Genomic DNA, 72,089 nt, shown 5'->3' with positions numbered 1-72,089 from the left:
ACACATTCATACTCAATCATTGACAGTTACAAGCAGTGATAACACATTTAATCATATTGAATTACTTTCACTCACAATCAGTTACATACAAACAGACAGTCTCACAATCAGAGGGTATTAAGCTATTCAGCAATACTCTTGAGATTCTCTGACACACATTATTATCTTCTCCACAAATATACTGATTCTCACGCCGGAGGGTTACCCCAAAGAGGACCCCTCTGTCCCTTTCTGAGGGGTAAGTAACGGCGCTGTTCATTTTGTAGGTGGAAGAACACAGACCCAGAAGAACCATCGGTGAAATAGTATAATCACACCCGAGGAAAGTAGATCTGCTACCAGTGAGTAGATCCACGTTTCTTCATTGGCGCCATCCACTGTTACAAACGGCAATCAGATCTCATCAGATCTATAAAAAAAAAAAAATCAATCACCATGGTTTCTGGCGTTCGTAACGTTGATCAAGCTCTGGAGGATATTGAACGTGAGGGTGTTAACGACGGACAGCAGGTTCTGAGGGTACCGCGTGATTCTACGCGTACCACCAGCAACCGTCCCTTCGTCACAACCCCTCACGGCCAGACTGAAACTCCTCCAGACGATCTCACGTTACAAAATATGGCCGGCGCGAAGCTGAAAGGACCAATGGGTCCAGAAGATGAAGCAAATGATCCGAATGAATGGCTCATAAACGAGCAGCGGCGTCTGATTGAAAAGTACAACGAAATGGTCAAGCAGAAGAAGCTAGCCGACCAAACACAAAGGCAAGCTTTTGATAAGCAGACTACAAAGAGGCCGCGCGCGCCGGAAGAAGGACATTCTGTTCACACTGCACACACTGAGTTCAGTGATGAAGAAGTGCATAGCATGAGGAAGACACGGGATACTCATGCAGGAGGCTCACAGCTCCGCGCGCCTGTGAACATGGCGCCTGGAGCCAGAGCAGATCTGGATCTGCACATGCCGTACAGCCCACCGGTCAGAGGGCAAGTGGACGTAACCACGCCCTACAGACCAGCCATCCTGGTAAAACACTCAAAGTTTACTGCGCGCATCGCGCAGGCTCCCATCCAGCACAAGACAAAGATGCCAAGTGGTCTGGGCAAATATGATGGCACAACAGATCCAGATGACTTTTTGCAAGGTTTCTATAACACGGGAAACCTAGAGAGCTGGACGATGCCAACATGGTGTCATATGTTTGCTCGCTGCCTCACGGGCGCAGCGCGGGTATGGTTCGAGAGCTTGCCGACAGGGCAAATTGATGGGTTCGAGGAACTATTAGAAAAGTTCCAAGCCCACTTCGTACAGCAGCGCAGGCACACGCGCGATCCTGATGACATCATGCACTGCATACGCAGGAATGATGAAACGATTGAAGATTACATCACTCGTTTCAATCCGGAATCCCTGGCAATCGGGGGTATAACTGAGCAGCTCCTGCGCGTGGCCTTTATACAAGGCGCGCGCAGTGATCAACTCCGCCGGGCTCTCGTAAGCAAAGATGGTATGCCCACCACGTGGGCCAAGTTAATGGAGGCATCGCGAGTTTTCGCGAGAAATGAGAAACAGATTGCCCAAGATAGGGCAAGAGAAAGAGCGCATCAGGCAGAATCACCGCGCAGCAAAGAGAAGAGGGCCAAACAGAACTCTGTATGGTCCAGGTTGCAGCCAACAAGTTTTTCTTCCGCGGAAAAACAAGCGCAACCAACCTCACCCCAGCCCCAAAAAGAAGTTCGTAATCGCGGGGAGGGTGACAAGAGGGAGGGCGGCAGAGATCCTAGCAGACCTCTGCCAAGAATATGGACACCCCTCACTAAAACACCTTCACAGGTGTTAAGTACTGAGAATGTCCAATTCAAGCCCCCCAAGCAGCTACACTACAAGGGACCGCAAAACAGTGGCAAATATTGTGAATTTCACAGGTCCCTGAGCCACAACACCGACGCATGCCATCATTTAAAGGATGCGATCGAGAAGGATGTAAAATCTGGCAGGCTGGCTCACTTGGTGAAAAACCAAAGAATAGAAGATGAGCAACCGGAAGGAGCCTCTGCCAGTAAGAAATACAAAAGAATCTGTGTGGCTGAGGGGGGACGACAAGGGCAGACGTCAAAAAAGAGAAGCGCGCAAATCCACGGAGATTGGCGCGAGCAGCAAGTCATCTTCCCAAGAATCAGGGGAGGCCCTTCAATAAGCAGTCCTCTCGTCATCACCACACACATCGCTCATTACGAAGTGTCAAAGGTCCTGGTGGACACTGGAAGCGAATCTGACATTATGTATGAGCAATGTTTCAGAAAGTTAGACCCGGCAGACCAAGCGCGGCTCGAAATTGTGAACGCACCAATCTGTGGTGTCTCAAATGAAATCATACATCCCCTAGGCCAGATTCAATTTGAACTAACTATGGGGGATGATGAGCACAAGCGAGCAGAAGTTGTCAACTTCTTGGTCTTGCCCACCACGTCATGCCACAATATGATCCTGGGTAGGGGAACGATTGCCCAATTTAATGCTGTACCGTCGCCAGCGCACGGCGCATTGGGGTTCCCTACACCAACAGGCGTAACATTTGTTTACCGCGATCATTTGTGCGCAGTGACAAGCACGCCGCGGGAAGGGAGAATGAAACTTCCAATGGCAGACAATGCGCCAGAGAAGTGGATTTTAAACCCAAAATTCCCAGAGCAAACGGTCACAATTGGCGCTACCATTTCAGACGAAACGAGATTGAGAATGAAAAAGTTGCTCACAAAATACACGTCGGTTTTCGCGTGGCAACACTCCGATATGACAGGGGTCCCGCGAGACTTGGCGCAACATTCTCTTAACACGTTCAAGTCGGTGGAGCCAATTGCTCAGAAAAAGAGAATCATGGGGGATGAAAAGGCGAAGGCCATGAATGAGCAAGTGGAGGACCTGTTGCGCGCAAAAATCATCCGCCCGATCCGATACAAAACGTGGGTAGCCAATCCTGTGATGGTAAAGAAAAGCAACGGGTCATGGAGGATGTGTATTGACTTCAAGGACCTCAACAAAGCATGTCCGAAAGACTGTTACCCCCTCCCAAACATCGACGCAAAGGTGGACTCCGTGGCGCCATTCAAGCTCAAGTGTTTCCTGGATGCCTACAAAGGCTATCACCAGATTCAAATGGCACCACAAGACGAAGACAAGACGGCCTTCAGGACCGACAAGGGTGTTTTTTGTTACACAAAAATGCCCTTTGGTTTAAAGAATGCGGGCGCCACCTATCAGAGACTTATGGATTCGGTTTTCAGTGAACAAATCGGAAGAAATCTAGAAGTCTACGTTGATGATTTGGTGATCAAGAGCAGGGAGGAGAGACAAATGCTCAAAGACATCGAGGAAACTCTTCAGCGCCTAACGGAAGTTAACATGAAGCTCAACCCGAGCAAATGTACTTTCGGCGCAGAAGAGGGGAAATTTCTTGGTGTAATGGTCACTAAGGATGGTTTCAAGGTGAACCCTGAAAAGGTGGAAGCCATCCTTGACATGCCTTCACCATCCACCATGAAAGAGGTTCAGAAGCTGAATGGTAGATTGGTGTCAATCAGCAGGTTCCTAGCGAACCACGCCAGCAAATCTACTCCATTCGTTAACACCTTGAGGAACTGCTTGAAGAAGAGCCAATTCAAGTGGACGCCTGAGGCTGAGCAAGCTTTCACTGAGATAAAAGAATGTCTCATAAAGTTGCCCGCGCTCACAGCTCCACTTCCTGGCGAAACCCTTACATTGTACCTGTCAGCTGGAGACCGCGCGATCGGCGCAGTATTATTGGTGGATCGCAAGGGGATCCAAACGCCAATATACTATGTGAGTCGGGTGCTCACAGACCCTGAGACGCGCTATTCCATCATGGAAAAGTTAGTTTTGTCACTAACACAAGCGTCGCGCAAGCTCCATAGATACTTCAATGGTCATCCTATTGAAAATCTGACTGGTTACAACATCCAGCAAGTCTTGCGACGCCCCGCGCTCTCCGGAAGGCTGACAAAGTGGGCGCTGGAATTAAGTGAACACACGATCACTTATAAGCCCCGTCCAGCGATAAAGGGTCAAGTTTTGGCGGATTTCATCACGGAAATCCCAGAGGGAAAGATTGAAGAAGCTCAGCGCGAGGTAGACCCTCCGCGAGCAAACGATGAGGAAGATGTTTGGAGGCTATTCACTGATGGAGCCTCCAACAGCGAAGGGTCCGGCGCAGGCCTCAAACTGGTGGACCCTGATAATCATGAATATACTTATGCTATTAGGTTGGACTTCAAGAGTACCAACAATGAGGCTGAGTATGAAGCCCTGCTGGCTGGCCTGCGCATTGCGCGCAAGTTTGGAGTTAAAAGGCTAGAGGCCCATGTTGATTCTTACTTGGTAGCTGCTCAGGTCAACGGCCTATATGACGCCAAGGAGAACACAATGCCTCTATATCTAGAGCAGGCAAAAAAGCTCGTCGAGCAGTTTGACTTCTTCAGAATCATACACATCTCGCGCAGCGAAAATAAGTCTGCTGACGCGTTGAGTAAGATGGCTTCAACTAATTTTGATCACTTTGGCAAAGATGTCAGGGTGGAAGTGATGAGCAACCCGTCAGTGCAAACGCAATCTGTTCTTGTAATTCATACAACCCCTTCATCCTGGATAACTCCAATAATGGAATTCCTGAAGGAGGGGAAGTTACCGGACGATCGCGCACAGGCGAGAAAGATAAGACACAAGGTGCAGAATTATGAACTACTTGATGGTACAGTATATCGGCGCTCTTATCTTGGACCGCTCATGAAATGCCTGGATGCTGAAGAAGCAAGCTATGTGATTAGGGAGATTCATGAAGGAATCTGTGGAATACACGCTGGTCCGCGCATGGTGGTTGCCAAGGCAATGAGCTCAGGCTACTATTGGCCAGGCATGTACTTGGATGCGCTAAAAGAAATCCAAAAATGCAAGGCATGTCAGAGCTACGCGCCAAACACCATGCGTCCAAAGAACAACTTGATTCCAGTGACCTCCGCATGGCCTTTCCACAAATGGGCCATTGATATTGTGGGGCCCCTGCCGCAAGCGCAAGGGCGAGTGAAATTTTTGGTAGTGGCGATAGACTATTTCACAAAATGGGTTGAGGCCAAGCCACTAGCAAAAATTACAGCTGAGGCGATGAAGCAATTTATCTGGAGCCACATCATTTGCCGTTTTGGCCTTCCTATGGAAATTGTGAGCGACAATGGAAAACAATTCACTGACAGGAAGATATCCAGCTGGCTCAAAGAACTGCACATCAACCAAATCTTCACTTCGGTCTACCACCCTCAAGGGAATGGCCAAGTGGAGCGCGCGAATCAAAGTTTGTTAAATGGGCTGAAGAAAAGATTGGAGGGAGAATCCCATTCTTGGGTCGAAGAGTTACCTAATGTCCTGTGGGCGCACAGGACATTAAGCAAAACTAGCAATGGCGAATCCCCGTTCAGCCTAACCTATGGGACAGAGGCTATGATCCCAGCAGAAATTGGATGCCCATCCCATAGGGTACTCATGATGAGCAAAACTGATAACGAGCGCGAAAGAAGATTGGACCTTAACTTGCTTGAAGGGCGCAGAGAAGCGGCTATCATCAATGAAGCCAGATACAAGAAAAAGCTGGAAAAATATTATAATCAGCGCGTTAAAGAGTGCCACTTCAAGAAAAATGATTTTGTCCTTCGAAACAATGAAGCTAGTCGCGCAATACCCCCAGGAAAAATGTCCCCCAATTGGGAGGGACCTTATCAAATTTCAGAAGATTTGGGGAAAGGCGCGTACACTTTAAAAGATTTGAATGGAAAAAAGATACCGCGCGCGTGGAACGCGGCACAACTTAGAAAATGCTTCATGTAAAAAGTTCAAATATGTAATCAAGGCTTTTAAGCCATCATGAATGATGATTCGCGCTATCTTTCAATATTTGTCGCGCTATCTTTCAATATTTGTTCTATTACCTTTGCATACATGTTTCACACTTCCTTTATTAATTTGGAACAATATGACAACACTATATTGACTTCAAAGCAAAATAAAGCGAAGTAAAACATACATGCGCGAGCCTTAGCTCAAACGCGTTAACGAGTCTTAACTCTAAAACGCCAGGGCCTTAGCCCAAACTTACGAGCCTTAGCTCAAACACGTTAATGAGTCTTAACTCTAAAAACGTCAGGGCCTTAGCCCAAAACAAAGAGCCTTAGCTCAAAACACTCACAAACATCCATCTTACATCCCGCGCAGCCTGATCATAAAAATCCTTAAACACAACTAAGGCAAAGTACATGCCATATCATGTTAAGGTCCCAGGTCGAGGTCGCGCGCGAAATCATAGTGGATATCTGAGTAACACACGCTGACATGTAATGGCTAAACTCATACTTCCATATAAATACCGCGCGACAACGACGCGCAAAAAAAAGAAATAATGAAAAGTTAGCGCGCATGTCAGCATAAACAAGATACTACGAAACCACAAACAAAATAGAACAGAGGTTAAGTGAATAATTTCCTTACAACCTTGTTCTTATTTTAACGTGCAAGCATATCTTATATCTATACAAGCAAACATGAAGAGATGAATGGAAATGCGCAAGATGTGAAAAAGAGAAAACAAGTTTCATTCCATTGGATTGAAATTTACAAGTATGATGAGTTACAAATTACAAGTAATTAAATATGTAAAATTTGATGAAGGGCTTCTCAAGTCTCCACGTCGACGTCAGCCACTTCATCACCTTCATCATCTCCCGCAGCATCTGACGCGGCCTGCTCCTCATCTCCGAACTGACCATAGTCAAGTTCTTCCTCCTCATTGGAGTCTTCTATCACGACGGTGTCAGGAGCAGATTTATTCGCAGCGCCAGAGCCGCTGGCAGGGGCAACATCCCCCGCGCCACCATCATCGCCACCAGCCCTCTCGCATTCATCGAGCAACTTCTTTAGCGCGCCGAGGTCGGGCTGGTCAGCAAGCGCAACTATCTGCAAAATCATTAGAAAAGTATTGAGTACAAAACACTTGGAAAAATTAGTCAAGTAAAACTCATTAAGGTCAAGATACCTGCATAAGGATGGGGATGGGAGTATTCATGTACTTTTCCCCCACCGCGGCCATGTCCGCGCAGGCCGCGTCGCTCTTGTAAGGGTACTCGGATGGGTTCTTCTTCAACATGCCATAGTCATACCCATCCGTAAACCCTTCAGCTCGGCCCACCAAGCGCGCGGCGGCATTGCAGTCCATCACAAGGGCCTGAAACTCGGCGGAATATTTCATCGCCAAAGCGCAGCGAGTTATGCCCTGTGACACCAGCCATTGGCGATCCTGCGCGAGGCCAGCAACAGACGTCTCGAGGACAGGAACCTGGGAGTTTAATAACTCAACAGTTTCCTTAGTCTTTTGTAGCTCCTCCTTATCAGACGCTGCTGCCGCCAAGATTTTTTCTTTCTCCGCCTGCGCAGCACCAAGTGCTTCCTGGCTGGACGCCGCCGTCGCCAAGGCCTCATCTCTATCGGCCTGCGCGGCCGCCAACTCCCTCTTCAGGCGCGCAACCTCGCTCTCCAGTGATGATTTTTCAGTGATACTCTGGACGATAGCTTGGTCACGCGCCTCAGCCTGCTGTTCCAAGACACGCACTCTACGTGCGTACTTGGCAACTTCGGCCTCCGCCAACTGCTGCTTCTCCCGCGCAGCTTGGAGCTCATGCCCGCGCTTAATATAGGCGGTGTTGGCACTTGCTCTATTTTCGCTGAGCTCCGCCTGGAGTTTCTCAGCTCGTGCGCGAGCATCAGAAAGGTTCCAGGCAGCCACCTTAGCCTCTTGCTGGGCTGCCACAAGAGCATCGCGTACTTTAATATAATCGCGATGAAGCTCTTGGGAGGCAGCAAAGAAAGCTGACCCAGCGAAAATGTGATCGTTGAGCAAGTCAGCGCGAGTGCGCTCCTCCTGATACCTCCTTTCAGTAGGAGGCACGGCATGAGCCCAGAAGTCCTCGCATACGCCCATGGATTGGAAGGAACTTTCTTCATTAATATTCCATCTCGGGCGATAAACGTGGTCACCTTCCTACAAAACACAAGAAATGTTCTAAGTCATAAAACATACTTATATGGAGGTACGCGCAGCGGAGCAACAAATTAAAACATACCTGCGGGGATGAAGCAGAAAAGTCAGCGCCAGCCCCACCAGAAGTATGCGCTGCGAAGACTTGTGGCATCGCAGGGCTGGCGCGGTCTCCCAAGGAGTCCTCAGCTTGAGCCCCCTCATCCTCCTCATCTTCTTGAATAGGCCTCTTCTCCTGCGACCTGGGGGGCTCCAAACCAGCCTCGCGGAGAGGGCTGCGCGTAGGAGGAGGCGAGGGAGGTCTCGACGCCGCCAGTTCGGCGCGCTAAACGGCTTCCTGCTCTTTTGTAACCCCAATAAGGGGAGAATCAGCACTAGCAGGAGCAGGACCAGAACCAGCGGCGCCGCCAACGGCGCCAGGAGTGTCGCCAGCAACTTGTACGCCAGCTACAACTCCTATGAACAAATCAACAAGGAAAAATGGTTTATGACTGAATCCAAAAGAAAAATAAACAAGACAAGTGTGCAAAACATACCTTGGCGCAATTCTGTTCGCGCGGCGAACATCGCCATAAAATTCATTCTACCCTTTTCAGAGGGTAGAACAGGGGACTCCGAAGCAGCCCCCGGCGCAGCCTCAACACCTTGTGGCGCCTGTGGCTCATCTGCTACCGTCGCCGGTTCTGCAAACATTCAAAGGAGGAAAGGTTTAATAACAATTCAGCCACATGAAGATAAATAAAGTATACCTGTTGCAGGCGCGGCACTGCTTCTCTCTTCAGCCGCGCGAAAGGAGGAGGCGACGCCACCATACCTCAAGTGGACAGGAGGTCTGCCCACTCTCACAGGCAGAGAAGCTAAAGAAACCTTTGTGGTAAACACCTGGGTTTCCTTAGGTCCCTTCGTTTGAGCATGGGGATGAGCGACAGGGGTGTCATCTTTCTTCTGTTTCTTACTGGCCCCTGCGCCAGATTTCCCCTTAGCTTTGCGCTTTAGTAGGGGCGCCTCCTCTTCCTCATCCTCCTCTTCCGCGAGCTCTAGCTCGTAGTTTTCAAGCGCATCTACAAAAACAACCAACAGAACTGTTAATAAACTTGGGTATTCTAAAGGAATGAGCATAAGTGCGAAGGCTTACCAGGCGCGTCACTGTCAAAGTCAAATTCCAGATCCACTGGGATGAACATGTCATCGAAGCGATCTGGGAAACCAACTTCCCCAGCGCCAAGCGCGACGGAGCCACCCTCGACTTGTTCATCATAAGCGGCAAGGACATAATCCTTGGTGACTGCGCAAAAACAAATCAAGTGATATCAGCAAAAGAATTATGTTCGCGCAGAAAAAATAAATAAAGCAATGAAATAAACTTACACAACCCGTCGACTTGGATAACGGGCTCAAGCGCGCTGTCGGCCCAAAGCTTACTCATGCCGACCCCCACCAGCGCCTCCTCGCAAATTTTCTTCGCGGGGGATGGTTCGGCGGTCAGTTTCTTAACCCAGGCGCCAGTTGGGTTCTTGAGGACACCCTCATCCGCAGGCGCAGAAGAGATAGAGCGCATGGTCATACGGATGGGTATCACACCAGCCATAATGTAAAAGAACCTCTCAGACCAGTCATGAAGGCTCTTGAATGAAACAGTGGAGCACTTCACCTTCTGACTGCGAGGAATGAAAGAGATCCAATTGTCCTGGATCTTGGGCTTGTAAAAATATTGAAAGCGCCGAGGAGTGGGTTCCTCGCGCTGGGATTTGCACATGAACTCAAAGTGAGTCACGCGCACGAGTCCAAACGGATGGACTTGGGATATATGAGTCCCATAGAACTTCAGCAGTGCACCCACAAACCTTGTCATCGGGAGACGAAGGTTGCAGTGGGTGAAAAAGTGGCTATATAGGGATATATAGCCGGCAGGCGGGTCCGCCGCCGTTTGCCCGGACCTAGGCAACATGCAGCCAAACAGGGTGGGAAAGCCCTGAGAGGCGATGAGGTTGTCGAGATCGGCCTGCTTCAATTTGCAGAGGATTTCATTCCACCTTTTGGTGGCCTTGGTCCTCCCTACTTCCTCCGATGTGGTCTCAACAACCCTCTTCCCTTTCCCCTTTTGCTTCAATGTCGACATCACCACAGACTTCACACGGCGTCTTCGAGAGGCAACAGAGGTGATTGAGGGGCTAGACGAGTCTGAACTATCAGACATACAACTGCACCAGCAGATAATCGAAAAATCAAAAAGATGAATATACTCAATTCAGAATATGAAAGGCAGAAACTCAAAAATTATCAACAATGAAGATGAAGATAAAAAATTTCCTAAGGGCCTCCTTTTATAGGCCCAGGAGAGAGAAATGTGGCAGCTGATCGGATTTCACGCGCCCCCACTCGCGGGTGCAAGCCAACGAGGGCGCGACACGTGTCCCTAACACTGTTGAGGGGACATAAAAATGTAACCGACCTGCCACGGAACAGAGACGCGCCCCCACTCGCAGGTGCTAACCAATGCGAGCGCGACACGTGTTCAAGACAGCTGTGTGAGGGGACGTGAAAGGCAACTGTAGCACCTCGAGCACACGAAATGTCTGACATGTTTACGGCGCACGTCACCACCAACTAACCACGTGTTCGACCCTTCGTTTTCAACCCTTCGTTTTCAACCAAATGGATAGAACTTCGCGCAACGATGGAAACAACCAATAAAACGACAAAACCCCTTTAAAGACCAAATCAGTAAGTCTAATATCCATCTTACCGCGCTCGCGCGAACTAAGACACACATTAGACTGGGGGGGCTTGAAGAGGTATGTACCCGCCTCAACACCGAGCAAGGCGGGTCAACCCACAAGATAAAGACATTATGAAGGCACAAAGCTAAAACCTATGCGCATGGCGCATACAAAACATGCTCAGGCATCATATGCCCAGGCACACATATGCTCGCGCATCACATACGCGCGCGGCGCATATCACATGCTCGTGCATAGCACATCTGCCCAGACACACATGCTCGCGCATCACATATGCGCGCAGCGCATCAGCGCGCGGCGCATATCACATGCTCGTGCATATCACATCTGCGCATGAAATATCTGCGCGTGAGAATAAAGAGAAGACCTCGCGCATCCTCAGGATGGGCGCATATCACACGTGCGCATAATCAACCTCGTCCTTATCCAAATCAGGATTAGGGCAACCTTGATTGTGCACGTCAGACAACCTTCCAGAAGGCATCTTTTTAAGGAGAAAGAATATGCTGATGTTGATAGCTGCCAAATGAAAGGTCGACAACTCAGCATGACACATGTGTTACCACGTGATTACAACCAACGAGAAAGCGCCAGGTGTCCCAGAGGACACGTGGCGCAGTGCGATTGGAGGAAGCCAACGAGGTTGAGCCCAACCGGTGGTAACCCTAGCACTATAAATACAGCATCAACTCCACTTTGATGACACATTCATACTCAATCATTGACAGTTACAAGCAGTGATAACACATTTAATCATATTGAATTACTTTCACTCACAATCAGTTACATACAAACAGACAGTCTCACAATCAGAGGGTATTAAGCTATTCAGCAATACTCTTGAGATTCTCTGACACACATTATTATCTTCTCCACAAATATACTGATTCTCACGCCGGAGGGTTACCCCAAAGAGGACCCCTCTGTCCCTTTCTGAGGGGTAAGTAACGGCGCTGTTCATTTTGTAGGTGGAAGAACACAGACCCAGAAGAACCATCGGTGAAATAGTATAATCACACCCGAGGAAAGTAGATCTGCTACCAGTGAGTAGATCCACGTTTCTTCAACTACATGTTAAACTAGTTACTAGTATACATATACAAAATTGATATAAAACTATGCAACATGCCTCCAAATAGATGAAATCCATTTCATACAAATAGGTGCATTACATATTTGGAGGTGCTAACAAAGTACAAAACAAAATATCATTTTTTCCATTTCGTACAAACTAGGTTTGGGTATATCGTTCATGCAAACAGGCATAAGGTTTCATGTAATCACCTTGTATCACAGAATCCCTTACCTGAACCTGAAAATTTTTGTTTTTTATTACCCGATCTCATACCTGAATACTCATCCCTAAGGGTCTTGGGTTTTTTTAAGATGGATAACAGAACAAAACAGTTAGTGGATCAAAAGATCAAACACGGTTCTTAGGTGGTCAACTATGAGCAACAACTAGTAGCAAGCATGGATGACAAAAACACTAACAAACAATTTTTACAAATGTTTTCATGATACCAGAGAAAAAAAATAACAAGTCAAAAACATTAATAACAAAATTTATTCATTAACAACTACTAAAATTCTTTTTTTTTCACGTCAATAATGTTACAAACACCAACAAGTGCACAATAAAAGTAGTGTTTATATGCTGTAAAACATCAACGCTAACAACAAAAGTAGCTTAACTAATAACACTGAGATCCGATACAGATCAAATTAGAAAAGTGTCACACCCCTATCTTAGGTCTAGGCGTGTGACCAACAATTGGTACCGTTTTTATAAATAAATCAGAGTTACGGATTAATGCGGAAATATTTGCGTGAATTAAAATATTAATATTTACATGTCAACACACGGGATTATAAAATACCCGTTTAATGTTTACAAAAGATTAATTATTTGTATAAAACCACCATTCAAGTTTAATATTTAACAAAATGATCTGAGCCATCAGATCGCCTAGTGAAGACTTCGATTCTTTAAGCGTCTATCCTTCGTTACCTGTAAAACAGTTTGAAAATATGTCAGCAACAAATGCTGGTGAATAAGTTAACGTAAAAATATTTTATTTACTTAATTATCCCTCAAGACATAACTTATGTCTCGGCCCATCGTGGCTTAAGAATAATCAAGTTAAAAAAACTTGAAACACAATTACAAACTTAAGATCAACTCGAAACCGCTTAGCAAACACCCCAGCGTTCGAGATTACTTAGCTACCATCAGTATACACATGATTACCCTCCCTCGGACATAACTTAGGTCCGGCCCGTCATGGTGGAGGCATATAACCGGGTGTGGCGCGGTGTGCCCACCGTCTAACCACATATGTAAGGATCCAAACAAACGTACATAACATCCTGAGGGCCAACGATTACTTTTGTTCATAATGTTGTAGAGATACGTAAGCTCATGTAATCAATTTAATTTGACTCGATTTAATAAGTTATAAAAGTTTAGGGCGTATTCACATTTGAAAGGATCAGCTTCACTTCACTGATCGAGTTGTCTTTGCTATCTCGGACCTATAGTACGAGTATAACATTTCGTTATTACTAGATCAATAATCTAGGTTTAGACCTTTGTTCTATTTTGTATAATCTTTACCTCGATTATATATTCTATTTGAACTTTTAGTTCAAAATATCTTTTCTTTATTTAACAAGTTTAAACCTTTAGTTTGACTTGTTTACTTTTTTAAACACTACGTTTATTCTTCTTGAATAAAAATATACTTTATTTCTTTACTTATTATTCAAGAAACTTAAATAATATTTTCATTATTAACAAGAATTATTATATACATTCATATATCTTATTTATGTTTTCTTTGTTATATTTTCTTTGTTTATTCTCGGGGTATCGAGTATACCCTCGACTAGGGTCTAAGCCTTTTTAATATTATATTAATATTTTATTCGGGCATTACCCCTACCTTGATTGACTTATATTTTCTAGACTTTCGGGCAGCATCTCAACGCTTTCACGTTTCTCGAGAATCTTGATCAACACTTTCTTGCACGCAAATCAAGGCACGTCGGTCGTCGATCTTCGTCAGCACGCACTCCGAGACTGGGTGTTGGCTCGTCTCATGGTGGCACGTACTTCGAGGTAACGTCGATTGATGGCACGCACTTCGAGGAAGATTCGGGTTTTTGGCACAGATTTCGAGGTACGATCGGGGCACACTTATCGAGGTAGTGAGAGAGAGACTTGAGTTGTGAACAAGAATGAAGGGCTTGAGCCCCTGTTTATAGGGTTGATCAAGCTGACCCATCACGATACGCGATGGGTCGGCGGCAGATTTAATTAATATTTTATTGAATCGCGATACGCGATGGACTATTCGGAGGTCATCGTGTATCACTACAAGCTATGTCGCGTTACCACTAGCTTTGCCACGTGGAGACATGTGGCAGGGCACGTGCCATTGTTGTCAGGCCTCGTCATCGCGTGTTGGCTTTAGGGCATCGCGTATCGCGACACCATCCATTTTGAGTTTTTGTGACATACCCTTCGCTATACGTGATGGATTGTTTTCTGATCCATCGCGTATCGCGATGAGTCAATAAAATAGATTTTCAAAATTGATCCTTGTACTTTGAATACTTGATATTTTTTGTCCGAAATTTTTATGATGTTACATCCTCCCCACCTTGGAATGAATCTCGTCCAGGAGATTCGCTTTCTAGAATAAGTGGAGGTACTTTTTCTTCATTTCGGATTCTAGCTCCCAAGTATATTCGGGGCCTCTTCGAGAGTCTCATTTAACTTTGAACAACTTTAGATTACACGTCTTAAGTTTCTTTATTTTAAAATCTTCAATTTGTAAAACTAATGTTTTAGGGCTTTTGATCGGAATGAGGATACGAGTCAACTGATGTAGAACTTAATTCGAAACGGTCATCCAAAACAACAAAACAATGCTTCAATTCGGGTGTTTGAACTTCCAATTAACTAAAATTAAGTCGATAAAATCACCTTTTCGAGATAAGTTTTACATCAATCAACTTGTATCCTCCTTTCGATCAAAGGCCCTAAAACATTAGTTTGAATTTCGGAAAAAAGTATAACGCCGTTAAGTCATCTTTAATAGAGGACCATTGAGTGCCAACTTTTGAAATTTGGGACCGTCAGTGGTGAAATGAATAGGATTATTATCGAACCATAAAAGTCAATAGGGGTTATTAAAATCCAATAAACCAAAACTTTTTATAAATTATAGTATTATACAAATAAAACAATAATATACATGATTTATTGATTTATACCTGACCATCTAAAAACTTATCTGAATCAAACCTCTTCCGATCAGAAACCAATTTTGTACCAAAACTAGTCCCGCGCGGAAACTCGTGTGGTACTGATATCCAATCCGAACTGATCCTTCTCGTGCCGAAACCTGTTTTATTAGTTATGTCTCTTTTTTAATGAATAAGCATTGTTTAATTATTTATGTATATTTTTAATGAAATTTATCAAAAGCATGTGAAAGCAGGTAGGTACTACGACCTATAATCAAGATCGAAAAAGGCTTTCTTCTAGGCGCTTCCTTTCCTTTCGGTCGAACTAGGCTGAAGACTTTCTCTTTCTAGCCAAGCAAGCTCCCAAAGGCGCGTGTCATTGGCTCTCACTTAGAATGAGTCATGTGGCCCGCCTTGAAAGAGAACTCCCACTTGTCAACCTTCTCGCCCATTTCATTGAATCTAGTACGATACCAGTTTCAGACTAGCCCCCACTTCTGTCATTAATTATATAAGGCACTATTGTTGATTTACTTTACCTTGTCTCGCCGCCTTAAACTTTATTTTGCTACTGCTATTAGCCCATTCCTAGTTTAGGGTTCAATAAATAAGGTAGCTTGATTTCATAAAAGCTTAAATTGGAGTTGTGCATGCCGACCAGTATGCAACAATCACTTTCTCAAGGAATAATCTAAGCCGGTTAGAAATCCATCTAGCAAGGGACATGCTTGAGAAAGTAAGTTAATAGACTTAATGGCTTTTTTAATGAATATGACCCGACGAGCTAAAAGAGTCAATCCCATCCTAAAACTAAAGGAGCTAATGAAAAACCTGAATTAAATATGAAAGTGGGCTCTTCTTAGCCATAAGGTGAATCGACGAGCTGATTAAAGCCATTCTTAGCCAACATTGCCTTTAATTTTTATATTTGCGTTTTAAAATATATACATTTAGTTTTATATTAAAAAATGAAGAAGAAGAAAGTTCCTTCATAAATCATTGAATCTCCGTACACCCCTAATAAATCTCTAACAACTCCATACATTTTACATGGCACTCTCTAATGTGGTTGATCGTTCTTCATAAATCTCCAATGATCACCTCTGTCCACTAGTGTATATAAAAATAAGTTAACTCAATATTTGATAAATAAAAAACGAACCGAGTCATTACCAAGCTCAATGTATTTTAAATTAAACGATATGAGCTTGAACCATCTTAGCTTGGTTACACTTTTCATCTAAGTTTTGGGGTATCATAGCCATGATTTACATTATAGTTTTGGGTATAGTTGAAAATCCAACTATTTATATTACCTTAACCACTTTACCATCTACTAGAGTGGGAATGGCTGAATACCAAACCATTAATGAATGTAAATAAAATTCATCTTTGCCTTTTCAAGTTGATGGAATTTGAAGCTATCTATTTATGTCATGTTTCTCTATATCTATAATATATATAAACGAAGACATAAAAATCCTACATGTCGCGATGTGGTCGCTTCCCTTTTTTTTGGAGTCACCAGATTTGCTTGATTTTTAAATGGAGGCTTCTCATGCATTTGACTCTAATTCATAGTTATGGGTCTTACCAAACCCAAATATTCCTTAAACGGGTTATAACCAATGTTTTAAAAACCGGTATTTTACTTGTACCGGATTAGACTAAAAATGGTACAACCGGTTGAACCGGGTTATGCCGAGAGGTTCAACCGGTTGAATATTTTACCTTATAATTTTCTATAAATGTAACTTAAATTCAAAAATAACCCAAAACTATATGATTACATAACAAAAAATAATCCAAAAGTTAATCCATATTAAAAAAATAATGCAAAAGCACTCAATTTTAAAAAAAAAAATAGTCATAAAGTTTACACATTTGAATGTTAATTGTTGGGTTAAAAGTAATTTTGAAAAAATATGGGTCACAAAAATCTAAAATTTCTCGGACTTAAAACCGGTTTACCGGTAAAAACCGTTATTTTAGACAAAAACCGCCGGTACGATGTTTAAGTAAACCGGTGAAAAATACCGGACTCAAAATACCGGCTTGTTGTGCAAAATCCGGTTTAACCGGCCGGTTTGAACCGGTTTTTAAAACATCGGTTATAACATCTCATTAAATTAAAAAGTATTCTCACCAAATTATTGATGTAAAAATCCTATAAAATAGGATATAATAAAAATTAATATCTTATTTATTTTAAAAAAGATATATATATATATATATATATATATTATTTAAATTAGAAAACCAATTTGATAGTAAAAAAAATAAACGGGTCTTGGGTCTCATCAAACCATATGTATATTATTAACTTTCATAAATATTATTTATAATTAAAAAATCAATTTTATAGTAAAAAAAATAAACGGGTCTTGGGTCTCATCAAAACCATATAGCTTTTAAACCGGGTTATAATATCACATTTATTTGTGAAACAATTTATTATCAAACCATAAGTACATTATTAACTTTCATACAATAAAAAAATATAAATTCAAAAAATAAATAAATATTAGTACAAACAATATAAAATAACCCCTGTAATACGGGGGATAAAAACTAGTCAATTATATATTTAATCAAAAACTGAGTCTATAACGATACAAGTTAATTCTAAAACCTCTCCGCTCTATATCTGTGAGTGCTTTTGCAAAGCGTAGGAGAATTAAATACTTTTATGTCAACTTTTACCGTCAAAAACCTCACAAGTCTAAAGACCTTTCCTTTTCTCTCTCGTATCTCACAGTTGTCGTACACGGACGTACTTGAATATGAACTTTCGCATCAGGAACCAACAACGTTTATCAACATCTCTTTCACCTGAGTTTTCTATTCTCCGCATCGGCTTTGTGAATCAATGAACCCCATTGCGGATGCTCTAAGAGCTTCCAGTGACGAAATATGAATGATAAAATAAACCCGTGAAAGTTATGATTAAATTAGAGAAACACATGATCATTTGTGTCGAAGCATGTTTGTTCCACAATATGTCTTTACTTTCCAATAAATATAAACCAAATCTGATTAAAACAAGAACGTTTAGAATTTGTTGAACCGGATATTCTTCTCACCTATTCTAGTTATATTCTTATAACCTAAGACCATAGCACATTTCGACCTAACAAGTCAACAAAAGTCCATAGAAAACAAAAAGAAAAGAAAGAAAAAAAAACTGCTACCATATATATATTGACGTGTGGAAATAAAATATCATCATAAATTAGTTATTTATTATTTGTTGAAGCAACCAGATTTGAAAGTTCCATACTTCATTTGATTCTTTCAACCAACCATAGTTATGTCCTAATTGAATTAACTATAACAATGATATATTTTTTTTAATAAAATGATTTAAGTATTAACAGGTTTAGATTTAATGATTTAAATACAGTAGAATTTTAGTTTCCTAAACAGATTTGATATTGCAATGTCATTGTGCACACATTGTGGTTGTTGGCAACTAAAAAACTTTTATTTGAAAGGATTTGCAACATTAATATTTGTAAACCTTTTTATATGAAAATTTGAACCAACTTTTCCATTCCAAGATTTCGTAGATAACATATAAAGATTAAAGAATGGTCTACATTTACAATACTTTATACTTCACAACTCTTTTGTTTTCTACAAAATACATCAAATTTAAAAAAAATACAAGTGGTAACCATAAACATTTTGAAAAAGAAATGAAATTAGCAACGACATTTATGTCAATATTACGATCGTCAACTCATACAAAAAATCTTATTAAACAAGATAGTTTAGGTAGCTAGGTTTCGTATTCACAATAAGTATGTAACTAGCATAATGTCTCTAACAAGGCAACACAATATTGAATTGTATGTAGAGAACCATATGGATTAAGGATTTTGACCTGGTCAACATCCATTCTTATTCTTGTGATTAAGTTTTCAATTATTTAGTAGACGATTCTTAACATCCATGATCACAAACAAGAAAATAGTTTGCATAATTGTATTATTTGCTTTAATGATTGTATTTAACACCTAGATTTTTATTCAACTATGACACGTGAGTTGATAGTAATCCTCTTATGTGGTATGTATGTCTGTATTTAATTTCCATGTGACACCTCAACTTTATTGAATGTGACTTCAAAAATACAAAAAATAAATATTAAAAATAAAAAAAACATAAAAAAAGATCTTTTCCTAAAATGATTTTCCAACCACCACTTCCTAAAACTACTCATGTTGCAAAAAACATCTCCCTGGACACACGATCTTAAACATCCTTTAAGTGTTTTGACTAGATGTGAAACCACATGTTTAAAGAGTTAAATAATAACCTACATATTATTAAAAAAATAAGTATGTCATAAATCATGTGATTGTTTAACATCCCAATCCCAAACACCCTATGCCATACGGGTAAAATGAGCCGAGCTATTTACTCGCTACTCGAAATTAAATCAATAAAAAAACTTAAAGCGAGTCACACTTTTACGATCCGATCTTGAGCCTCAAACACAACTCCTTTAGTTATCGAGCCTGAACTCAAGCCTTTTATGAGAAGCTCGTGTAGGCTCATCGAGCCTTGTGTGTTTGTAATTTTTACCTCCTTTAAATTTCTATTTTTTTAATTTCACTCTACATAGATGAGCTCCAGCCAAGCTTTAGCTCGCTTAAGATACTATACAACCTCAGACTCGTTTAAGTATTTCTCAAAATATATACAAACAATTAAAAACGTATATATAATTAACTAATAAATAAAAATTAAGCCGAGCTCGAGCTTGAAAAATCGACTTACAAGCCGAGTTCAAGCTATTAAAAAGACGCTCGAGCTTCTGTACGTCAAAATGACCCGAACTCAAACTCAAACTTGATCAAGCTCAAACTCGACTCATTTACAAATAATTTGAGTCCGCCCTCTAACGTTTCCGTCCAAGCTTCACCACTAACTGAGCTCGAGCTGAGCTTTAGCTTGTTGAAGATACTATAAGAGCCCGACCTCATTTAAGTGTTTCTCAATGCATACACAAATAACAAAAAAACAAACATATAAATTAATTAATAAATAACAAATAATCCGAGACCGATTAGAAAATGACTTACGAATCAAGCTCGAGCAGAACTTAAACTTGATTAAGCTCAAACTTGACTCGTTTACGTTTACAGAGGTAATGCAAGATAATACAAAAATGAAAAATGGGAAGAGCCGAAAGAAAGTTGTAAAGTTGTTGAAGGAAGGGTAATGTTAAGGGGTAAATATAAAAGAATCGAATAAAAGCATGTGAGTCGGTCCAAAAAGGCGTTTGCTTCCGTCTATTTTAATCTCAAATCTCTCTAAATGGTTGGTCGCCACCACCGGCCGTCGTATATTCCCTCCGGTCACCTCACCCCCGTTATTCACGCCTCCTTAATTAACTAACCACCACCACCACCACCACCGCCACCGCCACATCATCATCATATGCATCCCTTCTGCTGCGTCCCCGCCGATCAAAACAACACTTCCATGCCGACCACTCCTTCCTCCGATCAAACCAATCACAATCACCTCAACAACAATCATCACAATTTGAGGCTCACCACCGGAGATCAACGGGATGTCAAGATCAATGACATCGTCGGCAACGGGATTTCAGGGATTTTGAATAAGTGGGTTAATTACGGCAAAGGCTGGAGACCCAGATGGTTTGTTTTACAAGATGGTGTTCTTTCCTATTACAAGATTCACGGCCCTGATAAAATTGTCGTCACTAAAGACACAGAGAAAGGCGCTAGGGTTATCGGCGACGAGTCTTTCCGTCGCTTATCTCGTCACCGGAATCATTCCGGTATTAATATTATTAATTCCCACCGGAAACCCGTCGGTGAAGTCCATTTGAAGGTAACCCATTATTAATTTATCTTAAATTTGTTTAATTTTTAACAATTTTTATTAATCTGAATAATTTTGACTTTTTTGGTCAACATAGGTGTCGTCGGTTCGAGAGAGCAGGTCGGATGACAGGAGGTTTTCGATATTTACGGGGACGAAACGGTTGCATTTGCGGGCGGAGACGAGGGACGATCGGATTGCGTGGGTGGAGGCGTTGCAGGCTGTGAAGGGGATGTTTCCGAGAATGTCGAACAGTGAGTTGATGGCGCCGATTGGCGGCATTACGCTCTCGACGGAGAAGTTGAGGAAACGGTTGGTGGAAGAAGGTGTGAGTGAATCGGCGATTCAGGATAGTGAGACGATTATGACTACTGAGTTTGCTGCAATGCAGGATCAGTTGGTGCTTCTTAAACAGAAGCATTTGCTTCTCATGGATACGCTGCGTATGTTAGAGGTACATGCAATGTTACATATTATATTAATCTATCTGTAGTCTAGGGCTGTAAACAAATCGAACGTTTGATAAATTGATAAATGAATGGATATGAACATGGAGAACATGAACGGAGGCCATGTTCGTTCGATAATGTGTTTGTGTACGTCCGTTTATGTTAGTTAATTTTTGTTCATAAGAGGTTTTTTGTACTTTTAAAGACTTTTCTAATGCTATCATATAGATTAATGCAAAATTATTAACTACAAAACCAAAATGTATGTGTGTATTACGTGATTAATTTATTTGTAAATTGACATATGAATATAAATGTTTAAGGAAACACCAACACAAATTTGGTTGCCAGACCGAACCGTTGACACTGACCATTCTCGGTTAGCCAAATCAAATAAGACATTGTTTATGTTCGTGAACTTTTCGCTTGTTCAATAAAAGCTTAAGGGGCGAACATGAACAAGGCCTTGTTCGGTTCGGTTTGTCTGCAGCCCTGATCTATACCACTTCTAATATGTTTTGTGTGTCTTGTAGACAGAAAAAGTTGACCTTGAGAACACAGTAGTAGACGAGAGTCAAAGACTGTCAAAAGAAGTTGGGGCAACTTCAAGATTAAGGCAGGAGAAATACAGTGGTATGCATGTGAAATTGTTCTATTTGAGCCTAATTTTTCTCCAATATTTTTTGTAAGTTTACAACTTTTGTTCATTGTTAGATGCAAGCCCGAGTGAATCGGAGGATGATAACGATAGGGGTGATGCTGCAGAAGAAGAGTCAGATGATGAAGATAATGCATTCTTTGACACACGGGACTTTTTATCATCAGGCTCTTTTAGAAGTAGCGGGTCCGACATGAGGTCATCTTCTTTCACGTCTGATGATGAAGATTCTCTAATCAATGAACCAGAAATTGATGCTTCGATTAGATCAGTTGGCACTAGTTTCCCTCGTGTTAAGAGACGGAAGAAGTTGCCAGATCCTGTTGAGAAAGAAAAGGGTGTAAGTCTTTGGTCGATGATCAAAGATAATATTGGGAAAGATCTAACTAAAGTGTGTCTTCCTGTGTACTTCAACGAACCTATTTCTTCTTTGCAAAAATGCTTTGAAGATTTGGAGTACTCTTATCTTCTTGATCGCGCGTATGAATGGGGCAAAAGGGTGAGTTTGTTCGATTATTATGAAGTTACGTTATCTTGTAACACTTGTGTCTCATCAATTTGTTATGAAATGTGTTTTAGGGTAACAGCCTTATGCGGATTTTGAATGTGGCTGCATTTGCAGTATCTGGATACGCATCTACTGAAGAAAGAAGCTGCAAACCTTTTAATCCTTTGCTCGGGGAGACTTATGAGGCTGATTATCCAGATAAAGGCCTTCGTTTCTTTTCTGAAAAGGTTTATTCTTTACTAAGACTGTGAACAATTATCGTCATCTTTTTAAAGTAAAATGCTCTGTTAAATCTTTGTTTTAATTTTGCGACAGGTGAGTCATCACCCAATGATTGTAGCATGTCACTGTGAGGGTAAAGGATGGAAATTTTGGGGAGATAGCAACTTGAAAAGCAAGTTTTGGGGTCGATCAATTCAGCTTGACCCTGTTGGGGTTTTGACTTTGAAATTTGATGATGGTGAAACTTTTCAGTGGAATAAGGTACTGAATAATTGTTTATTGGCAGTCTTGTATTCTTTATAATAGGTGTGTGCGTGGTGCGATTTGGTGTGGTTTTTGGCTAAAACCAAACCAAAAACCAAAACTTCGGTTTTTGGAGTTTTTGAACCCCTTCGGTTTCAGTTTTTTGGGTTTTCGTTTTGGTTTCGGTTCGGTTTAGGCTTTTTCGGTTTTTGTCATTTGAGCTTGGAAATTTTAGACCGAAAAAACAGTTGGCAAAAAACAATCAATGTAGGTATAAATAATTTTGTTATTTGTAAAATAATAGACTATTATACATTTGATCAAAAATATTAGAGTTACATATTTATTAAATTCTTATAAGTTACTTAATATAAAATATAAAAAAACAAAAATTTAGGAAGTCCGTTCGGTTTTTTTTTTTACATGCAAAACCAAAACCGAACCGTTAGTGTGGTTTTTACAAAAAACATAAAACCAAACCGTCGGTTTTTATTTTGGTTCGGTTTTTTCGGTTTGGATTTTTCAGTGTTTTCAGTTTCAGATCAGTTTTTCGGGTTTCTTGCACACCCCTACTTTGTAAGGTTGATCTAATCTTGGATACTTGGATCTTGTTTCAGGTTACGACATCCATATACAATCTTATATTGGGGAAACTTTATTGTGACCATTATGGCATGATGCGTATCCAAGGGAACCAAAATTATTCATGCAAGCTGAAGTTCAAGGAGCAGTCTATCATAGAGCGGAACCCACATCAGGTTTCTCCCTTTCTGCTTTCTCTGAAGTTTCAGTTCTGATGTGTTTGTTAGTTACAAACATGTCGTGCCACAGCAAGTTAATAACACTATCATAATGGTGTGTTTCTGTTTCTTTTTTATGCAGTCAACTCGAAAGACAATTATCAGTTTTTAACGTTATCTAAAATTGCAATAGGTAATAATAGCAGATAGATTTATAAGGTCATACTTGTATTCAGAGTTCGCCTGTATCAGTTATGATGCAGGTATTATCTGCCCTGTCTCCTGTTAGATTCTGTTTCAATAATTACGGAAATAGGATACATTGGTTTGGTAGTTAGCATTAGGGTTACTTAATTTTTGGTTTGTGGACCTGCTACAAATACTGTCTATTAAGCCTGGCAAAGTGGTGGGCTGGGTTGGGCGTTTTAGAATGGGCCATTTTAAAAATTGGTCCTTTCGGTTCGGGTCAGAAATGGGTTATGATAAAATTGGGTACGAGTCCAAACGGGTCGTTTTAAAATTGGTCAATTTGGTTAGTCGGAATGGGTGAAACACCCAACCAACACAGAGACAAGAGGTGTGAGTGTAGTCGTGGGTAGTGTGAAGTGCGCGTGAGAGTAAACCTGAACTGTCCGCTACCTGATCCATTCTTTCTATTTCTTTGGCTTAGTGTGACCCATTCTGTAACTTTACTTTTAGCCCAAAATAACCCATGACCTTAAATTAGAAGTTCATATCGACCCATAGCTTAGTACCCCCTCTCCTGTCTATATATTATGAGTTTGATTGATAGGAGCTGCAATCTTCAAAACTTTTCTTTAATGATCCGGTATTTACTGTTCTAAAAGACCACACCTATTTGATGGAATAGAGATGTGTGGGGGTTGATTGGATGAGTTTGTTATCTGTGTTTTGTAGTTTAAGATTGTCCTACCATGATGTCAGTTAAAAATTATGTTTGGTTATTTAACATGTTCATGTTATTCTATAATTAAAAATCCATGCGTAGAAACATGATTTACATCATGTCGTCTCATCACCAACTTTGACTTAAAACCTGATCTTGATGCAGGTACAAGGCGTTGTTCAAGATAGGAGTGGAAAAACCGCAGCAACTTTAATCGGCAAATGGGACGAAAGTATGCATTTTGTTAACGGAGACTGTTCTGGCAAAGGAAAAGGTGATCCCTTTTCGGATGCCCATTTGCTCTGGAGAAGAAGCAAACCTCCAAAATTTCCCACGAGATATAACCTAACTCGCTTTGCTATTACTTTAAACGAGCTCACCCCCGGACTAAAGGTGCTTTATTTTCTATACTTAAATTCAACTTTTTTTTCTATATATTAATTTAATAATTTGTGGTTTATATGTGTTTCAGGAGAAGCTTCCACCAACGGATTCAAGGCTAAGGCCGGATCAAAGATGTTTAGAAAACGGCGAGTATGAAAGGGCAAATGCAGAGAAGCTAAGATTAGAGCAACGCCAACGGCAGGTACATGTTTGTTTATACATAGTTCAATAACTGTAAAAAAATCCTTTAATATTGCATCTTAACTGAGCACGGTATAATTCAGGCTAGGAAAATGCAAGAGAGAGGGTGGAAGCCGCAATGGTTTGCAAAGGATAAAGCAAGTGATACTTTTGTTTATACCGGGGGATATTGGGAGGCTAGAGAACAAGCTAAGTGGGATTCGTGTCCTGATATTTTCGGGCAATTTTCTACGGACCAGACATTAGAATAATGAGGTTGATAATTTCAAAATCCATGAAGATGTTCATAGAAAGAAGGCCGTTTTCGGTTCTGTTTGTGTTTTATTTTCTATACTCCCCATTCCCCTGCCTTGTATTTTTTTTCCTCTTCTTATAGTTTTTTTTTCTTGAAAGTTAGATTCTTCACTCATTATATTTTATACAAGTCGGAAATTGCGACCATTTGAGATTTTCTTTAAAGTAATGAAATGTCGATTTGGTAATCTTTGCCTCGCTAAGAATTGTTTTACTATCATGTTTTGCTCTTTGTTCATGTTCGTTTATTTAATATCATGGTCGAAAATTTGATATATCTTTGTAGTAGTGTATTTTTATTAACACAAGTTATATTTGTTTCAATAGAAAAGAAAACCAAAAAATTAAGTGTAATGGGGAAGTGATACTACAAGTAAAAAACAAAAGAAAAGAAAGTAGTGGAAGCTATAGTAGTATTAGCATTTGGACATTATCTACAACAACAAATCTAGACAGTACCAAAAAAGAAAATCTTTGGCCCATATCTTAATGCTGCATGATATTTATTAGACCCATTAACCCTTTCCACGTAATACACCTACGTTGTCCCTCAACTCTATACAAATTTATAAAACAACCTTTTCAATACCTTTTTGTTGATGTATCTAATCTAGCCTTTTTTTTAAGTTAAATATTTAACAAATTTTACATGTCGCTTAGATTACATGACTCATTCTTGTCACAATAAGGAGAATAAATATTATTATATAAAAATGTGGAGTGATTGTGAAGCCACTATTGCCCCTATCTCGTTATACTAGAGAATATATTGGAACATATTACATGCGTATGATTCTCTAATCCACTATGTAGTCGTAGTAGTACAAATTGTCTTGTCGGGATCTACTAATGGTCCAAAATATTGTCTAGTGGTTCGAAGTTATTAGGTTCAAAGCATTAAACAATATTCCTTTACCAAACTTTTCAATAAGAAATAATCAAGATTTAGTCTGATAAACCTATTTTAACTAAACAAATAAAATCAAAATCAAAATCAAAATCAAATCACATGATCAATTTCATGTTGTCAATCTCTTCTTGCATTCCAAATTCCAATGACATGATAACTTGTAAAATCATGAATTTATATCAAAAACGCGTTTTCATCGTCACCGTCTGCATCATTACATTCATTGACCATCTCCAACGTGCTAGTCGAATTCGCCAGCTTCTCCGCATTCAAAGCCTCGCCTTCCCAATCTGTTTGCACTAGTACCGAATACAAGACTGAAACCACACACGCAAACTGAGCCGACAAAAGACCGAACCACAAACCACTAAACCCAACTTTGTAATAAAAGGCTAAGCCCACGGCCACTGGAGTGCCCACAAAGTAAAAGGACCCGAGGTTGATACGTGCACCAACTGCAGATCTAGCGGTCCCACGAAGGATCCCACAACCGGTGGTTTGGGGGCAGTTGCCAAGCTCACATAGACCCATGATGGGCATGACGGATGAAACAAGCGACTGGAGCATGCGGTCGTGTGTGAATAGTGCACTCCATTTGTCCCTAAAGACGATGGTCCAAATCACATTAATGAAACCGACTATGAAAGCACACCCCAAAGCCACGAGAGCTGCGATTTTTGCCTTGTCTGGTCTCTTGGCTCCGAGCTCGTTACCCACCTAAAAATCGAAAACATGTACATGTATTAGCATAAAATATTTATTACTAGTAAATGAGTTTGTTATATATTACAAGTAATCGTTAATAAACCCATTATGTATTTTAGTATTAGATTATCACTATCTATACGATTAGAATTAATATATAGTTATGGTAGAAACAATATTAAATAATATATTTTATTATTTGCAGAATATACTAAGTCAATAATACGAATCTTTTCGTCTTATCCTTTATCTAATAATTTCTTAATGACAATAAAATTTAGATGCTCAATCAATCACAAAGAAACTAAGGGATTCGAGCATTTATATACTAAATAAATTATACGTAGTTCCTTTCCCATCAAGATGTAAAAATGACGTATATATATATATTTTTTAAGTCTCTGATATATAAAAATTAATGCAATAAGTCATTGTCTTTATGTATGGTTAAATTTAAGATTTATAAGAAGTTAACTAAATGTGTCATTTCTTAAACACTAAGACAAACATGTTTAATAATCGGGTTACACGACATGTTTAACAGACACGGATATTTCCAATTCAATAACACAAACAACACAACACGACATGTTTAACACGATTAAAACAAGGAGTTTGTTATTTGGACACCGCCTCCAAAGCTAGACACCAGGTAGTTGTCACTGATACTAGTCGTATAAGCCTATATAACTTGTATCAATTCCACATTTCCAAGTAAGCATGAAGAGCATGTCACTTATACGAGTTGCATAAGTATAGATGAGTAGTATATGACTTATACAGGTAACATAAGCTTATACAACTTGTATATCTCATAACTTCTTATTATCAAATTTGATACATCTTGTATAATTATTATTTTATTAAATCAAAACTAATGAGCGAATACAGGTCTTAACTCTTAAGTAGTAAAAGTCTCATCTTTCACCAACTAAATAGGTTCAAGATCAAATTTCATATTATCATCAACCAAATAAATAATAATAATAATAATAATAATAATAACAACAACATAGTCACCGACCAACCACTCATAAACTTCTTAACTCTTTTTCAAGATTTGACCGTCATAAAAACGCAACGGAGTTCAATATCGATTGAATCAAAAGAAAGCTTCCTGTTGTGAACTTACACCAATACTACGTATATCAAAAAGATAAAAAAATTTATGCTCGTACATATTCGCTTGGTTGTTTGGTTTTATTTAAAACAATAACTTAAAAAAGGTTTTAAAAATGATAACTAAAATACATGTTGAGGTCGTATTATATACTTTAAAAAATTATATACTAGTTGTATAGATATCAATGATATCTAGATAATACATGTTGAGATCGATCGTCCATATATATCACGATCCTTATAATAAGAAGTCTAATAACATGAATCACATGTCACGTTTAACATGATTTACTAAACATGCTTACCAACATAACACACACAACACAAATAAAATAAAAGTTTCCAAACATTATATAACTCATATTTAATCATTATATAACATTTAATAAGGTTTTGAAACTATCGTTTTGATAATCGAGTTGCAAATGTGTAATAATCGAGTTGTAAACGTGTAATGTAGGGCTGACAATTTATACACGAGACACGAATACACGACACGTACCTACACGACTTTAACAGGTAATGCCTTAACAGGTTTCGTGTACTAAACAGGTAGACACGAAATTTACCTGTTAAGTACATGTTAGGTACATGGTTAGATTTTTACAACTAGATATATATATATATATATATATATATATATATATATATATATATATATAGGGTAGGGTTAATGTAAAAAACAATACTTTTGTGAGAATAATAAGAATAAATCTAAGCTGTTGGATTTATGATCTAATGGTTGAGATTGGTAGTTTCTAAATAATTGTATTGTTTCATATTTACATTGTATAGTGTTATATTTAGATGGTTTGTTTTATTTTAAAGCTCTTCTCACACTTCTCACAAACACTTGTTTTTTTTATTTGAACTCTTATACATATATATATATATAATTATAAGTTATCCTAAACCATTCTCACTCACTCTCTGTTTCTCAACCGTCACCACTCACGAACAATCCCTCTCCGGCTTTTGTTTCACTAAACAAGTTGTCAAATATGTGTTTCTAAATAGCTCTTATCGTGTTTTATCGTGTATACCAGGTAGTAACAGGTCCGTGTTTGTGTTTGGGATACAGGTTCACGATAAGTTTTCGTGTCGTGTACATGTATACACATTTCGTGTTCGTGTCTTATCGTGTACGGGTATACATGATATGCCAGCCCTAGTGTAATGTCATCGACTAGTAACTTATTTTTTTTTTTTGAACGGCGACTTACAACAACCTACAACCGGCCAAGATGTGTTGTCTGAACCGGGCCCACATCTTGAACTCCGTATGGTGACGAAGCCACACCCCCAACCGAAGAAACCCGTCTCCTTAGCCGGCCAGAATGGCCCCACAGCCTCGACAGTCGGTAAAACCGGGTCGGAATCAAGAATCGAACCTGGGACCTCTTCTATCACCTTCCTGAACGACGACTAGTAACTTATTTAACATGATCGTAAAACTTATTATTCGTTTTATACTTTTATAAATATGAGTTGTCTACATGTCTTGGTAAAAGATAAAAAAGTTAGAAAAGAAAGTCAAACAATAGAAAGAAACTTACTCGTGCAGAGACACAGCCAGCCAAGGCCATGGGAACCGTGTACATCACACTCGTAGTCTGAAACAATATCCCAGTACCCGCCACTGCCAACCGTGGATTCTCGAGATATCCCGCAAGCACGGTCACGATCTCATACCACCACCACTCCAAACATATTCCCATACAACTCGTCACAGACACCTTCACCAATCCCCACATCCCACCACCCACCTCCACCTCCACCTCCACCTCCCCCTCCCGTACACCCACACATACCCAATCATCAACACCATCATATTCCAATTCGTAACCACCGAAGCCACCGCAACACCACCCACCCCCCACCCCATCACCACCACCATCACGTAATTCAACGGCACGTGAAACGCAACCGCTATCAAGCTACACCACATCATCGGTTTCGTCACCCCCTGTGACCGTAGATAAACCCGTAACGGCTGTAACAAACAGTTTGTTACCAAATCCGGTAACGAGTAAACACAGTAAGTCGCAGCCATTGACGTGATCGCTGCATCCTGTCCCATTACTAACATAATAGGCTCCAAATTAATCCACAATACACCAATAGGTATAATCGCCATCAGTAAAATGAACACCATGCGAACTAAAGAAACAGATAACAACTCCCACTTGTTACTCCCGTTGCTTCCGTACGCCTGGCTGCACACCGGTTCTAGTCCGGACGCTAGTCCCACTAGAACCGAGTAGCCGGTGATGTTAGTAAACCCTAACGACAATGAACCACCGGCTAACTCCAAGCTACCAAGCCGACCGAGAAACAAAACCGAAATAACTGCTCGAAGAAACACGAGACAGTTCATTGCGGTTATTGGAATCGCCATCGACATGAGCTCCTTTAGCTCATCAATCACCTGTGAAATGAAATTACATAATTACTTACATAATGTATATATAATTACTCTACCTGTAAATATAATTACTAATAGTTGATTTGAGTAATACTGAATATCAAGCTTAAATTAAACCTGTGAGGTGGTAAACGTAAAGCCTTTGTTGCGGCTAATCGAGTGCGAATTAAAGGTTTTCATGGATGTGGTTATCTGCAAGCAAACACACGTTAAGAAGATATTAATGAATCTATCAAAATAAGAGATTAAAGATATTATATATATATAAAAGAATCAAAGTGTGAAGAATATGTACAAGTGAAGAGTATGTGTATAGGGAAGACCAGATGGCATGAACGAATGGAGAATAGAATTGATTTTGCAGAGTTCTCAGTTAATTTATGTTATATTATTATACATGGTTTTGGAGTTATTATTAATTATAAAAAGAATTAGACTTTTTAGTACATGAGATATTTGTTAAGTTGAGTAACGTATATAAAAGAAACTAGTTCTTTGTGTCATGATCCCCGACCGCTGTCATTGTTAGACATTAACCCTACGTTACCACCATATCACCATGGACTTTAACCATTTGAATTCGACCACACGTCATATCATATTTATTGGAACCGGACTTCCTTTTCCTGCGAAATTAAACCCATCGAAACCTACCTCGGATCAAATATGATCAACGACCACATGCGTTGGGAATTCGAGGATGCCACATAATGAGTCTATGACAAGTTGTATCGAGGTTGGTCAATCTAGTCTATCCGTTGCGGATGTCTTATTGATTAATTAGATATGTGCTTCAAGCCTTAATTACATACATTTGTTGCAAAGTAGTCATCTCACGGGTTTTGGTTATATTAACTTAAAGTCTATCACATTTGATAAATAGAATCAATTATAGGAGCTGAAAATATAAATATATTTGGTGTTTATTCTTTAAAGAACCATCACAGTGATGTCTAGGAACTATTAAAACTCGTTAATAATGGTTACATGGTCTAAGTAAAGAATTTTCTATTTGAATTCTTGGTAAAGTGTGACATAATTTGACCCATTGTGAAAATTTCCACTAATGGTGTTTTGATCATTGATAATATTTGAAATTGAGTAAATATCACCACTGATAATATTTGAATCAGTGGGTCCAAATTCTATACTGAACATTTAATTGAAACCAAATGAATCCACTTTGTAATTAAAATTTAATCTAGACATGTAGGTTCATATCTTGTGGAAATATGCATAACATAATAACTATTTGTCTTTAGTAAGTCAACCAAGAGTGGACAAGAATCACATAATAGATAAATAGAACTTATATGAATCAAGGTGGCCGGGTTCATCTTACTCTCCAAATGAATGAATTTTTATGGAGTATACATATTCTAAAATTGTTTTATGTTTAAAGTGTGGAACTATAGAAATGATACCCTATTATGTATTAAAGTGATGATATGCATGTAAGTTAGAATATGCAAGCAATTCCTTGTTATTATGTGTATTGGAACATATCTTTAAATTGTTTGAATGAGACTACGAGTCTCACTGGATATATGCATTTTTATAAGATTGATATTAAGTAAAAACTCAACAATAAAAGAAGAATATGCTTACTTAGGTCATAGATACACAAATACTTTTTGCAATAAATTATAAAATAGCTAGTGAGTGCATTAGCGATTCACAAATGTCATATACTTCACACCTGTCATCTTTCAACAATATAAATGTTAAATTCCTCTTAAATCAGCCCTAAACTTCAATATATACGAAATCCGACAATAATGCTTTACGAATAAGATGTTAATGTGTTAATGCTTTATGAATAATATTCTTGGTTTCTTCCCTTCAAATATAAAAAGATTACATACTCTATATTTTTTTGAACCGCAAATATTTTATTAACTTAAAAGTAATTAGTAAGAAACTAGACATGTCAAGACAAAATTACAAACCGACAAAAAAACGAGCCCCTGGTTGGATTGAATCCTTCTCGATGGAAATTCTGTTGGGAGATATGTAGAAAAACGGGTATCTTGGATCTCTAAGAGTTGATCATACTTTCAGAACAAAATTATTTGTAGTTCATAAATGAATTGATTGGATAAGACTCGAAATTGAGAGCAAGAATCAAGTATGTAATTTTGTGTGTGTTTTTATGAACCATAGTAAGAGATCATATGATCAAAACTATTATTATTAGGATTAGGGTCGGTGATAGTAGTTATCATGTTTTGAAATTCAAAACAAAACAAAGTACGCTCATGTTGGTTTTCATTAAAACATATGAACGAAATTTAATTAACTTAAATTTCTAATGTGATTTTAATGAAGCAACATATGCTCAAAATAGTAACGCCAGGGGCTCTGCCAATTGAACCATGTCAGGGGTTGCCGCCCGTTGAACCCTGTTACTAGAGGTGGTACCCAGGACCTTCGTCAAGGGGGCGTTGTCCCCTTGGAACCCTTATAACTTAGGGGTAATTATAATAACATCAAATATGTTTGTACCCCGGTCGCCAACGACTTATTTAGATTCATTTTACAATTAACTTGATCGACAAATTAATACCCAGTTACACTAAAATCAATAACAAATTCCCTTCGATGTGCTTACTTCCACTAGTGGCGGGCAAGTGAAGGGTGATAAGTGGGTGTTTGGCTGTGACTAATTATTAATAATATTGCATTTTTAGATTAAATATTCGTTGAAATGCAATACATTGAGTTGTTTTTAATATTTTATAGGTTATAGAGTAAGCGAGCAAAAACGATCAAGCTATGTTGAACACGAAATAGCAAAATGTTAAATTATCAAAATGTCCACGCATGATCAGCTCGAGTTTATTAATTACTCCAATTAACTACTTTGAGGCAATTGATAAAAAGGCTACGGTGGATATGGATCACCACATTTGTGAAGTCTTGGGCGGGCAGGTGAAGGTCCAAAGGACACGTAGCTCGGGAAAAGTCAATCAATAGAAAGACTAGAAAAGATAAACACACGAAAACTAACGACGCGAAATAAAACACACTAGATACATAACATAAACGCACAAAAACTAACAACGCGAAATAAAACAAAAAAGAAGGCCAAAATTACATACTTGAAGCCCGCTTTTGCTATAAAAGTTTGCTAAAACTAAAACAATTAAAAAACTGATAGTAGCTTGATGGATAAGGCGTGGGTCTTGCGGGTAGGCCTCTCATGTCTGCTTTTCAATTATTTGATTTATTAATATTATTTTAAAATTGTCTTTTATTGTATTTTCTTTAAAAACAAAACTGACTTCTGTTTCTCTTTTATAGTTTTATGTTTTTTAATTAATTCTATATAGTTATAATATTTTAGTGTACTTTTCAACCTGATGAGACTTTTAATTGACCGAAAGTTTGAATATCATCATACAAGCAAGAGCTGCAAGACGCATGCTGTAAGATACAATGTGAATATGAGAGGTTTTAATAGTGTAAAGTTAGTGTTGTATAAATAAATTAACAACAATAATGTCAACTATGGTCCATGAAAACACCATATTCAATATCCGTTTTTACCTTTTATAGAAAAGACCAGGGTGAATATTGTGTTGTTAAATATGTAATATTGTAAGCAAAACTTATCAAAATAACGTTGTTTTGATTAAGACTAATAAAAATTAATTTATATCTTTTTTGCTCAAGTATTCTAACTTTGTCAATTTTTGTCACCGACAAAAATAGTTGTAGTCTAGTTTCTTGCGCTTTGTTGATTTCTCCGTTGGAGACTCAAACTTTAAGTGTTTCTCGTTCATAGATGAGATACAACCATTATAAAATTCGCATATGGATTTGGAGAGAAGTGAACGCTATGGGGTTAAATGGTTGAAGATAAAATACTAAAAAATCATTATTTTAATCAGAACGACGTAGTTTCAATTGATCACATACGAGAATGGAGTATCATATAAAGTATTCCATTTCCATTTACAACATATGAATTTTTGTTTTATATATATCTAAGTTTATATTATACAACTCACTTCGTGCGTCAAAAAAGGTTCCAAAAACCGACATGATTAGCCTCTAGGGGACAATATCCATTACTATTTACAAACCAGACAAGAGAGGACAATGATTTCAAATATTATATTCTATCATAAGTTGTAAAACAAAATATTTATATGTTAAAATTTTAACCTCTGAACTTACCACCCAACACTTTCTATCAAGTATGGGAAAATTGATTTTTTATTATCATGAATGAATGGTTCGTATACTAAACTAAATGTGACATTTTTATAATAAAATACTCTTTTATTATTCTTCTTTTAACAAACAAAACGAACACAAGAAGCATACGAATGAGAAATATTATTAAAGTGATGCAAAATTTGATATAAGTGTCATAAATTTTATGTGGAAGACGTGTCAAAGAGAGACAATAAGAAATCTGTCTATGTAGGCGGAGTAAAACGTGTATTGTGAGGGGGCGAGAGGGAAGGAGAAGATCGAAGGCGATCAGTATCGCCCAACCCCTCACGTTAGAGAAGGTCATTGAATATTATCGAGTGTTTTGAGGTCCACGCGTGACAAGCTAACACTTGGTTTTACAATTCATGAAAATATTTGTTAAGTTGGTGTGTTATTTTAAATTATCATATATAAGAAAATACAAAATTTGAAAAGACTTTTGTCCCATTGACATCAAGTAGAATATTGTCGTGTTGCACTTGTCATTTGCTAGCAATGTCCAAAATCTTTAGATAGGTTGAACTATCATCTATCTACAATGTTAAAACATATTTGTTATATTAAAGAACAAGATGGTAAACTAAACTTATGGAAACAATAATACTCATAGTTGTTCATAAATTCCTTTTAAAAATTTCTTTAAATAGTTAGTACTTGTACAGTTTTCGGGTTCTGATGTGGTTCCAACCGATAATCGATTGGCCTAAAGAAAATAGGAGGAATCCAGATTAGCAAATAGAAGGAACTTTTAGATAATTTCTTCTATATATCCATTTCATAAACGAAAATCCCATATATAGGGTTACAAGGCAATTCACCACTACTAATTATGGAGATCATGGGAAAGATGAAACCCCACTTTCTTCCTTAATTTAAGGAACCAACTAAAAACATGTGAAACATAAAAAATAAATATAAAAACACAAATAAATGTAAATTGGAAATAGTCAAAATATGAAAGCATGATCTCTGCCGATGTGAACATGAGTAGAGCACACATTAGGTTCTAGGTTTAAGCATCATTAAATATTAAAGTAGATGGTGGAAAAGGTATCAGTGGCGGATCTAGACATCAATCACAGGGGTAACTTAAAAAAAAAAAGCAAAATTCAGCACAATCAGATACAAAAGTACATTAATATTTTTAAAGCTTTTGCACAAACATGCCTAACCACTTTACTTCATGATGGATTTGGAATTAACAAAACTGATCAGGAAGACAACAAAATTCAGCACAATCAAACCATTTGAGATTAATATATTACATATACGCGAGATATGCGAAAATGGCTAAATCCAACCATCAATCAAGATTGGTAGAACTTTGCCAACTCCTCCGAAAAAGTCTTTCTAATAACATCTCTTTTGAGCTTTAGTGCTGCAGTAACCAAACCGGATTCAGGAGTCCATGCTTCCGAAAGCAACTTAATCTTTGCAGGAATCTCAAACTTCTCCATCCGCCCTGTTTTTGCAGCCTGTAAAGATCGATAACGTATGACCCAAGTTATAACATATAACATATAACATATAATGCTTGCAACTTTGAATGTAAATATGTAATAATATATTGTTACCTTTAGCAAGGAACCATAAACTTCCTTAACGGTTTCTTCCATTTCACACAAACTTGTGAAATCATCAAATTTGATACCTTTTTGCAAAGCCCATGATTCAATCGCAGCTTGTGAAGCCACGACAAGAGCCACACAGTAACTGTGAAACGAATTCGCGTACACCATAATGTTATCAACGTAAGGGCTAGCACTCATAACCGCCTCAACCTGTAGAACAAACATTGGTTTTCATTTATATAAAATCAGAAAAAGAAATAAAAATGTACCTTTCCTAGAGAAACATATTCTCCATGTTGAAGTTTGACGATATCCTTCTTACGGTCAATGATTTCAAGGCATCCGTCTTTATGAAACTGCCCGATATCACCCGTGTAGAACCATCTCACCCCTCTCTCATCAACCTTTACACACCAAAAAAGGGTTATGTAACGAGTCAAAAGTCAAAACGGTCAAAATATAATATATGGGAAGAAAGTCAAACTATAAATAATATTACTTTGTATACTTCCTTTGTCTTCTCATCATTTTTGAAGTATCCAAGAGTAACATTGGGCCCACCAACGACTATTTCTCCACGTGGCAGCGGTGAATCACTCGTTAAGTAACCGCCTTCAGGCCAATCTACTAACTGTAGAGAAGTATTTAATGCAATCATTAGTGCCGAATAAGTAAGTTTCAAAACACACAGATGCTAATATAACCTTAATATATGAGCAAGGAAGTGGCGCACCAACACGACCAACAGATGGATCATCATACTCAGAAAACGCCCCGCCAGCACACGTCTCGGTTAGACCATAACCTTGACCGATTGGTGCCCTGGTGTACACATAAACACACGATGATATCATGAAATTACAAAATAATAATATATGTTAGTAGTTAGTACTAACCGAAGACAAATGTTGATAAATCTTTGAGTATCAGCGGACAAAGGGGCCCCGCCAGCCAGAATGAACCGGATATGACCCCCCAAAATGGCTCGAACCTTTCTAAACACTAGAAAGTCCCATAGAAGCTTTTCTAAACCCCACGCCCCTAACCAACTTCCGTTTATAGCAGACAACCGACGGTTATAGGCTAAATTAAACAATGCCTTTGATAATCCACCTGCTGCATCCACCTGAAAATTTTCAGCCAAAATTCACATAAATATTGTAGTAATATATCATATATGAATATAAGTATATAACTATATAAGACATGTGTATATGGAATATTAACCAACCTTATTCCTCACACCATATCTAACACGATCGAGAATAGCGGGAACCGATGCCATTAAAGTCGGCTTTAGAGCCGATGCATCTCCCTTTGTGCCCTTTTTAATTTTACTTGATGTATCTGTTAGAGTTAAAGCGGTGCCGTAACCTATTGTACCTCCTATAGCCGCAATAATATTCTGTGACATGAAAAATGGGACTTGTAGTGTATACATAATTATGTAATAATATTTTTATAGAATATATTATAGTTTAAAGGTTTGGTATACCTCAGCGACAAGTTCAAGAATATGTGCTAGTGGTAAGTAGGCTAAATAGACATCTTTGACGCCGAGACCAGGCACAATGGTCATGACACCAGAAACCGTAGCTAAAACATTGCTGTGTGTCATCATCACGCCCTGCATAAAAGTGCATATTAATAAATTTTTTTAATGAAACGAACGAACGAACATTAAGTAAACATACTTTCTATTAAGGACTAACCTTAGGCAATCCGGTACTCCCACTCGTATACATTACCACTGCCACGTCTGCAGGAAGTGGTAGATTTGGTTCAACAGGGTTCTCGTTACCAACTTTTTTTACTTCAGAAAATGAAAAGACTTTCCAGTTGCTGCTTCCTTCAGTTGATATGGGATCCGAAGGTATTTCATCATCCATACATATAACACGTTGTACCGTGTCTATTTGTCCACTTACATCCAAAAGTTTTTTCAGCTCTTTGCTTCCGCAAATTACAGTTGTAACCTCTGTCTGATAAACATAATAGAATGTAATTAGATGACAACGCTTTGCACTCGAAACGATTAATCATTTAGTCATTCAATAAATTTGCTATAGTTTTGTTGAGAATAAAGTCAGTTGACCATGTTGACTTGAAAAGTAAAAGCACTATGACTCGTATATTTGTTTTACCAGACAAAGATATTATGTAAAATTACTCGTTTTGTTCCTTATGATATATAAAAAGTTAAGAACATTCTACAGTTGCATTAATTTTTTTACAAATTGTTACTTTCTTCTATAAAATTTAAATTCTTGCATCCACTTATAAAACAGGACCACATAAGCACATATGTATCTTTTCAATAACTAGTAGGATAATGTGATTGTAATCCGCATTATAAATATTTTAATCGATCAAAATCTTATTACCTCCATTTCAGCATGATTTAATAGCACACTCAACTTTTTTATAGGATTTATTGCATTTATACCAATTAAACAAAGAAAAAAGAAATACCTCATTCAATGAGTGACATATGGCTTCTTCTCCCAAAGATGCATACATGGTGACAACCGTGACATTGCGCCTAAAACAAGCCTGATTGACAAGATAATAATAATATGATGGCTACATTCACAATCATGCCAATTTGCATATTAAATTACAGATTACCTGCAATGCAATAAACCACTCTGCACGCGTATCTGCATAGATTGCAACATGTTCACCACTTTTGTGCCCAATTTGCACCAACCCGGATGCAAAATTACACACATCTTGAAACACTTGACCATAAGTCAACCACTCGTAATCACCTAAATGAAGCTTTTCAAACGACCTCCCGTCTTGACTTACTTCCATCTCTCTAGATATTATTTTTCGTGTTCCAAGTAGATTCCTGCCAGCATGCTGATTGCATACCTGCTCAAAAAGAGCTGCTAGAGTGTTGATCCCTTCCCATGCTGTTTCAACCGGAGTTGTAAACCGGTAGTTTCTGATAGCATACCCGGTTTCCCCGCTGACATCAGCGGGCAAACCTCGGTTTTTTCCCTTTTTAGAGTTCCGAAGGGCGAGAGCGAGTAGAAGAGGGGCTAACACACCAACAATATATGCACTCATGTCCAAATTACTCTTATATTTCCAAAAATCAACTTGATCACTGACACAAGACTTTCACTTGTCAATACATATACAATTTGAGACAAAACAATACGCTGATCATACATAATTCAGTCATATCATCATCATCGTACTCAGTATATCCCACCAATAGCAAAGCTATGGTAGGGTCTGAGGAGGGTAAGATGTAGACAGCCTTACCTCTACCCTGTAGGAATAGAGAGGCTGCTTCCGGTGAGACCCCCGGCTCGATAATAGTTTTGCATCAAGCTTTGGACATAAGACACATAACACTCAACCATCGATAGTAGTGAAGCAACTAAAACATATACCAGTATAACACAAACAAATAAAATTCTTAGATAGTAAAAATATGGTTCATGCAATAATAATAATAATAATGATGTGAGGAATCAACATAACTTGATGTGAACTAGTGTTTTTGTATTTATGGCCTAGACAAAATCCAAGAATTCTGCTCCCAAATTATCTTGTTTTATACTTTTATAACAGGCCTCTTATTAATCGGTCCGCAAAAGCAACACGCGAACAATTGGTTTTGTGATCAAACACCAGATCACGACTCTTTCTCTTATCGAATTAAACTTGCACACAAAAAACAATAACCGTAACCATCTAATTATACTAAACAAGCAACTTGCAAAACAAGAAACAACCTATGTATTGTTAACACTTAAACATTTTACCATACTAAATAAAACTTTAAAAACTCTTACGTAAACTTTGTTGATAACCCGTTTCAGGATTAACTTCCAATATGGTATAACTGTAAGAGGTTTGTTGATTAAGCACATTGGTTGTGCGAAAGATACGAGATTCTAAGATCAATAACGTGCATTAAGCAAAATGCAGAGGAAGAGATGAATATACAAAAATTGAGGTTATTGTATTGTTGTTACCTGGACTGGAGTGTTGTGGTTAAAGAACAAGCAAGTATGAGAAAGAAGGATGGTCTGTAAAAGGTTTTTGCTGACTTTTAAGGTTGACAAAAGAGTCTTGATTGACGACGGGCGGAGAATCCCAAGAGCAGATGCTCAACTTTAGACGGCAACAGTATAGTGACTATTCAACAGGTCGTTGGGTTTGATTGTTTATTTATTTATTTTCCTAGTATATGCCAAATTCCTTATCTAAACTCCTATCCTAAATTCTAATCAACTGCTCTATTCATAATAGTTTTTCTTTTAACAATTATTTGGATTGTGACGGGCTGTTGGCCCTCCCGATCATCTTCATTCCTCAAGTATGAATTTATGGAATGCCAAGTTGGCACATTTATGAAGTGGTGTATTAGTCCCAACCTGGATATCACCTTAAAGAACTCTCTGTTAGGGCTGTCGTATCGTGTATATCTGTGCGCGACACGAAAAGTTATCGTGTACATGTATTCCATACCGGTACATAAACCTGTTAATACCAGGTATACACGATAAGAGTTGTTTAGAAACATGAATCTGCAATTGCGAGGAGGCTGGACTGCTGGAGAATCGAAGGGCTGTGACTACTGGAGATCCGAAGAGGGAGAATCGAGAAAGGTTTGTGCGCCATCAGCTTGATGTTGGATTGGAATGATATGCGTCATGTTTAATCGTTTGAAATTAAAATTTTGTGGTTAACTATTTAGGTTATATAACATATTATATTATTATATATTTTTATTTATGAAAAAATATAATAAGGTACCAACGGGTAAACATGTATTTTATCTGTTTAGACACGGAAATTATAATCTCATTCGTGTCTACCTGTTTAGTACATGAAATATGTTAAAGGCATATTCGATACTTGTTAAAGTCGTGCAGATTTATATCGTGTATTTGTATATTATGTCTAAATTACCATCCTTATTTTTTTCTAATGAAATCTTGAGTGTTTTATCTAGCTGCTTAATTGAATTGAAGATCATTGGCTTTAATAATAGTTTGTTTTATATGTTCATTTTATATTAAACATTAATATTTCATTTGCTTTTTTAAAAGTATAAGTATCAATACTCAATGGGTCACAAACAAATTTATTACGTATTGATCATTAATTATTTTTTATCAAAGGCTTAACTAACATATAACTTCTATTTAATAAATAATTTCTAAATACGCCCTAAACATGAAATTTGTCAGTGTACAAAGTCCAAATGTGTGGACGGTATGCTACATCACTTTAGCCTTTTTTTTATATATATATTTTTTTCCTTTTTGACCACTAAATCTTCTCTGCTTGTAGCCCCACAATTTAATAGCATTATTCTTTTCATTAACGTGTTTTGTGGTTTGTTGTTGAAATAGAATTTGTTAGAATAACAACTCTTTCACGAATGTTAATAATAACTCTTTCACAAAGGTTGCTTATTTAGGCTCCTTTTTTATAGATTAATAAGGTGTTTGATAATTCAGTATATTATGAGTCATAAGTTAACAAATCAATATATTCTGAGATATTAACTTCTAACAAAATGTTATTAGGAGGTAAGATAAGAAATCCCAAACATGCCCTAAGAAGACTCGTATATTTGGTTTAGTTTAATCTTATCGATCAAACTATTCTTATCATTTGGGTTATAGCTTGTTTGGTTTTGTTTCTATGTGTGGATCTTACTTGCTTTTTAAGTTGGTTCGTGATCATTTTTCATCCTATTTATTATTTTCTCTTATGCTGCTATTACTATTATTTATAATTTTATCACTAGTTTTCGTCGTCGCTAGTTTATTATTATTATTATCAAGATTTTTGCTTTTTTATTATATATACTTTATATTACTTGTATTTGTATACTAGTTTCAACAAAGCAACATATCTATCTAGAGTGTGATACATGAAATGTTTGCCATCGTCTCACACTCTCTAGAGATTTTCGTTGTGTACGTTTATTTGTTAAAACTTGGTTATACATTAATTTTTCATTTTTGGTTACTTGTTTGAAAGTATATGTGGGTACCTTATCCAAACTCTTATCGTAAGTTTCAATTTATAATGAATAGTTTTAAGCTGTTATTTACAACGAAGATAAACAATAATAAACAAATACATAATGAATTAAATATATATGATAGAAAAATCCAAAAAGACCCTAAATGTTGAAATTGGAAGTGGACAGATTAGCGTTTCACTATAAAAACAAGAAGAAAAAACACAATGAAATGAATGTGGACAGTCTACAAAGTCCGACTATGTGGACGCTACCTCGTCATTGTAGGTGTCTCAATCTCCGACAAAATACAACATAATATATCTATACTCAATTGTCTATACTTTTAAAAATGTTAATAGAAAATAAAACGTTTTCAATATAATATTTTTATTCATCCCAGCCACATATCAAGAACATGTTAGTTCATTACGAGGCTCTAAATAAGAGAGACACAAAGTTATCAGTTTTATAACGCATATATAAACGTAAATCCGTATGTAGTGGGGCGTCATCTCACCCCATGGAGCACCCATAACGCCGGGAACACCGCTCCTCGGGACGCTATGAGAGGGGGGGGGGGGGGGTTTGTTATGATTGGTTGGTTGGTTTATTTTATTATTGTTAGTCAATAATAATATTAATAATAAAATTAATATGGGTTCCATCCACTATACTCATTTTGCCATAAAACTTCTATGGTGACGTTACACCACATGACGCATAACGCCCCCATAGGGGCTTTATTTACTATACATGGTCTAATAGTTTAACTAATCGGAAAGTTAATAAAAAATATATTACATGAAACAAGCAAAGAATAAGTATTGAAAAGATCGTCACTACTTCTGTGTATATTCGTAATCGAATTGTTTTGCAAAAATAACTATTTTTTTAATAGTGAACTTCTTTTTAATCCTTATTGTCTATGAGACTTGAACCCAGGACCTTCCAATTTCAAACCCTAAGTGTTTAAAGGCTTTGCATTTCCTAATCCCAAGGGGTTTTATTTTAAATATAACAAAATAAACCAACCAACCAATCATAACTACCCCCTTTTCCATAGCGCCCCTAGGGGCGGTGTTCCCAACGCTATGGGTGCTCCATGAGATAGGATGGTGCCCCACTATGCACGGTTTTATTTTTTAAATAACTATTTTTTGATTCGTATTATTAAAAATAATTTTAAAAATATATTATCATTAATAGGGAAATTTTAAAATTAAGAACTAGAAATTAACCATTATCATTATATATTATATAAATAAAAAACCACAAACAAAACATTACATAAATCTAATCTAACTATACTAATAAAAGAAAATAATGAGGACGATGTGACAATCCCATATTCATTTTTGGTCTAATCTCTCTTCTCATTCATCATACCTATCCATGGGTTATGGAGCAAAACCATATTGGCAAATGGGTTATAATTTCCTTTATAATTCTCTAATCTTTCATCTCATTCATCCTAATTATCCATTGTTCATGGGTCAAAATAATTTTGTCAAATGGGTTATAATTTAATTTCTAATTCTCTAATTTCTCATGTTATTTATCCTACATATCCATGGGTCATGGGACAAAACAATTTTGAGAAATGAGTTATAATTTCTCTTCTAATTCTTTAATCTCTCATCTCATTATCATAGTTATCCACGGGTAATTGGTCAAAACAATTTTTGTAAATGTTGTATATAAAAAAATCGAATTTGTAAATTTGAGATTCTATACTTCTTATTGTTTGTACTATATGTTTTAGGGTAAAGTTAAAATACAAAGGATAATAAAAATAAGAAGGGTGAGAAGGAATACAGTCTATTGATTTTAGATTTGAATGGCTGAGATTAATTTAATAAAAAAAATTGATGAAAAGGGCATGAATGTAATAACCCATATTTGTTGACTTTCTCTCTCCACATGCAAGACACATGTCAATTCCCCAATCATTTTAAAATGTCCGTAACCTTTTTATACGACATTATTTTTTTTTTAAAAAAATTCACCAAAATAATAAGCGTTTTATTATCTTTAATATGAGTATCATATTGTTATATAAAAAAAATTAATGGGTTTTTTTAATTGTGTTTTTTTGTTGTTCATTGTATCATTGTGTAATATGTTGTTTCCATTGTGTTTTACGTTTCATGTCATTGTGTTATACGTATTCACCATTGTATCTTACGTTTTAGGTCATTGTGTTATACGTATTCACCATTATCTCTTACGTTTTAGGTCATTGTGTTATACGTATTCACCATTGTGTTTTACATTTCAAGTTATTGTGTAACATGTATTAAGCATTGTGTTTTATGTATTAGATAAAAAGACACGATGGTGTGCGAAAAGACACAATGACGAAAAAAGACACAGTGGTGTGCGAAAAGACACAATGACGAACAAAGACACAATGACGAAAAAAGACACAATAATAAGAGAAAAGACACAATGGTGTGCGAAAAGACACAATGGTGTGCGAAAAGACACAATGACGAAAAAAGACACAATGGTGTGCGAAAAGACACAATGACGAAAAAAGACACAATGGTGTGCGAAAAGACACAATGATATAAAAAACACAATGATAAGCGAAAAGACACTATGGTATGTGAAAAGACACAATGACATGATTTTTGTTTTAAATTTTATATAACAAAAATCATACTCATATTAAAGATAAAAAAACGTTTGTTAATATGATGATTTTTTTTTTTTTAAAAATTATCATACGAAAAAGTTATAAACGTTCTAAAATGATGGGGGTATTAACATGTGTCTTGCATGTGGAGAGAGAAAATGTGTATAATTACCTCTATACCCTTTTTCTTTTGGTCCATACTTGACACATGTCAATTATTTATGGCTTCTCACACCTCTCATTTTTGTAACCCTTTGTAGAATAATTTGACCCATATGTTTTATATTCTTTTTATCTATATTTTTGTTCATTCTTTCAGATAATGGATCTTTTTATCTTTATTATTTTACAAATCCCATGTAATACACATATTCAAAAGCTAGTTAGGTTATATTAAAAAAAACTACAAACGGCAACTTAGATTATATTTAACTCCAATCTTATTGCACATCTATTATAAGAAAATATAAATAACTCTTTTAAGTTTATAATTGTGTTTTGATTTAAAGCTAAGCACCCCTCCACGAGCCTTTAGCTCCAACCTGGTATTTTCAACGTGCAGCTCCAACCTGAATCACAACGCTTTGCTGGAAATATGAAGTTTAGCTAAAGAGTTTAGATTAGCTGTGCCCAACAACTGTGTCAAATTTCACCAAATGTAACTTTTAATTAATAAACCTCCTAAATTATTTGATTGAAAAAAATATATGAACATAAGTTAATCTGTACATTCATATATAATATACCGATATTTAAAACAATGTTTTGTTTCAACCCAACCTGCTCTAACTTGTTTGAATCATTTTAACTCGTTGAACCTTTTCCATAGTATTATTTTGCGTTTAAGAGTCTAGTCGAGTTTGTGATCATTTAGGTAGGTTCTGGTCGTTTTAATCGTTTTGTTAATCTATGTAATAGAGTGATTCATCATATTGAGAAAACACACCAAAACCCAAAAATACAACTTTTTCAATGGCTACTTGTACAACCAAAAATCTACATTTTCTAAACACAGATGCATTTTCAGTCATTATCTTTGTATCGACTATCGAATTCAAATTAGTCTATGATTCATGAACATTATTTCGTTTTCTCTCTTTCCTATAAGCATTGAAGATATCTATGCCAAGGAAAACATTGAGCAAATTCATTCCCGCCATACCAAACAGAGCAAGCGGAAGCTCGATTCCCTTCTCAAACTTAGAAGCATCTTTGACTAGCTTGACTGTAATTAGCACATGTGATAAGAGACGTGCGAATAAAAAAGTGCCCATATTTAACAACCATTCGACTTTCACCAGCTTGCTCTTTCCATCACGTAAACCAGCCATCCGTCTCACCTTTCTCACATGAAGAAAAATAGAATGCAACTGACAACCACAATAAAAAAAAAGTTAAGATTCATATGCCAATATGTTGTGATCACAAAAGTCAAAGTCAAAATATACCTCGCATATAAGAGTTAGAATAAGGTAGTTGATTGTGATATTGCGGTATAGGGCTAGAGTAAAGCATCCAAGGAGTATAAAATGATGCACTAGAATGGAAGGTATCCATCCACTATACAAACCATAGAGCAACATATCCAATTGGTCATACGCGAAGTAGCCGCATGATATACACAATGCTGAATACGCCCATGGCCATGTAGTGTTAACGAGCTGCGAATGCTCAAATATCTGATTCACATCATTAGATGCCAACTGCTTCACCAAAATGAACACCACTGTCAAAAAATTCAGCCCATGTTTACTAACTTTAAATATATTATTGTCAAAAATTCACCCTTTATAGACAAAGTTATAGAGATCATTCACAGCCATTATGGTCAAACATGTTTGGTCAAACATAATACTTGCAAAATTCAAAATTTTCGAAATGTATGATTTAAAGCATACAAAAGTTACCCATTCAACGTTTCTTTATATTGTACAAACGACATCAAACAATTTCAAAAGTAAGACGGTATTTTAGACGGATTCTCAAGTTTAACAACAACTAATTTGACTTTTGAAACGCTTCAATTGAAGATGATGCCAGCTTAAAATCTTCTTTAAGTAAGCAATTGTGATCAATTTACCATCAAAGCAACACAATAAACTCAAACAGATGCATAAAAAATATAAAGAACAAAAATCAGAATGTGTGCAGATAACTCTGATGTCAACTGCTTCAACAAAATGAACACCACCGTCGAAATTCAGCCCGTGTTTACAATACAAACATAGATGCCTAATGTACATATATTGTTGTCATTTGTCAAAATCCACCCTTTATTAACAAAGTTATAAAGAACATTTGCAGCCATTATAATATGACCATGCTTACCTATTACTTTAGTCAAACATAATACTTGAAAAATCCAAAATTTGCATAAATTACAGCATTTAAAAGTTACCCATTTAAGCTTTCTATACACTGTACAAACTACATCAAACAATTTCAAGATTAAAAACGACTCATTTGATATCAATTATCACCAAATCAACACAATAATAATAATATTAATAATACCTGAAGCAGAGGTTATGGAAGAGTGAAGCAGAGACACACACGTGTTGACCAGAAGCGGGTCTCTGGAGATAAACTTCCGGCAAACCCAGTTAGCGAATTGGTAAAAACAGAAGCCGAATACGAGTGGAATAAGCTCTGTACGCTTGTTGAATAAGATTTCGAAGAAAACAGAGACAGCCCACATGATTAAAGTGGCCGTGAAGAAGATGAAAGCACCTGTTGCGTTCTTCTTCTGAGCACGACGGTGATCAGTCGCCATGGCGAACGAAAGAAAGAAAGCTTCAAGAAGATTTGGGTGCTGGGTTTTGTTGACTGTGTGATGCGATGTGGCTTATCTTATATCGCAAGTTTTGTGACTCCATTGTTTATTATTTACCTTTTCTTTTGAAAGAAGTTACGCCAATAATAAAACCCGTCGCGTTACGGCATGTGGTGACAAGAATTTCGGTTAGTATTGGTTAGGTTCGTAAAGCTAACGATAATAAATCTTAAAAAGATAAACACACATAATAGTATTGGCACTCATATAACTTATGATAAAAAAGTACTTAAAATGACGTGTAGTCGGTTGGTAGAATTTGATCCAACTGCGAGTAGACGCCAGATGCGAATTCGGTCGGTATCGGCTTACGAACCGAGAACTAAAGCAAAATGATAAATTTGACACGCCAAAATACAACAAATTAGCATATATAAACACAAAATGTGCGCTGAAGTGGCGAGCCAAAGTGGTATTGGCTCACGGCACCGAAAGAAATATAAAACAAAATTAACATATTTATCAACACTTGTTAGTAAACATAAAGTAGTAAGCCCAAAGAAATAATATAATTAAACAAATCTTAAACCGCATGTCACATTTTTGGCCTTACACATGCTTTATGGGGAAACAAAACATGTCACAAATTGCACTTTGAAATCGCATGTCACATTTTTGGCCTTACACATGCTTTATGCTTCAATGTTTTCTGAAGAGTATAACAACACAACTTAAGTTTTGTTTCATCAAGCGCCTTCAACATTTTAGGAAACAAAAAACCAAATAGTTTTTCGTATTCGAATCTTGTTTCTAGAGAAGAAATTAATTTGTCAACAATACATAAAAAGTAGTTGAATTTAAAGATATCATTAGGTGAAAATAAAACTTCTTGCTCATGAGACTCGTCAAATTGTTATTTCCTAATAATCGAACGACTTTGAGAGAATACCGGATCAACACCCATTTCAATGGAAATTTTTTTAGCATCAACAATTGCCTTAGGAACCCCACTTCTCTATAATTCTTGAAGTATTTGATCAGTTTCTTCACTTGTTTAATAGCAACATCGAGAATCATATCCTTGGATTGCAATCTTTTGCTCACGACATTCACCGTTGATAATATTTATACCAAATGACAATTGCTAAATAAAATTCAAACTCACAAAATTCGTTCTTTGATAGCGAACGAGCATCGCTTTGAGTTTTATTATCTTTATAAGTGTCCCTAACTTCAAGCAAAGCTTCCCTTACATCCGAAAGTTGAAATCTAATCAGTTTAACAATATCCACACAACATTCCCAACGAGTGGGACACAATGACTTAAGAGTGAATCCTTTAACATTGTTTTTCAAGACCTCCCACCTCTTAGTAGAATTAGCAAAGACGCTATAAATCCATTGAATGACACCAAAGAATTCTCTAGATTTAGTGCAAGCGTTAGCCATGTCACATAGTACAAGGTTAAGAATATGACAACCACACGCGACATAAAAAGCTCTAGGATTTATATCTAATAATCGATTTTGAACCCCTTGATATTTTTCTTTCATGTTCGATCCGTTATCATAGCCATGACCATGCATATTATTGACATCAAGACCAAGAGACTTTAATTCCTCAAGTGTAACATCAAAATGTCCTTTACCGGTGCCATCATCTACTAGAAAACCTAAAAATGATTCCTCATACCGTATTAGAGTTTAAATTGATATTACATACCTCACAATTATAGACATTTGTTCTTGGTGACTTATATCTGGGTGCAATCGAGGATGATAGAATAATACTTTGCTTGCTTTATCTTCTCGGTGATTTCTGATCTAATATGATGTGCTAGTAAACCGATTAAATCGTTTTGGATATTGTGACCAAGATAATGTACGTTGAGTTCATCACTCATAATACGTCTTGCATGTTCTTTTATAATTGGGTCGAACTCTTCCAACATCTCAATCAATCCCAAAAATTTCCAATTATTTTTTTTTTTTGGTATAACTTCTCGATGGATTCCCTAAATGCTAACCATTTAGCAAGAAATTTCACAAGTGCAATAATCCTAAAAACAACTTATCTCCAATAATCTCTTTCTTTCGTGAATTGTCTGTATGCTACTTTGTCGATGGTTTCCCTACAATTCAACATCTTACGCATTTCAAACTATTGTTTCATATTCTTCAAATGTTAGATGTTAAGCTCATGTTCTTTAAGTCTAACAGATGAGTACTTCCAAGTCGCAAAACCATCGCTATCTAACCCACCTTTCGGAGGCCCTTTTCTAAAAAGTTTACAACAAAAACAAAATAGTTTGTCAACCACCTTTGAATACACTAGTTATACTCTATCACAAGTGTCCCCATTAGATAGATGTCTAGTATACATGCTTGAAGAAAACCGTCTTCCATTGAATTCACCAGACCCTTATCAATAGGATCTCTTTTTAGACCTTTCTCAACCAAAATATTGATCATGTAAGGATTAAGGCCATCCCAATTTCTAGGATCAAAAAAATCAATTTTTGTATTTATATTAGCTCCATCCACATTAGCACCATTCATATTAGCATCAACATCATCTTCATCCACATCATCTTTATCCACATGAACATCTACATCAATATCATTTTTATCAACACGAACATCCACATCAATTTCATCTTCATCCACATTGACATTACCATCAACATTAGCTTCGACATTAATCACATTATCTTCATCAACATAAACATGTTCTTGTTCTTCATTAACATTAGAATTTTGTTGTTGTTTGGTAAAAAACTTAAATATATCCCCAGCTTGAGACTTTCTTAATTTTTCCTCACGTTTCCCCTTTTTACGTTTTTCATTACCCGATAGGTATTTGTATTTAGGGGGCATTTTTCGTGAAAAAATAATATATATTAGTTAATTGATTTTTTAGTTCAGTTAGTTAAATGTGTTAGTGTGTTACTCTTATTATGTTATTCAATAAACAAAGTAACAAACTGATTATTAACTGAAAATCTAAAACATTCAAACATATTGTTGTTGACATAAATAACAAATCAACATAATTCAATAAACAATCAAAACATGAAATTATGAACAACTAACTCTAAGTCACCGAATTTTATAAAACTAAACAAATAAATAACTAACCTCAAGAGTCAGGAGAGAACTAGAGGCTAGAGCAGGGTTGGACATCGAAGGGGCCCATGGAGCCTGGGTTAAGAGTCGGCGCAGTAGTAGAGGCTGGAGGCGAAGCCGGTGGTGGTGCAAGCTAGAGCCGACCGTGGTTGTGGTAACATGGTTTCAAGTTTCAACGTTGCTTTTTGGATTTCTGCCTCCTGATCTTCAAAACAATCAAAAAAATATTTGTAATTGGGTTATGAGCCAACAAATAATTTGGGCAACTGAAATTTTGGGGTTATGAATTGTGGACAAGATTATAAATGGGCCTAAACAAAACTCAAGATATTAGTTCAAATATAATTTTTTTATGACAATGTGTGTGTGTGTATAAGTATATAAAAAAATTTAAAACTTTTTGGGCCTAGCAGGTAGTTGGGCCTATGGCCGTCGACCACCCTACCATAGGCATGGCCGACCCTGAATGAAAGCAAGTGATCCCTAGATGCGACACAAATTGTAGGTGATGGCGATGTGTTTTGTTGTTCTATGGCAACCGAGTTAACGGCCATTGGTAGGGTCGTGCTCGCCATCTTCAGTCCATCGGTTGTGTAAGGCCCCGTTACCGGTGCCCTACATTGTGTTGTTGGATTTACTCATAAACACAGTTCTACAAATCAAAGTTAATTAAAACCTTCGCGGAAATGTTAACTTCAGTCATTCGTTACAAAACATTTAATCTTTTCTTTAATACCATAACATAAATCGTCATATTAAAACATCATTTCTTACATCTTCAGAGGCCAGCCGTTCAATCCATGCCATGTGTCATCCTCATGCTAGCTTGTTAAACCTATTTACCTGCGTGCATACTAAAAGTCAGCTACGCTGAGTGAGTTCTAGTTAATCAGGCGACATCCAATACATACACATATCATACATACATACATATCTTAACCTCGTATAAATATCCATAAGAGGAACGCCACATAACATCTATTAAAAGAACCATGGCTATTGCTCATACTATATATATTCCCCATAGAAGGACACTCTGTATATATATTCTCCATAGAAGGACACTCTGTATATATATTCTCCATAGAAGGATACTTTGTATATATATTCTACATAGATGGACACTCTGTATATATATTCTCCATAGAAGGACACTCTGTATATATATTCTCCATAGAAGGACACTCTGTATATATTCTCCATAGAAGGACACTCTGTATATATTCTCCATAGAAGGACACTCTGTATATATTCTCCATAGAAGGAACATCCTATATATTTCCATAGAAGGAACATTATGCTTTCCATTAAAGGAACATTATGCTTTCCTTTAAAGGAACACTGTAAATATATTATCCGTAGAAGGAACTTTGTACATAACTTATTATTTAATATCCATATAAGGAGACAATCACTTTTCTTGGCAATACATGCAATATCCGAAGATCGTTCACGTACCGACAAGCAATCATCTTTACATCACAAACAATATTCAAATCTATATTTATACCCGGACGGTACGTGCAATATTCGAAGATCGTTCACGTACCGACAAGCAATCATCTTTACATCACATACAATATTCAAATCTATATTTATACCCAGACGGTACGTGCAATATCCAAAGATCGTTCACGTACCGAAAAGCAATCACCTTTACTTTACATACAATATTCATATCTATTTTATTAACCTGACAGTACGTGCAATATCCGAAGATCGTTCACGTACTGACGAGCTTTCATTTTCATTCAAGACATATATAGATAACATATAAATCATACAAGGCATATACTTATCAATTAAGGTAAGTGTATTAACTATCACATCGAGTATGCACACAGCCCCGAAAACATAACAATGAATAGGGCTAGAAACTCCCCTGAACTCGGTTACGTTCACTGTTGACGGTTACTCCTTCCGTGAGATGTGTACGGCTAACTGTATAACAATTACACATAACGATTAACTATCACTACCCATATCACGTTTCTAGTCTAACTATAGCCCACAACGATCAGGGGTCCGGGGGGCAGCGCCCCTGGCAGCGGGGTTCTAGGGGCGGCAGCCCCTAGCGGGGTCCAAGGGGCAGAGCCCCTGGCTGGGGTTAAGTTATTATTTAATTCGCTAACTAAATCTCTATTACGAATTAAGCCTGATTCGTGGTCTAATTCGTTATTCTGGTTCGTTATCCTCACATAACGAATTGGCAAGTAACGAATCACCTGATTCGTTACTTGATTCGTTATGCTAAATCGTTATCTGAACATCATCTGATTCGTTACCTTAGTATAGCGAATGAGCGTATAACGAATTACCAGATTCGTTATCTTATCTAACGAATGAATAGATAACGAACTAAGAGCTCATTCGTTATCAAGTCTCACGAATTTGGTCCCATTCGTTATGAACGCGTAACGAATTGGTCAATCATAACGAATCATCTATGTTCTTATCCAGACTTTGACTTGGGGTCAAAGTCAAAATCGTCAAGAACACTCAACAATCAAACTATATTAGATCTGTGATTAAATCTTCATTTCTTAACGAAAAATCATGATTTAGGTATCATTGGAATCGTCTAAGAAGCGCCTACAAACCCTAACCATTCAATCGTTCAAAACATCGGATTTACAGGGTGCGATTTATGTATATACATGCGGGTTTTCATACTAACGATTAACCTATCAATTTCAGTAAGTTTAGCTTTGATGGATTTGTTTTTACCATACTAGCACAGATCTATGATTTCTAGACTAAATCCGAACCTAAACGAACAAGTTCTCGATATAAACGTACCGTAAACGAGTCGAACTACGAACACGAGCTGGTCTTTGATGTTGCTTTGGTTCGTCACGACGATCTAGCACCAACAAGCTCGGGTTCTTGTCTCCGGATCGTGGCTCGGGTTATAGGATAATGTTTGTGTGTGTTTATCAAGGTGTAGGCTATATGGTGTAGAGATAAAAATGGAAAGGATTAGGGTTTAAGGGGTATTTATACTCCCTTAAGCCCATGGACCTAAGGCCCATCTTTCCTTTTTGGTCTATAACTAAATCCATCTACTTAGCCTACTTGAACCATCTTATTATTACGTCATCATTTCTCTACCAATTCTAGTAAACTTTTCCATCATTAACGAATAATACATTAAATATTATTCTTGGAAATTTCGGGATGTTACAGGTTGAGATGGGAACAAATGGTTCTAGCGCTAGTGTGGGTGTTGGTGCTGGTGGTGGTGGGAACTGATCATGGGGTGTCGGGTACGGGATTAAGGTTTTGGTAGAATCTGGTTCGTACATTGTTGCGGGTTCTCGCGATGGCGAATGAGAGTTTTTTGGGTCGTTTTAGGTGAAGGCTATCGCAGGTGGTGGTCAAGCTGGTGGTGGAGTTTGAGGTTCTAGGCCGAATATGACGACAAAAAGCAAGAGTTGTTGTTTCTCGATGGCACTCCATGTAGTCAGTCATCGACATTGTGTGTGAGGCTGATGAAGGCCCAAGTATTGACGAACAAGCCATGTTATATTTGGAGGCCCATGATCGTGTCTCCAAAGGTGGCCCACGAAAACGAGCATAACTTGGCCCACGAAGCTCAGTTTCAGGCCTATTACCAGTCAAATCGAAGCTTGAGACGAGGAGCCCATTGTGGCAAACTGCCCACGGCGGTTTGGCCCCTGTCCGAAGCCAAAAAACGCCTCCTAAATAAAGTTTTGGGCCTTTTTATCTTTTTTCAACACTTTTTATCTTTTTGTTTTTGGGTTTGCCCATTTTAGGCCCATTTCGTATTTGGAAGTCTTTTTATATGCTTGTAATGTAATTCCAAAAGTTAGACTTGAATTTTATAATAATTAATTTTCCTATTCATTTTCCCTGACCTTTGGGTGGGATTTTTAGAGTTTGGAAGTTCATCACGGTATTCGATTGAATCAACGTGATCGATCTTCATTCTCGTTTTACCGCTGCATGAGAGGCCAAGGTGGAAGGTGAGTAACCCAATGAAAACACCATTTGATTGTACCCTTTGAACGAGTTAGACTCAAAGATAGTTAATTCGTTGAGTGGATCAAGCTCCATAAAATAAGAACAAGAACATGACAAGTTTTGCAACAATTTTTTCTACTTTAATATCATACTTCAAATACCTTATATAAGCTACCATACCAACTGTAAGAAACTAAACACTAGCTACATGAGAACATGGTCGGGTTGAGAACATGCATGAATTGGGAATATGGCATGGCTACGTGGGTGAAGCAGTGGTCATCGGCAGTGGCAGAGGCAAGAATTTTTTTTATAGGTTCGGAATTTTTCGGTGTTCGATTTTTTTCCCGTCGTCAATGTTTTTGGGCCTGGATGGGCCGGGTCCCTAATTCGGCCAAATAAATAAAATGCATTATCACAACCATAAACAAGGTACATTGTAAACATTAAAATAAAATTCAAAGTCAAATTAAATAAAAATGTTTACATATTATAATTATTCCATATGCGTTTTCATGTATTGAAAACGAATCAAAAAATCTTCGACCGCGACAATGAGAAAGAACATATTTTCAATATAATAAATGCAAACATTTTTACAAAATGATGATGGAGGTAATCAAAATTAAAGGAATATATTCTTATGGATAAAAACATGGGGGCGGCGAGAAGAATTTGATTGGTCGAGTTTGTGTAATTGTACATTTAAAATTTTTTTTGGTGTTGTACTTCGTTTCAAGCTTCTTGTTAGACATTGGAGTCTTTTAATAATACTTTAGCTGCTAAAAATAATAAAATTAAATATAGGTCAATGATGACGACCATTAAACAAAATACGGTGCTACATATATTATTATAATTAAAACAATATTTTTCTGGACATCTATTTTGTGAGCGCAAAGAAATTGACAAGACTTCTCATAAATTCTTCTTTTCCATGATGCCCTAAAATTAAATGACATGCATTCAAAGCTTAAGAGAACGACATTGTTGTCTCTCTCTAAAATTCAAGTTTTTGTTTTTTCACCGGTGAATGGTGAAAGGTTTCCAGATATTTCGTGGCACTGGGTTGGTTCGCCGAAAAAGAATGGGTTCGCTCATTAAATCGTACATATAAGTTATATATAAAACCGAAAATGGACCGGGTTCAACCGAACCGGTGACTTGAATGTGGCTTCGCCACTGTCCATCGGGTCATATCATATTAGTGCTCTTTAAAACAATTATAAAGTTTTTGTTTGATGAGTTCCATATATATATATTCATTAGAAAATCATTATTTTTATTTTTCTGTTATTTACACTTTTAGTTTATTTCCTAATTTTAAACATTCTAGCTAGTTTTTATATCTTTAACTAGCTTTTGAACCCGTGTAATACACTAGATTTGTGAAATGTTAAAAAAAATAAGATAAATTATTTGAAAGAAAGAATAAAATTAAAGGTAAAATATACAATGAAAAAACCTAACCACCAATCAATCAATTATTAGTAATTATTAAATATATATATATATATATATTGGGAAAAGATCCAATACAATACCTTAACGTACATTATGTAAACAGATCCATTTTTTCACGAATCGATCCATGAAATCACATCCAACATCTCAGAATCGTCAATACATATCCAATCTATCATTGGTTCACTGAAAAAAACAGTTTTAGATGGTTAATCGATCAATTTTTCACTTTTTTTCACAAATACCGTTTTTGAGCGTTTAAGCTTTTGTGAGCGTTTTAGGCTTTTTGCCTTTGAGCGTCTCGCGTACCTACCGTACGTTAAGGCATTAGCGTACAATAACTGCACCATATATATATATATATAGGATTGATTTCTTTTGAGAACCATTTTGAGTTTTAAGAACTCGAAAGAACTCAACGTAACAATTTTTTTTTCGATTTTTTTACACATGTGTAATACGTAAGTGTAAGTGATGTACAAAAAATTATGGTATTTTTTTACACACCGAATCGACTTTTTACACATGTGTAACTAACGTTTAAACTTGTGTAATTATCGAAAATATTTATTCTCTCTTCTGCTTCATTTTTTAATTAAATTTAATCTCAACCACATATTTCAAATCATTTAATTAAATGTGTGGTTCAAAATTGAGTTCTTAAAGTTCTTAAAACTCACCATGGTTCTCAAAATAACCCTCTCCTATATATATATATATATATATATATAGGGTCATGTTATTCTACAAAGGGTCACAAAAATGAGAAGTGTAATAAGCCGTAAATAATTGACATGTGTCAAGTGTTGACCAAAAGGAAAAGGGTATAGAGGTAATTGTATACATTTTCTCTATCCACATGCAAGACACATGTTAATACCCCCATCATTTTAGAACGTCTATAACTTTTTCATATGATATTTTTTTTTAAAAAAAATTCATCATAATAACAAGCGTTTTTTTATCTTTAATATGAGTATGATTTTGTTATATAAAATTCAAAACAAATATTACGTCATTGTGTCTTTTCGCACACCATTGTGTCTTTTCGGTTATCATCGTATCTTTTTTTGTCATTGTGTCTTTTTCCACACCATTGTGTCTTTTTTCGTCATTGTGTCTTTTCGCACACCATTGTGTTTTTTCGCTTATCATTGTGTATTTTCGCACACTATTGTGTCTTTTCGCTTATCATTGTGTCTTTTTTCGTCATTGTGTCTTTTCGCACACCATTGTGTCTTTTCGCTTGTCATTGTGTCTTTTTGCTTATCATTGTGTCTTTTCGCACACCGTTGTGTGTTTTCGCTTATCATTGTGTCTTTTTTCTTCATTGTGTCTTTTCGCACACCATTGTGTCTTTTTTCGTCATTGTGTCTTTTCGCACACTATTGTGTCTTTTCGCTTATCATTGTGTCTTTTCGCACACTATTGTGTCTTTTCGCTTATCATTGTGTCTTTTTTCGTCATTGTGTCTTTTCGCACACCATTGTGTCTTTTCGCTTATCATTGTGTCTTTTTTCGTCATTGTGTCTTTTCGCACACCATTGTGTCTTTTCGCTTATCATTGTGTCTTTTCGCACACCATTGTGTCTTTTCGCTTATCATTGTGTCTTTTTTCGTCAATGTGTCTTTTTGCACACCATTGTGTCTTTTTTCGTCATTGTGTCTTTCCGCGCACCATTGTGTGTTTTCGCTTATCATTGTGTCTTTTTTCGTCATTGTGTCTTTTCGCACACCATTGTGTCTTTTTATCTAATACATAAAACACAGCTTAATACATGTTACACAATAACTTGAAACGTAAAACACAATGGTGAATACGTATAACACAATGACCTAAAACGTAAGACACAATGGTGAATACGTATAACACAATAACCTAAAACATAAGACACAATGGTGAATACGTATAACACAATGACTTGAAACATAAAACACAATGGAAACAACATATTACACAATGACACAATGAACAACAAAAAAACACAATTAAAAAAACCCATTAATTTTTTTTATTTTTATATAACAATATGATACTCGTATTAAAGATAAAAAAAACGCTTATTATTATGGTGAATTTTTTTTTAAAAAATTATGTCGTATGAAAAAGTTATGAAAATTTTAAAATGATGGAGGGAATTGACATGTGCCTTGCATGTGGAGAGAGAAAGTCAACAAAGGTGGGTTATTACCTTCATGCCCTTTCCATCAATTTTTATTTATTAAATCAATCTCAGCCATTCAAATATAAGATCAATGGACTAAATTCCTTCTCACCCTTCTCATTTTTATTGTCCTTTGTATTTTAACTTTACCCTATATATATATATATAGCAATTGAATTAAACTTACATTGTTCCTAATAAACTTGTAATTCTCCAATATTTGTTATAAAAAAATATAGAAATATCATTTGAATGATCTGGATATTGGAGGTTCTACAATTAAAAAAAATTATACATCGAAAGTATTTAGGAAAAATAATTCAAATATATATATTTAGGTAAATCATGAAATTATGTTTAGGAAAAAGTATTATAGCTCACATGTATATTTTTAAAATAATTCAATTTTATATGTATATATTTTTTAATTTTGGTATCAAATTATATTTAGTATTCTTAAAAAAATATTAACCATTAATTATTAATTTCAAATTCCATAATTTTGGTAGTATATATTTTATTTGATTAATGGATTTATTTACCTAGAATGAATGAGAGAAAATATGAAGATTTTTGAAGGGAAAAATATATCAAGAAAGAATATGGGCAGTATTTTAATTTATTAGAAGAGTAGGATAGGATTATCAGATTTTTGTGACCTATCTATTCAAATAAATAAATTTTAAATTTTGAAGTTATAATTTAAAAGTTTTTATTATATTTAAGTTTTAGAATTTTATAAAATTAAATACTATTATTTAACTCCAATCTAGTTTTGAGAAAGATAGTAAGAATCCGACCCATATTTCATAAGTGTGAAAATTTTACTCCATATATAAAAGCTTATGTTATCAAATAAAATTTAATGTGATTCTATAAAGATTTCTCAAGATACGGTTATATATCAAAACCTTTTTAATTATATATACCCCTTATATAATTAAGAAAATAATATTTAGTTTGGTGTAGGAGTAGATGGGGACGAACATGGTGGTAGAGACTGTATCCGGAAACTGTGATCTCGTTTCCGAGCCTTTTAAAATGGGCATGTGGAATTGGTATGTATTAGTCGATCTCCCTAGCTGGCTTTTGTAGTTTATTATTATTATTATTATTAATAATTGATTGATTTGGAGGTTATGCATGCATGAATTAGGCAATTAACAGTCGTGCAGAATGGCTATGATCCGCATGTGTATATTTCTCTGTCTCCCAAGACCTCTCTGCTATCCAAAACACAGCCGCCTTTAGCCTAATTCACCTTACGACTCACCACTGGATCCGGAACCAACAAACAAGTGTTTTTCTCACCAGGTATATGTATTAACTAATGATTATATAGTATAGAAGTTTATGGATTCGTTATATTTGATTTCAGGATTATATAAAAAGTTTTTATAGGGTTTCAATTAATTTATGAGTTTCTGTATCATCAATAGTTTAGTAAAGGCGTCGTCGATCATAAGGATATAGTTTGATGAAAAATCTTCTATTAGATAACCTATTAGGGGTTTGCGATCAACCGACACCTAGGGGGGGGGGGGTCGGAGTGACGGTATTGGTTTGGACTTTGGTTAGTTGCGCTATCGTGACAACTCCTTACGAACCACCACCGGCTAGCCTAAGCCCATCCAAATTGGTGTTTGAATGGGTTGGAGTGTTTCTGAAAGCTATCTTTTAATTTGAATTTTGAATTCCTATTATCTCTGATATTATTATTATTATTATCTAGTTTCCGAATCTGTAGGGAGTTGATCGACCTTTTGTTTGCTTATATGATATTTCTTTCAAACCTTGAGTTTGAGGATTATCTGGATAACATGAAATTTGGCCATTTGAAATTGTATACGAAAAAAAACTGAAGTCGTAACTTAATATATAAAACCATTCAAAATGTTTCTAATTAGTTTTAAGGTTTTCTTTTTAATGAAATAAAATTCCGGGAAAAAAATCATTTTAAAAAATCTAAAACATCGCGGTGGCCCTATATTATTGCTCATAATTTTTCTAGGCCAAGAATTTGATCCTAAGACCATGTTTAGTGGTTGCCAGATCATCTAAAGTCGGCGTCAAACACCACTTTGGAGAGAAGGAGAGGGGCTCTATGGGTGAGGTGGGGTTGGGGAGGGGACGGTACTTCAATGACGGGCGGGAACGCTTACGTGATGGTAACGCAAGGGGACATGGGGTCACATGTGTTTTTCCAACCAATGACATTCACCAATTCATTTTTTTATATTAAAAAGACATTAACTAATAGATGTATTGTTAGTTAAACCATTACGTGGAAGGAAAAGTTAGTTATGCTTACGTGATAGTAACGTAATGATTTGTTAGTGAAGGTCCCTCAACAACACATGGTCTAATAACGTCTTGTTTCTCATTTGAAGAAATTTTTTTATTTGCTGTTTGGTTCATTCAGATCTGAATGAGTCAGATCTGATGAGCCACTGTCCCATTCAGCAACAACAACAAGTCTGAATGATTCAGACCTAATTTTAAACATTCAGATGTTTTTCTGTTTGGAACCAAACAGTCTGAAGTCTGAATGAATCAGATGTTTACATCTGAATGGTTCCATTCAGATGTAAACAAACAGCCCCTTCTTTAGAATTTACCAACCGAATTTTGTTTTAACGGGGTTTCCTAATACATTGTTCTTTAATTGTGAAGTTTTCAAGAGACTTCTTCGGACATTTGAAGACTTTGTCTGGCCTATTGAGTCTTATATTTCTGGTAGCTTCATCATTGAAGTCGAGTTTCTGGACCTGCGGGTTCATTCTGCAAATGTAAGCATCTTAATTTAATGACAACTCATGATTAAATGTTGAATCATACAACACAGATCATTAATTCAATTGTTTTATAAATTCAAATCGGATCAAATTGCCATATGTGATATTATTGCAGGGATATGTAGCAAGTTCAGTATGGCCAAGTAATGGAATGCTGAAATTATCAACAGCTGGAGGCTCTCTTGGTTGTCTTTCCTGCATGCTTCACGAGTCAATTTATGCTGATGTCACCATTAACACGTGTGACGGCTCCTTGAAAGCTCACAAAGCAATTCTCTCTGCAAGTTCTCCGGTCTTTCACAGCATGTTCCAACACAATCTCAAAGAAAAAACATCATCCACCATTGATATCCAAGACATGTCACTAGAATCATGCACCGCCCTTGTTTGTTACTTGTATGGAACCATAACACACGAGAATTTTTGGAAGCACCGATATGCACTTTTAGGTGCCGCAAATAAGTATGCAGTTTCAAGGTTGAAGAATATATGTGAGGAAAGTTTGTTAGAAGATATAAACACGGTTAATGTTCTAGAGAGGCTGCAGGAAGCTTGGATTTACCAGCTTGATAAGTTGAAGAAGGGGTGTTTGACTTATTTGTTTAACTTTAGGAAGATACGAGATATTAAAGATGATGTTAACGAGTTTATTAAGACTGCAGATAGAGAACTAGTTCAGGAGATGTTTCAAGAGGGGCTTACCAGCTTAAGCACTTAGGATTATGGTGTATGTTTTTACTGTTTCGTTTCAGTATGCGTAAACTTTTAACTTGAAGTTGAAAACATAAATGAGGTATGTTAGCATGAAAGTTTGGAATGTTTGATGGTTGCAAACTGTAATCTTGTTGGTTTTTCTTTAATGAATTCTACCTTCATTATAATTATTGTAGGTCAGTGAAGTTATTTTTAGTTTTATTTTATTTGTTATTTAGTTAGCGAGACTCTGCTTGGTAGACAGGTCGATTATTAAGGGCTACAACTTTCATATTGTAATTTATTTTACTAATTTTAAACATTTTAATTTAATTTATTAATATACTTATTTATCATACTTTATCAACTTACTTATTCAAATAAATAAATTTTAAGTTTTTAACTTTTGAAATTCTAACTTCTAAGTATTATTATTTAGCTCCTATAATCCAATCTTTTTTAATAGCGTTTGGAACTACCTTCAATATCTTAGTGATTTTGACGCGCTAGGTAGGACTCACTCATTCCATAAACCCCTTAAGTCAGGTTTTGAATGATCCATACATCCAATCTAGTTTTGAATAAGAGTGTGAAACATTAACTCCAAAATCTTATGTTATAAGTTAAAATTTAATCTGATTCTATGAAGATATACGCTTATATATGATGATAACCTTTTTATATATACCTCTTATATGAGTATAAGCATAAAAGAAAGTATTTAGCTTGGTAGAGTCGTAGAAGTAGAAGAGAAGGAAGAAGATGATGGTAGAGACGGTATCCAGATTGGCTCAATGGAAGTTGACGATCGAAAACTTCGAATATTGTTGGCTCAGTTCAGAATCATTCAAACTGGGCATGTGGAATTGGTATCATTTATCTCCCTCCATACTAGCTTGCTTTTGTAGTTTATCATTAATATCATTACTATTTCCTGATTGATGATAAGGAGGTTATATATGCATGAACTAGGCAAATATCAGTGGTGCAAAGTGGCTATCTGTATATTAGTTTGGTTCCGCGGCCCTCCTTGCTATCCATAGAACACCACCCTTTTGCCAAATTCATATTACGACTCGCCACTGGAGCCGGAACCAACCGATTACAACTGTTTGTCTCACCAGGTTTATCTTTATATTTATGATACTTTTCAACTTATAGAACTCCCCTTGATTTTGTTTCAATGATTTTTGAATTTATATTTGATTTCGGGATTATATAACAAGTTTTTAGGGTTTGTTAGTTAATTCACGAGTTTGTGTATCAGTAAACTGATTTAGTAAAGGTATTAGAAGTATACAGTTTGATGAAAAAGCTGCTATTAGATAACCTAGGGGTTTGCAATCAACCATGCATCAGGGCCGCCTTCGAGAATCATTAAAAATTTTGGGCCGAGGGCTAAATTTTTGGCCTTAACAGAAAGGGTTTATTTTGTTGAGTTTAAACAACTAAATTTTTAAATTAAAATAGGCTTAAATGAGTTGATTAATTGGGCTTAAATATTCAAAATAAATATTTTTTTGCATAAACTATATATAAATTAAAAAAAAGTTGGGGCCTACCAGGTGATCAGGCCGGTGGCCGTCGACCACGTTGTTGTCCTTTAAAGCCTTAGCCAACACTGTCGTGCATCATGACAGGGATAGGACGGTATTGGTTTACAGTGACGAAACTTGGACTGAGGCACCAGAGGGGCCGAGCTCAAAATGTATACAACATTTCACAAACGAGGGGGGCCGGGCTCAAACTTCGGGCCAAAAAAGACTAAACTTACACTACGTATAAAAATTTTCGGCCAAAAACGGGTAAATTTACACTATTGCGCAAAAAAATAGAGGAGCCGGGACCACCTGGGCCTCAATGAAGCTTCGCCCTTGTTGGTTTGGTTAGTTGCAGTATTGTGGCAACTTTCTTTGCACATGAAAATGTGATGCATGAGCTTTGGGTGTGAAGGCAAGGGAAGTGGGGCAACATGTTACAACCCATCACATTTAATTACCCATTCATTTTTTCATATTAAAAAAAGATTAAAATAATAACGGTGTTGTTAGTTAAAAATTACGCATTATTTATGGAAATGTTCGTGAATGCTCCTCAACATGACGTGGCAGTGTCGTGATGGTACTTTTTGTTAATGAAAGTCGCTCTAGTACACATGGTCTAATAATATCTTGTTTCACATATGAAGAACTGTTCTTATTTTACTTATCATGGTCCATAATATTCAGACTTTATCAACTAGTCTTCGCTTACTTTTCTATTAAAAGTGACAATCTTGTTTTAACGGGGTTTCCTAATGCATTGCTGCTTAAAGTTTAAGTTTTCGAGACACTTCTTCCGACATTTGAAGAGTTTTTCTGGATTATTCAGTCTTGTATTTCTGGTAGCTTCATCATTGAAATCGAGTTTCTGGACCTGCAGGTTCATTCAGCAAATGCAAGCATCTTAATTTCATGACAACTCATGATTAAATGCTGAATCAAACATCACATATCAATTCATTTTTTTTTAACTCAAATCGGGTCAAATTGTCATATATAATTTTATTGCAGGGAGTTGAAGTAAGTTCAGTATGGCCAACTGAAGGAATGCTGAAATTAGAGGTGGCAATTTGAGTGGGTTGGGTTGGATTTGAGTGATGGGTCAGGATATGGGTCAGTATGGATTTTTAAAATAGAGGGTTAAGATGGATATGGGTCAAGATGGATAAAGCAAACCCATCTTGACCCAAGTTAAGGTTGACATACAAAAGGTTTTGAAAACCCCTCAAAAAAATATTCATAAAAACTATTAAAAAAATAATAACTCAAAATATAAATAAAAAACACAAAATGTAAAATAACTAAAATGTTTCCCCCGTCATCCTTGTTCATTAAAAAAAAACCGTTTTGTACCGATTCAGGTTCGAGTTTTTCGGGGTTTTTTTCGGTTCGGTTTTTTTTTTTTCCATTTCGGTCGGTTTCGGTATTTGCTCGGTTTCAATGATTCGGTTTCGATTTCTCAGTTTTTTCGCTTTCATTGTTGTTTTGTTTTAGTCAGTTTTTTCGGTTTCATTTCGTTTTTTTTTGTTTCGTTTCGATTCATTTTGTTTTATTTTGGCCGGTTACGTTTCAGTTTTTTTGTTTCGTTTTGGTAAGCTTTTTGATTGCATTTCGCTTTTCTTTGTTTCGTTTTGGTCAGTTTTTCGGTGTCATATCGATTTTTTGTATCGTTTTGGTTGTTTTTCTATTTCGGTTGAGTTTCGTTTCAGTTTTTCTGTTTCGTATTGGTCGGTTCGGTGTTTTTGATTCGTTTTTGATTCGGTTTTTAAATTGCATTTAGTTTTTTTATGTTTCCTTTTGGTCAGTTTTTCAGTTTCAATTCAATTTTTTTGTTTCGTTTCGGGTCGTTTTTCCAATTTTAGTTCAGTTTTGTTTCAGTCTTTTTTATATTTCAGTTCAGTTTCATTTCGGTTTTTTTTATTTCGTTTTGGTCGGTTCAGTGTTTTTGTTTTGTTTTGGTCAGCTTTTCAGTTGCATTTCGCTTTTTTTTGTTTCGTTTTAGTCGTTTTTCTATTTCGGTTCAGTTTCGTTTTAGTTTTTTTGTTTCGTTTTGGTTGTTTTTCTATTTCAGTTCAGTTTCGTTTCGGTTTTTTTGTTTCGTTTTGGTCATTTCGATGTTTTTGTTTTGTTTTGGTCAGCTTTTCATTTGCATTCCGTTTTTTTTTTGTTTCGTTTTGGTCAACTTTTCGGTTTCATATCGGTTTTTTTGTTTCGTTTTGTTCATTTTTCTATTTCGATTCAGTTTTGTTTCGATTTCGGTTTCATATCGGTTTTTTTGTTTCAGTTTGGTCGATTCGGTGTTTTTGTTTAGTTTTGGTTAGCTTTTCGGTTGCATTACGCTTTTTTTGTTTCGTTTTGGTCAGTTTTTCGGTTTCATTCCCATTTTTTTTTCTCGTTTTGGTCGTTTTTCTATTTCGGTTCAGTTTCGTTTTTGTTTCGTTTTAGTCGGTTCGGGGTTTTTGTTTCGTTTTGATCGTTTTTTGGGTTTCGAATGAGTTTTGTTCCGCACGTGATAGTTTGAGTAATTTGAATTAGATAAATTTTGGATAACTTGGGTATTTTGTTTTGACCCATTTTAACCTATAAATGAAACTCACTTGTATATTTACAACCCATCCTGACCCACTTGAATAATTTTTATGATCCATTCTAACTCATTCTACTTTTAAAGTTTATCCATCTTGACCCAAAACAATCCACTTGGGTTGGGTTTGCCACCCTTAGCTGAAATCATCAGCAAGTGAAGGCTCTCTTCGGTGTCTTTCTCGCATGTTTCACGAGTCAATTAATGCTGATATCACCATTAACACGTGTGACGGAACCTTAAAAGCTCACAGAGCAATTCTCTCTGCAAATTCCCCGGTCTTCCACAGCATGTTCGAACACAACCTCAAGGAAAAAACATTATCCACCATTGATATCCAAGATATGTCACTAGAATCTTGCACCGCCCTCGTTTCTTACTTGTATGTAACCATAAAAAAAAAGAGGACTTCCGGAAGCACCGAATTGCACTTTTAGGCGCTGCAAATAAGTATGCGGTTTCAAGTTTGAAGGATTTATGCGAGGAAAGTTTGTTAGAAGATATAAGCACGGATAATGTTCTTGACCGGCTGCAAGAAGCTTGGCTTTACCAGCTTGATAAGTTGAAGAAGGGGTGTTTGACTTATTTGTTTTACTTTGGGAAGATACATGATATTAAAGATGAAGTTAACAAGTTTTTTAAGAGTGCAGATAGAGAAATAATTCAGGAGATGTATCGAGAGGGGTTTACCGGATGGAAACCGGCTTAAGCGTTTTCGATTCTGGTGTGTGTTTACTGTTTAGTTTAAGTGTGCATAACTTTAAACTTGAAAACATAAACAAGGTATGTTAATAGGAAAGTTTGGAATGTTTACTGGTTGCAACCTGTAACAATTTTGGCACATTATTTGCTCATTATGCAAATTATAACATCATAAAAATTTGTATATAATATAACATTAGAATAATAAAGTAATGCAATCAATACTCTTATGGTTAACATAACAACAATATGCAAACACTTATTTCAAACTAATGCCAACAGTAGCACCATTTCTTACACCATCCTAAACCTCTATCTTCACCACCATCACCATCACCATTAATATTAGGCCATGTGTAGTGGAGGGGCTACAATTGGGGGCGAATTGTGACACGTGACGCCCAGTCAGCAAAGGGGGCGAATTTGTTTTTGGGTGTGATGGTGTAGGGGCTATAAGTTGGGCCCACAGTATTTTTTTTTTTATTATTTTCTATTTATAACTAAACTAAACAAATAAAAAGCAATTTATTTAAATAATTAAATGAAAATGCATTAAAATTAAAAAGAAATACAAAAAAATTAAAAAACATAACTAATAATGCATTAAAATTAAAAAAAATACATAACTAAAAATATTAAAAAACATAACTAAATAACATACTAATATCCATAATATTTGCGCATTTTTCAATTCGTTGTCATTGCAATAATGCGGCCTCTTCGTGTAACCCGGCCGCTTTGAGAGATTCGTATTTTTCACTCAATTCCCGCAATTCCAACATTTGGTCAATCTTTTCGTGTTGTTTGTTGGTTTTGTTCATGACATCGTTGAGTTCCTCGACACATTTTTTTTGTTTTTTGATGATTTCTCTCATGGTAGCGGCGACTTCCATGAGTGTCGGTTGGTTCGGGTTGTTTGTAGGATTCATTTTGCTAATTTTTTTAAAGAATTTGTGTATGAATTGTGTATGGAATGGATATGAAATGGAGAAGAAGCTGTATGTTTATATATATATATATATTTATTGTTTAAATTAATTTATTTTTTTTAAACATTTGACCGTTTACCAACGATCATATTAATATAATAATATTATTTTCTTCTCCACCCCGGCGACAAGTAAACCCCGCCCCTGCCCCTTTTCGCCCAAATATCGCCCCCGGGGGCGGTGTTCTCGCCCTTTCTCGCCCCCAACTCTCGCCCACTACGTTTGGCCTTAGCGGGACTTTGTTGAGACCTCTCTCTGTCCATGACTCCATCATCCCTTGGTTCACCACCGGGAATACCCCTATCCTGCTCCATAGGGCCCGGCACAACATCAAGATCGACCCCTTTGTCTAGTTTGATCACCACCACCACCACCACCACCGTAATCTGTAATTCTGGTGAGATCATCGTCCCCATGGAGATTAAAAGCAGTGACACTGAAATAATCTAGTCTATTCATATCACGCACAAATTCTTTTCCCCTTTTGCTGCAAGCTTTTTCAACAATAATGATAGTAAAGGTATCTGAAACATCGGAATCGTTGGAATCCCATCTTCCAAATCTCGCAACAGCCTTCTTTGGATCTTCAACTTTTGAGCGACTTGGGGACGACGGCATGAGTAAGCTACCTGCACCGTTATCTAGCACTTCAATACCCCGGTCAAGTTTTTCACCACCACCACCCTGTAGGACAATCTCATTCCTGCTTCTTTGCCCCTATTGGCGGATATATAAAGTATACGAAAATATATAAACAACAAACTGATATGATAATCTTGGATCAATCGAATTTATATAGATTAATCTTGGTGAATACAAATGAGTTACAAGTGGTCCTTATATAGGCAATGAAAGTGGCGGTTAATACAGTTATAACCGTTAATGACGGTTATAACAGAATTATTAACACACTTATCAAAACCATAATTTAATAATAATAATAATAATAATAAATGTACTTATAATAATTTTACATACATAAGATTAAATAATGTTTATAGTTAACTAACAGCCCCGCCATGACTAGTTAATTTTAATAATTTAGTTGATTTCTTTGCTGCCATTATATATTTCACAAGTCAACTAATCCATTAATCCGCGTAGACACCTACCTTTGATTTGGTCTTGCAGATAAAATATATGTTAAAATAAACAAGTTGGTGACCTCGTGCGCTGCAGTTCGAACTTGATTTTCATAGGAATTCGAACACCTGCACCCGAAAAAATCCTAACACTTTCTGTGTAGTTGCGCTTAGGGTTTTGGTGACGTATTAACCGTCATAATATAAAAAAAATGTCCAAAGTCTATGGATCGAGATTCTTAATCACAAAAAACCTTGATCTGTATTGACTTCTTGAATCAGTCTTACTTGTCTCCACAACTAGCTATCTCCTGTCCGCGTTATCCGCCTGCCTTTGTAGGTTATTGTAAAGTTAGAATATTTACTTGATAAGGTTTGGTCTTTAGAATAAAATGAAACATTATTAACCAACGTAACTTCTTAACCGAATTAGGGTTTATTCTTTGAGTCAAGTGATTTCAATGTATGATCTAACTTCACATTCCATGACGTGGTGCTTGCAGTCTCAGTCCATACAAGCCTTTTGTCAACTTTAAAACCTAGCTTCCCTTTGCTTTTGGTTCTTTAAACCCTTCTTGTTCTGAAACATATACTTCTTTTAGTACTCCATGTCAAGATGCAGATTTACATCCAGATGATGTGCTTCCCAATTGTTGTAGGCTGCTAGTGTTAAGATTAGACGAGCGTTTTCTATACGTGCTACTAGTACTAAAACTTCGTCAAGCCTACTCCATGCTGCTACACGTATCCTTTTGCTACTGAACGAACCTTATGATTTATGATTTTCAACTTGCATCTCTATTATAGTCAACAATTGTAAGAAATACAATAAATATACATGATATTGTTAATACAATAAGAAATATGGTCTAAACAAAACATGTTTTTAGAAAAATTGATTACAATAGCAACTGTTACATATAATGAAGAAATATATTACAAGAAAAAAAATCTCTGTGTACGACATTTGTTGTTTTATTGGCCAGTATACCGTTTTTATAAAAATCGAAATCTTTAGACCGTTTCTACTCGTAACTCTTGATAAGACGACATATAACTGTCCACTTAAGAAAATTGTGTATTTCAAGAACAAATCAACTCTGGATAGTGATTGGCCTTGCTTTTGTTTATCATCATATATAGCGGGAAAGCCGGGGACAACTGAGATTCATGTTTTGAAAGGATCGGATACCCTGACTAGTGGCTAGGCAAAGTAAAACGGGGAAAATGGAAACCAAATACCGGGTGTGTTGATAAAGAATACAACCCCCCCCCCCCCCCCCCCCCCCCCGTTTGGAGGTTTTAGTAAAACTCAATATCAAACTCTTTTTAAACAAGCCAAGAAGAGTCCTGGAACTTATTCATGTGACTTATGTGAACCGATTTCACCGCCAACACAGATGGGTAACACATATATGTCTTTGCTTATCGATGATTCACAAGCTATTGTCAAAGCTATGATATATTATGCTGACTCGTCGTCCCATAATCACCTCAACAAAATGGTTGACTAGTCAATTATTCACTGTTCTTGACTCCACAGTCCATCCCTATGCAATTGTATTCTATTCTTGTCTTGTGTCAACATTTTCGGTGTTTTAAAGATACTACGAATCAATACGCTCAAGATTTCCATATTCACATTCACACGTCCGGGTTTAAGATTGATGAAAACTAGTCCATAACCTAAAAATCAAGAAACAAATAATTAAGGTTGTTTGTATTCATTTCACTGCTAAGAAAATGAAAATGGATTTGTAAAATCCCGAATTAAAATCTTCAAGTAGATGACAGAAACGATTAATGTAAGCAACCTATCAAGACAATCAGATACATCATATTATAACAAACAACAATAGAAATTATTTATAGCAGATCTCAAGTTCAAAGACATGGTGACATAGAAACCATCACTTCAAATTATTTTCCACAAGTCCAATAACAACATCCACTTCTCCCACCATCCTATTACCACCAAATTACATCCACAACCACCATCACTTTCCAGCTCCAGTTTCTCAACAACCACCTCGCCACCACCATTATCATTGTCTTGCATCAATCTAGGGTCACTGCCACCGTTACCGTCCACTTGCGGAGACACGTCACCACCACCATAACTAGTGATGCTAGCGAGATTATTGTCTCCATGGACATCAAAAGCAGTGACACAGAAGTATTTGAGTCTGTCCATGTACTCATCATCCGTGTCATCAAAATAGTCATGATGATAAGCCCAGGAGCAACTCTTACTAGCTCTTTGTCTCTTAAACCGCGATCCAACCTTCAACTTATCTTTCTCATTTCCGTCTTCCATTAGTAAGTCATGATCGCTACTTTTATCTAGCTTTTCAACACCCCGATCAATTAGGGCAATCTCGTCCCCGCGTCCTTGCACAGGCATGCCAAATTTAGTTTATATCTTGAATTGACATCAATTTGCTACCCTTAATTATATTTTTCTGGAGTCAACTAGTCCAGTACTACGCGTAGATTAGTTTGTAAGGCTTCGCGAAGGCACACATATCAAGATTCAAGAATATTGTCACATTTCCAGAGACTCATTTTTTCTAGGTAGTTTCCTTTGAAAAAGTATAGTACCGTGTGTTTAAAAAAGAGTGCATTTTTTTACATTAAAGGAGTTGAAATATATTTGAACATTCATTTTAAATAAGATAACTAGCAAAACTAGTGTGTGTTTATCTGCATGTTGCGGTGTACATTGAAATGCAGACAAAAAAACATGTCGCAACGGTATATTAGGAAATTCTAGAAAGTCATATAAAAATGAATGTTAAGCAAACTTTAAAAAGCCGTTTAACGAAATATTAAACCGTCAACTTTAGATAAGTGTGGTTTTCCAGCTAAATAGGGAAATATTAACGTGTGTATATTGTACATAAATGAGAGTGCAGCATGTGACAAGTCGTCTCCCATGAGGCCATGAGGGGAGGGATTGCTTGAATATAGACCCAACAACGTTGCATTTCGTGGGATTGTGGGAAGATCAACCACTCCGGTGTCGTTAACAGTACAATCGA

At 36.7% G+C, this 72,089-nt stretch overlaps 3 protein-coding genes and 3 pseudogenes across 4 annotated transcripts; 3 read left to right on the top strand and 3 right to left on the bottom strand.

Moving 5' to 3' along the window:
- The first annotated feature begins 20,504 nt into the window (after positions 1-20,504).
- On the top strand, positions 20,505-25,707 carry LOC143530516 (oxysterol-binding protein-related protein 1C-like). Its single transcript, XM_077026034.1, has 10 exons — positions 20,505-20,955; positions 21,044-21,400; positions 21,929-22,028; positions 22,110-22,552; positions 22,633-22,788; positions 22,877-23,044; positions 23,644-23,784; positions 24,839-25,066; positions 25,146-25,259; positions 25,342-25,707. Exons 1-10 carry the CDS (start codon positions 20,536-20,538, stop codon positions 25,507-25,509), a joined length of 2,295 nt encoding a protein of 764 aa, XP_076882149.1. The 5' UTR covers positions 20,505-20,535; the 3' UTR covers positions 25,510-25,707.
- Positions 25,708-26,636: 929 nt separating this feature from the next.
- LOC143530536 (protein DETOXIFICATION 54 pseudogene) lies at positions 26,637-30,944 on the bottom strand (annotated as a pseudogene). Its single transcript, XR_013134870.1, has 3 exons — positions 30,832-30,944; positions 29,846-30,717; positions 26,637-27,179 (listed from the first exon to the last, which is right to left on the bottom strand). The product of XR_013134870.1 is annotated as a protein DETOXIFICATION 54 pseudogene (transcript).
- A 5,138-nt stretch (positions 30,945-36,082) lies between these two features.
- LOC143530515 (long chain acyl-CoA synthetase 9, chloroplastic-like) lies at positions 36,083-40,592 on the bottom strand. The gene is made up of 12 exons (XM_077026033.1): positions 40,505-40,592; positions 39,138-39,624; positions 38,982-39,062; positions 38,222-38,491; positions 38,005-38,136; positions 37,741-37,914; positions 37,406-37,635; positions 37,214-37,331; positions 37,009-37,140; positions 36,779-36,913; positions 36,513-36,719; positions 36,083-36,413 (listed from the first exon to the last, which is right to left on the bottom strand). The coding sequence occupies exons 2-12, from the start codon at positions 39,582-39,584 to the stop codon at positions 36,246-36,248; spliced, it is 2,094 nt and encodes a 697-aa protein (XP_076882148.1). The 5' UTR covers positions 39,585-39,624; positions 40,505-40,592; the 3' UTR covers positions 36,083-36,245.
- A 5,612-nt stretch (positions 40,593-46,204) lies between these two features.
- LOC143530496 (uncharacterized) lies at positions 46,205-47,928 on the bottom strand. The gene is made up of 3 exons (XM_077026020.1): positions 47,666-47,928; positions 46,600-46,877; positions 46,205-46,521 (listed from the first exon to the last, which is right to left on the bottom strand). Exons 1-3 carry the CDS (start codon positions 47,922-47,924, stop codon positions 46,216-46,218), a joined length of 843 nt encoding a protein of 280 aa, XP_076882135.1. The 5' UTR covers positions 47,925-47,928; the 3' UTR covers positions 46,205-46,215.
- A 13,593-nt stretch (positions 47,929-61,521) lies between these two features.
- On the top strand, positions 61,522-62,378 carry LOC143530535 (BTB/POZ domain-containing protein At1g21780 pseudogene; annotated as a pseudogene).
- A 537-nt stretch (positions 62,379-62,915) lies between these two features.
- Positions 62,916-66,984, top strand: LOC143530534 (BTB/POZ domain-containing protein At1g21780-like; annotated as a pseudogene).
- Positions 66,985-72,089: the final 5,105 nt, after the last annotated feature.

The sequence above is a fragment of the Bidens hawaiensis genome, unplaced genomic scaffold (assembly GCF_021521415.1).
Source record: "Bidens hawaiensis isolate Kalapana, Puna unplaced genomic scaffold, B.hawaiensis_p1.1 tig00008947_1, whole genome shotgun sequence".
NCBI lineage: Eukaryota > Viridiplantae > Streptophyta > Magnoliopsida > Asterales > Asteraceae > Bidens > Bidens hawaiensis.
Note: the sequence above shows the minus strand (reverse complement) of the source record. Positions and strands in the feature narration are given on the sequence as shown.

Bases quoted from the DNA above. Each gene is read 5' to 3' on its own strand.
- LOC143530516 (XM_077026034.1), top strand. From the start codon at position 20,536: ATGCATCCCTTCTGCTGCGTCCCCGCCGATCAAAACAACACTTCCATG. The intron at 23,045-23,643 runs GTACTGAATAAT...ATCTTGTTTCAG, and splicing joins AAACTTTTCAGTGGAATAAG to GTTACGACATCCATATACAA. The intron at 25,260-25,341 runs GTACATGTTTGT...GGTATAATTCAG, and splicing joins TAGAGCAACGCCAACGGCAG to GCTAGGAAAATGCAAGAGAG.
- LOC143530515 (XM_077026033.1), bottom strand. From the start codon at position 39,584: ATGAGTGCATATATTGTTGGTGTGTTAGCCCCTCTTCTACTCGCTCTC. The intron at 37,332-37,405 runs GTTAGTACTAAC...TGTGTACACCAG, and splicing joins TTTATCAACATTTGTCTTCG to GGCACCAATCGGTCAAGGTT. The intron at 37,141-37,213 runs GTTATATTAGCA...ACTTCTCTACAG, and splicing joins TTCCTTGCTCATATATTAAG to TTAGTAGATTGGCCTGAAGG.
- LOC143530496 (XM_077026020.1), bottom strand. From the start codon at position 47,924: ATGGCGACTGATCACCGTCGTGCTCAGAAGAAGAACGCAACAGGTGCT. The intron at 46,878-47,665 runs GTATTATTAATA...ATTTTTTGACAG, and splicing joins TTCCATAACCTCTGCTTCAG to TGGTGTTCATTTTGGTGAAG. The intron at 46,522-46,599 runs GTATATTTTGAC...TGTGGTTGTCAG, and splicing joins TTCTAACTCTTATATGCGAG to TTGCATTCTATTTTTCTTCA.